Source organism: Balaenoptera acutorostrata, chromosome 3 (genome assembly GCF_949987535.1).
Source record: "Balaenoptera acutorostrata chromosome 3, mBalAcu1.1, whole genome shotgun sequence".
Taxonomy (NCBI): Eukaryota; Metazoa; Chordata; class Mammalia; order Artiodactyla; family Balaenopteridae; genus Balaenoptera; species Balaenoptera acutorostrata.
In genome coordinates this window covers 106,010,533-106,078,830 of record NC_080066.1, presented here as the reverse complement: position 1 = coordinate 106,078,830, position 68,298 = coordinate 106,010,533, and the positions used below count along the sequence as shown (strand labels likewise).

Here is a 68,298-nt window from a genome sequence, read left to right as displayed (position 1 = left end):
TTTAGGGGAGTTGTCACTGTGTGCATACATACTTGTACATGTCAGTGAAGAGCTGTATGTGTGTGTACGCGTGGGTGTGTACTTACATGTGTATGATTCCATACGTGTGGAAAATACATATACATACATACACATATGTTTGTGAGTATACGTTTATAGCTGCATGTATGTGTATGTAGTTGAGTGTATAGAATTGTATTTATATTATTTGTGCATATGTGTAATTGGATGTGTATAGTGATAGATACAAATAGCTGTTTGTATATATTGTTTTGTGCATGTGAGTGTTTGTGGACAGATAGTGATAATTTACTATTTATTGTGTATCGGACACTGTTCTAAGTACCAAATATGGATTAATTCATTTAATCATCACCACAACTTTATGAAGAAGGTACGATTTTTCCCCCCATTTTAAAGGGAGGAAACTCGGGCAAAGAGAAGTTAAGTAACTTCCCAAGGTCACACAGACATTAAGTGGTGGGGCCTCAGTCCCAGTCAGGCTGCAGAATCTCAGCTGTTATCTCCTCTGCCATACTGCCTCTCATATGTGTCGAATTGTATGTAGATAGGTTTATGTTTATGACCATGCAGCTGTGTGGTGGTGCATGCGTGTCTGTCCGCGCGAACATCCCTGTGTGTATTTGTGGTATATGTAGTGTGTTTGTGGCTGCCCTTGTATACGTAGCCCTGCGTGTGTGTGTGTGTGTGTGTGTGTGTGTGTGTGTGTGTGAGTGTATTCCCCTCAGTGTCTTCTCATCTCCTGCCAAATCCTGCTCCCCACCCTTAGAAATCCCAATACTGACTAGCAGGCCCTGGGCCTTAACTGCAGCGAAGGAATGGACCCCAGCCCCGTCCCATCTCAGGGTATCCCAGGCCCTTTAGCCAGGCAGTCTGCTCCTCTGCCCAGGCTGTCAGCTCAGCACCTTCCCAAGAGCCAGCCAGCTCTCCCTCAACTTGGGGAAAAGACTAAAGGAACCGAGACGTTTAGCCTAGAGGAGGTGAACACTGGGGCAGGCAGAGAGGCACAATTTCCATTTTCTCTTGGACGCCATTGGCAGTGAGGAGCAAGGCAGGGTAATGGTGGGAGCCACCCAATGATGAGGGGGCCTGTGTCTGGCTATGGTACCCAGGCTGGCCTGGCTCTGCCCCTGAGTATCACGTAGCTCCTCCCTCCCCAAGGTCAACTCTAAGTGATACTCATTGCTACACCACAGCCTCCCAGACCTCTGATGGGGTGTGTGTGTGTGTGTGTGTTTGTGTGTGTGTGTGTCCATCCACCGGTTTTGTGCATGAAAACGCATTCTCTGCGTCCTGGGGGTCGTGATACTACATTCACTGTATATATCGAACATTCACTTCATGTACGTTGCATTTGTTTTCAAACACTGAGTGTATATCAAATGGATGGTATGACTGTGTTTGTATCTTTCATGGCTACTGTCTGTGTGCATCCGGTATGCATCCTCTGTCTACCTTTCCTTTATGGCACGTGTACCCTGCATGTGGGTTATTGTATATGTATGTTACGGGTGCTACACTCCTGTTGAGTGTATATGATATATATATTGCACATATCTTGGTACCACATGGCTGTTGTATGCACTTGTTCCATTCATTTCACAACATTGTTTGCTACTTGCATATTGCATGCATGATCTCATGTGTCCCACATGCATGCTATGTGTGGCATCCATGCCCACACACCCCGTGTGTTGTGTGTAACTGTGATGTGTGTGCTTGCATGGGATGTATGTGTTTGTGTTCTGGCTTCAGACAGCTCCGCACAGGCCTCCCGGGTGCAAGTGGCCGTCCAGACCCTGGATGAGAATGACAATGCTCCCCAGCTGGCTGAGCCCTACGACACCTTCGTGTGTGAATCTGCAGCCCCCGGCCAGGTGAGCCGCTGGGGCAGAGGGGTTGGGACCTCAAGACCTCTCCAGCTGCCCACTCCATACACGGCTTCTTTTCTTCCTCCCAGCTGATTCAGGTCATCAGGGCCCTGGACAGAGATGAAGTCGGCAACAATAGCCGTATCTCCCTTCAAGGTCCTCTGGACCCCGATGCCAACTTCACTGTACGGGACAACCGAGGTGGGTAGCCTCCTACAACCGTGCCCATGCCTGCTTCCCTCCTCTCCTCTACCACCCCCAGCCCTGCCCGCCTACCTGGGCCCTCCACCCAACAGAAGGTGGATGTGGTTTGGGGAGTTCCCTGGTGGCCTAGTGGTTAGGATTCTGGACTTTCACTGCCGTGGCCTGGGTTCAATCCCTGGTTGGGGAACTGAGATCCTGCAAGCCACATGCACAGTGGGGCTAAAAAAAAAAAAAAAACACAGGGTGGATGTGGTTTTGCTCTTTGCAAACCTTCCCCACAGAAAGCTGTCTCCATGGGCTGCACCGACCTTACTGGGAAGGTGTCCCAGGAGGTGACCCAACACCTTCCTCTCCCACAGATGGCTCTGCCAGCCTGCTGCTGCCCTCTCGCCCCGCTCCGCCCCGCCAGGCCCCCTACCTGGTCCCCATCGAACTGTGGGACTGGGGGCAGCCGGCACTGAGCAGTACTGCCACAGTGACTGTCAGCGTGTGCCGCTGCCGGCCTGATGGCTCCGTGGCATCCTGCCGGCCCGAGGCTCAGCTCTCACCTGCTGGGCTCAGCACCGGGGCCCTGCTCGCCATCATCACCTGTGTGGGCACCCTGCTTGGTGAGTCAGGCCACAGTGGGACGTAAATGTGGGGTCCAGGCCTGCAGGGTGTGTGGAGAGGAACGAGGACACTGGACATAGGGAAATCCATCCTGGGCCTTGAAGGAACCCTCATGCCTGGATTTTCCCACTGCCTCATGCATCCGAGAGAAAAGCTCTGGCCTCATATCCCTGGCAATCTAATGACAGTCACGAGCCATAAAAACTGTTTATTGAGCCCTGACTCTGGGCCCCGTGTGGCGTTGGGCACAGCACTTGGTATTTCATCCTTTCAACAACCCTAAGGGGTAAATATGTTTTCCCTCTTTTCCACACAAGCAATCTAAGGGCGAAAGAGGTTCAGAGAAGTTAAGCAACTTTCCATGGTCACACAGCGAGTAAAGGGTTGAAGTCAGGATTCAAACGAGCTTTGCCAGATGTCAAACCCAGGGCTTGCCACCCCTAGGCCGTTCTGATTGGAACCGGGCTGCCCCGTGCCTGGCCCTGCCGGCTCAGCGGCCCGTGTGCGCCTCTCCCCCAGCCCTGGTGGTGCTCTTCGTGGCCCTGCGACGCCAGAAGCAGGAAGCCCTGATGGTGCTGGAGGAGGAGGACGTGCGTGAGAACATCATCACCTACGACGACGAGGGCGGCGGCGAGGAGGACACGGAGGCCTTCGACATCAGCGCCCTGCAAAATCCCGACGGGGCCGCCCCGCCGGCTCCCGGCCAGCCCGCGCGCCGAGATGTGCTGCCCTGGGCCAGGGCGCCGCGCCAGCCCCGGCCCCCCGGCCCCGCCGACGTGGCGCAGCTGCTGGCGCTGCGGCTGCGCGGGGCGGACGACGACCCCAGCGTCCCACCCTACGACTCGGTGCAGGTGTACGGCTACGAGGGCCGGGGCTCGTCCTGCGGCTCCCTCAGCTCCCTGGGCTCCGGCAGCGAGATCGGCGGCGCCCCGGGCCCCGCTGAGCCACTGGACGACTGGGGGCCGCTCTTCCGCACCCTGGCCGAGCTCTACGGGGCCAAGGAGCCCCCGGCCCCCTGAGTGTCGGCCTGGCCCTGCCCGCCGCGGCGGGGCGACGCACAGGCCCTCTGAGTGAGCCCCCGGGGTCCAGGCAGGCGGCAGCAGCCCAGGGGTCCCCAGGCCTCCCCGATCCCCGTGTCCCTCCTCCCCACTTCCCCAGGGCAACCTCCTCCTTACCTCCCTCGTCCTGAGCCGTCTGTTTGTCTCTCTCCAGGGATCTCTGTCTCTGTCTCTGACACTCTCCCTGTCTGGGTCTGCACTGTGCGGCTCAGACTCTGAATCTCTACGTTCTCTCACTGTGATTCCACTTTCTTGTGGCTCTGTTTTGGTCTCCCCCATTCTAAATCTGTCACTCACGGCTCTCTGTCTCCCGTGCCCGCACACATGCTCTCTGTCTGTCTCCTGCCCACATCTGCCCGCATTCTCTGTGGGTCCCTGTGACTGGCTTTTTGGTTTCTTCCGTTGTCCATCCCAGAAACAAAGAGAAACTTCCAACCACTGCTGCCCACCCTCCTGCAGGGGATGTTCTGCCCCAGGTCAGTGTCCCTAGACTATGTGGAGCACGGGGGTGGCCCAAAGCCCTCCCCCACGCCCCACCTCTCACTCGGGCTCTCCTGTCATTGCAGACCTGCCCGCATGGTTCCATCCATCGCTCATGGCCTCATCCTGGCTCCACTGGCCTCCAGCAGAGAGAGGGAGCCGGCCCACCTCCCAGGGCAAGAGCTCCAGCCCCCAACGTGGCCGCCTCCCTGGAGCTCCGCCCAGCTGTCAGCCGGCCCTGGGCATCCTAGCCCTGGGCATTGTCTTGTGTGCTTCCCAGGCCCCAGGGGGAGGGATGGGAAGGAAAGAGGGAGGCAGCTGGGGAAGGGGAAGAGGGAGGAAGGGGAGGGGCCTCCATCTCTAATTTCATAATAAACAAACACTTTATTTTGTAAAGCTGGAGTCCTGCTTTCCTCTCTGCACTCAGGCGTCTGTAAGAGCTTCACTGTGCCAAAGGCTGGAGGAGAGGCCTAAGCCCACCCCCTCGGCTCCTTCTCCTTTCTCCTTTGGGGGACAGTCGCTTCAAGTCCCTTTAATAGAGGAGGCTTTGGGTTGATACCATTCAGGGACGAAGGAGATAATGACATGTACCTTTACCCCCACGACCTCTGGGTTCTCTGTTGGTCTCAAACTGTCCAAGGAAATTAAGATGTGGAGATTAGCCAGAGGGGAAAGTGGAGAAAAGGGGGAGCTATAAAAGACTAAGAAGAGAGGAAGAAGAGTTCTAGACTAGGAATAAGTATGGGTGGGGAATAGCAGAGGGGGGCAAGCCAGTGCCTCCTGGGGCCTGTGGTCCCAGTTGGAGAAAGGGTGGCCCAGGGCGACGTGGCACAGTCACAGTGGATCCGGGGCCTGCTGCCCCACCTTTAATTCTTCCCAGTCTCTGGTCTTACTCTTTGTGGGCACAAAGAGGAGGGAGAGGGACCAGGGAGGCGGGCTGTTCGAAGGGCTGAATCAAAGTCAGCTGGGGTAGGAGCCCAGCGGGTGGCCAGCATCTCTCACCGTGCACTCCCTAAGCAGAGAAGGGTCCACCCGGCAACCAGAATTAGCACCCACGCCTCGTAACTCCAGGCAGGGCTCCTGGGGACTCAAGTAGATGGGTCAGGATAGGTCCTTGTGACCTTCCCCTCCAAGTGCGGAGTGCTGATAATCAGGGACGGCTGCTCTAATAGGAAGATGCCTTCTTGTACCTTCCACGCCGTTTGGTTAGGGCAACCAGGCGGTGGGAGGACAAGGACCCTGCTCCGATGCTGGCATTGTCACTGACTCTGCTGAAGGCTGGCATTGTCACTGACTCTGCTGAAGGCTGGAACCGGGCCCCTGCCTGCCTGAAGGCCTGAGTGAGAGCAGACCGTCTTCCCCTGAAGGAGACGATTAGGAGGCAGCACTCCAAGCAGGGTGCCAGAAGAACAAGTCTTCCTGTTCAGGGCTAGATCCACCCCTTTGGTCTCCCCTGATGTCTGCATCAAGCCTTCAGGAGTAAGTGGAGAAAAGGAGGGATTGACTCGTGGGCCGCCCCTGGGTAGTGAGGGGTGCATTGAAGTGGGATGCAGGCCTTTGCCTGCTCTCCCAGCCCTCCTTAACACCCTCCTGAGGTCCTCCCCAGCTCATTAAGCTTCAAGGAAAACAACAATGTAGGGAAACAGGCTTTTCAGCTAGACCCTCGGGCTTATCTCTGGTCTTAAATACCTCACCATTGGAAAGACAGAATCTGTCAAAGGGAGTGAAGAAGAGCAGAACCATGGAAGGAAAGGAGGAGAGAGAGAAGGGCAGAGGTGATGGGAGAAGGAGACACAAGAAGAGTGGGGCTCCCCCCTGTTATGCCCTCCCTATCTGGGTTTAATCCTCCTTCCCTGATTAATGAGAAGGGGAGGGGCACAGAGTGTTCCAGGGGGTGAGCCGCATGTGGTTCCCAGGGAGCGTTGGGCTGGGCTCAAGTGGCACCCCCAAGCTAGCCCGCCCCTCCCTCTCTGCTTTTTCTCACCCCTGGGGCTTCAGGACAGGGGTGGGAGGATGCAGAAGTATCGAACCAGTGGGGTGAGCCTGCCGCACCCCACTCTGGATCTCTTTTCCCCAAAAGAAGTGATAAGGCCCGTCTTTCTCCCTGATAACTTCCAGCCTGTTTCCTGTCTCTGCACATAGGAACTGCACATGCATCGCCTATCCTGGATCACTCACATACAACAGGTCACAGACCCACACTCACCTCTGCATGTGGAGGTGCCCCCTCTTATGTCTGAGTCAATCAAACACTTGAACCCTGGGCAAAAGCTGCCCTTCCTCCTGTGCTCCTCCAGGACCAAGCTGGCCTAGGGGTCCCTGACCTCTAGTGATCATTCCCAGTGTCCTGCACCTCCTCTCCTGAGGCTGAGGAGTGGGTGAGGGATGAAGAATTGCTATGGAGGCCACCAGCCAGATTCCCAGACCCTGGCTCGTAGGCTAGTCCTCCTGTACTGAGCACCTTTCTGCGGCCCCCCTCCCGCTGACCATTTCCCCACCTCTTCCCTACTGCTTTCCCTCCTGGGACTCCCTCAGCTTTCTTCCCTCCTCTCCCATCATCCCCTGAAAGCCAGAGCCTGCTGGGGCTCCTCTGTCTGGCCAGCTCCTGCCTGGAGGAATTCTTAGCCTGAGGTGCAGGCTTGGGGCTCACGACTGGCCTGGAGGCTGGGAGGAGGGGTGTCCAGGAGGGAGGAAAGGTACTGTTCATCTTGGGATGGAAGCTGTAGGAGTGGGAGAGAGAAAGAAGGTTCAGGAACCTTCAGGTGCCACCTCCTAGGCTGACCCTGCTTTCCTCCCTCACTTGGCCTGGGGAGGGGAGGGCGGGGCGGCATCCGTCCTGGAGCTGTCAGCCTGCATCGCCAAGTCAGGGCTTACAAGGGAGCGGCAAGGGGACAGGAGGGGTGGGAAAGGCTGTGCTAACCCAGCAGTTCCCACCAGCACAGCCACTTCTCTCTTTTCTTCATGCCCAGAGGGAGCTACTGGAAGGAGAGGCTGGAGAGAAGGCAAAGGGACAGCGGGAGGAGAAGTCTGGCAACGGCCATGACATGCCTGGAAGCCAGAGTGCAAGGGAGCGGGGGAGTGCCTGGGGCAATGGCTCGGGCCCTGACAAGTGGGGGGTAGAGGGGGCTCAGTGGGGGCTGCTTCCTGGGCTCAGCCCTCCAGGCCCTCGGGCTCCTCTGGGTTCCTCCTTCCCTGGCCACCAGGCAGGGGCACGGCCCAGCTGCTCTCTTCCCCACATCACTCCCCAGACGCCTGGCAGGAAGAGGCCCTGGGAGAGAAACTGAGTTGAACGAGCACAGCCTTGGAGCGGAAGGCCAGGATCCCAGCATCATCTCTGCACTGACTGTGTGACCTAGGGCAGCTCACATAACCCTTTGAACCTGTTTCCTCTTCTGTCAAGTGAGGATCACTTTTACCTCAAAGAGTTATCATGAAAACTGCATTCAGTAAAGGAGTTTGCCTCATAGTCATTAGGGTCAAGTCGGGGAGGGGGGCGGAGAAGAAAAGCAGATGTGGGAAGCCCATCACCACCCCCAGGTGTGCATGCTGCACTGTCCCTGTCCCTTCCAGCCTGGGCCCTCTGGGCCACTGTCCCCACCTCATTCCCCTCCAGCCATCTCCACTCACCAAGGTGAGAAAGTGGCAAAGACTCTGAAGCTGAGCTAAGAACTAAAACGAGAGGAAGAGAGACTGGGGATAGGATGGGAAAAAGCAGAAAGGAGGGTGGCAAGAAAAGAGGGTCTAGCACCTAGCACAGCATCTGGCGTGCAGCCGGTGTGCAATAAGTACTTGCTGAAAGAGGACTCGGTGCTGAGAAGGAGGCTGGATCAATCTATTGGGCGCCAACAGGAACATGTCGGAGAGAGCCGTCAATGGCTCCAGGAGGAGAAAGGGATGGAGACTTGGAACAAATGAAGCCGTAACCCACAAGAGCAGGAGCCAGACGCCGTGAGTCTGCCCCCCCTGCGGCCCCATCTGCCACCCACTCCCTGGGCTGGGCCCCCCAGGTCCTACTGCTGCTCACAGCGTCTCTGTGGGCATCCTCGAGTCCCCCGGGGCTGGCGCCACAGACGGTCCTCCGCCTTCACCGGCTCTGTCCGGGGTGGCCTCCTCCTCCCGTTCCTGCTCTGGCCCCAGCCCTGGGAGCTCCCGCAGTTCCGAGTACAGCACCCAGGCATCGTTGTGGGACACATATTCCCATCCACTCTCCCGCACGTGGAAGAGGTCCACGGAGCCCCCCGAGTAGGCATCACGGTGGGTGGCATGGGCCACAGCACGGCGGGCCAGGGCGTAGGCTTCCTGGGTGCTCATGTCATAGCGGTAGCCGCCATCTAGCACACCATAGGCATAGGGAGATCCAGAGCCCACCGAGAAGATGTCCCCCTGCAGGCAGGTGCCGTCGCTGTAGACGTAGAAGAGGGCAGGGCCGGAACGGTCCCAGCCGCACAGGGCAGTGGCCACGCACAGATCCAGCCCCCGATAGCGCGACATCATGACTGATAAGAGTCTGGCGGCGCCGGCCACGCTGGGCAGCTGACCCTCCCTCAGTTCCCGCAGCCGCAGCTCCCGCCGTAGCACCCGGTACCATGTGACGCAGTCGGCCGAGGTGCCAGAGGTGGTGCCCAGGAGGTGCCGATGCACAGGGATGACCTTGCGTGAGGCCGGACAGGCCACGTAGTTGCCACAGGAGGACCGCGTGTCAGCCGCGGCGATGACTCCATGGCGGAAGCGGAAAGCCAGGGTGGTGGTACCATGGGCCAGCCTGGGGCCATGGATCTGCAGGAAGGTTTGAGGGTCCCAGCCCTGGGGCAGAGCCCAGCCACCAGCCTGAGGCAGGTGAGGTGAGGCTTCTCGGGTGTCGGGGGCCTGCCACTTGCACACATCCTGCAGAGCCATCCCTGGGGTCCAGCGAAGGTTGGAAGGAGCAAGGCAGGGATTTGTGAGCTGGGTCAGGCGGAGGAAGAGCGACAGCAAGGAGGAGCTGGGCTGCAGCCAGAACCAGCTGGGAAGGCGTGTGATCTGTGGCTTCCCTTCTCCCTAACCCCAAACCAGGCTTTGGGACTGGCCGATGGAGCAGTGCCCTGTCCCTCAGAGGACTGCTCAGGGGAGACAGAACGAGGCCAGTAGAGTCTCCAGCGCTGGGGAGACGCTGCCCGTGACACAGCCGAGCGTCATCCAAGGAGTCTCCTGTCTGTCATCCTCCAAGCACCTGGAGTTGGGTGGTGGCTGGGTAACCGAAAAGGAAAGGGGGCGCCAGTGGAAGGAGCAGAGCTGGGTTCCTCTGGGTTTTCCTGTGGGGGGCCCTGGGCGCACAAAGGTAAATAAGGCCCCGCCCCTGCCCTGAAAGGGCTCCCAGCCTAGGGAAAGGTGGAGACAAGTCAGCGCAATGGCACAGTCAGAAGAGATTGCCACGGGCGTTCCCCGGTGGCCTAGTGGTTGGGATGCCGGGCTTTCACTGTTGTGGCCCGGGTTCGATCCCTGGTCGGGGAGCTGGGATCCCACAAGCTGCGCAGTTTGGCCAACAAAACAAAACAAAACGGAATAGATTGCCATGGACCCACCGTGGCAGGAGTCCCTAATGCTGGGTTCTCTCTTCCGGGGTGCGGGGTTGGGGAGCTATGACGCTGAGCTCACAGGTTCACCTCATGGTCAAGGTGAGGAAAGAGAAAGGGACTGGGGTAAGGACAAAAGAGACAAGAGCAGGAGAGCCTGGTATGGGGTGCTCAGATAGCTTCAGAAAGGCAGAGTACTGAGGGGCCAGGTGAAGGGGAACTAGAACCTGGAGATCTTTCTCTGCTTTGGGGGTGGACATGAACTTCCATCTGCATACAAACGTGGCACTTCTGAAAATTCTCTGGCAGTATAGCTTCTCTGACTGGTGTTAAAGTTCTGAGGATGTAGCTGAAAGGATCTATTGGTCTCCCTTCTGCCCAATAGTTCTCAATGGCAAGAGACTGGTTTGTGGTTCCAAGGCAGGAGAAACAATGGACTTTGATGCCGTAATGCTGAGTCTAAGTCTTAGATCAACCAAGGGTGGACCCTGACAGCTGGCCCTTCAGAAACATAAAGTAGATTGGGGCAGAGTGACAAGCTACAGCTACTTGTCATATGGAGTATGTTTTACTAAACATTACGGCTCAGAGAGGTGCCACGGGAAGGGGTTTATTCAAAGAAACAGACGTACATGCAAAGGAAAGAGCCCGGACCCTCCAGACATCATAATGCTGAGGCTGTGGCATCATAGTTTCCTGGAGTCTCAGTACTAAGGGCAAGTGTAACATGTCAGGGGAAGACTAGAGAAACCAGGAAGTCACACAAAGGTCCAACTAGTCCTTCTTTCTTCCCTGGTGTAGGACCACATGGGAATCTTACTGAAGAGATAAGAACGTCTCCTCTTACTAACAACTAAGTCTTAGACTATATATGGCTGGATCGCCACGTCTCTAAGTCAGGCCATTATTAAGTCAGATCTGCGCAGGTGAGTGGCCCAGGAGCTGGCCACCCACCAGTCTCCGCCTCTAACCTTATCCTCCACACTGACATGATTTCCTAAGGTATCACTCAAATCCCATGTCTCCTCTACTAAGAAACCTTGAAGGGTTACAAGATCAAGTCCACCCCAGGCTGGCATTTAAGGCCCACTGTGGTCCAATCCTAATCCATCCACCACAACCTCTTTTCACGCAATTCCTAACACATCTCCCACCTCCCCCTTCTTCTTTTTGAATCCTATCTTTCCAAGTCTGGCTTAAGTACCACCTATTCTGAAAATCCTTTCCAGATTCAGGCTGAGAGAGGAGAGAGGCTGTGAGTTTGAGAAGAAAGGGGATCTAAGTGATATTTAAGGAAATGATCCAGACCTCCTTGGCAAAGCCTTCCTGGACCCCCAACCTCACTCCAATCTATACCAAACTCTCTCACCTCTGAACTACAGCACTTATCATTGTTTTCTTCCCCCAACCCCTGCTTTATTGAGATACAATGGACATATAACATTGTGTAAGTTTAAGGTGTACAATATGATGATTTGATACCTCTGTGTGTGTGTCTGTGTACTGCAAAATGTTTACACAGTAAGGTTAGTTAAATCCTTCACCTTACTTGATTACCATTTTTGTTGTTGTTATGATAAGAACATTTAAGATCTACTCTCTTGGCAACTTTCAAGTATACAAGAGTATTGTTAACTATAGTTGCTGTGCTGTACATTAGATTCCCAGAACTTATTCCTCTTATGACTGGAAGTTTGTACACTTTTGACCAACATCTCATTTTCTCCAACCCTGAGCCTCTGGCAACCACCAATCTACTATCTGTTTCTAAAAGTTCGGCTTTGTTAGACTCTACATATAAGTAAGATCATACAGTATTTGTTTTTCTCCATCTGACTTCTTGCACTTAGCATAATGCCCTCAAGTTTCATCCAAGTTGTCACAGATGGCAGGATTTCCTTCTTTTTTATGGCTGAATAATGTTCCACCACTTATATAACACTTTATGCATTCATCCATTGATGATGGATATTGTTTCCATGTCTTGGCAACTGTGAATAGTGCTGCAATGAACATTAGGGTGCAGCTATCTCTACGAGATAGTGATTTCATTTCCTTTGGATAAATACCCAGACATGGGATTACTAGGTCATATGGTAGTTCTAGTTTTAATTTTTTTTTTTGAGGAACCTCCGTACTATTCTCCATAGTGACTGCACCAATTTATATTCCCACCAACAGCAGCACTGATCATTTGTACCTCTCCTCTTTGAGGTCTCCCTGAGTGGGACCTTGGAGCAGAGAACTAATGTAAGGTAAATTGGGAACAGATTATGGAAGGCCTTGAATGCATGCTGAGGAGCTGAACCTTACCGACCATTTTTAAGCAGGCAAATGATAAGATCAAGATGATGTTTCAGGAAAATCAATCTGGTGCTGCGCAGGATAAACTAGAGACATAGTTTGTACCCAGAAAAATCAGGAGAATATTTCAGAAATTCAGGAGTGAGGAGATAAGAAGCCAAAGGCGGTATCAGTTGCAGTGAAAAAGAATGTGAGAAGCACTGTAGAGGGAGAATGAACAGGACTTGGCAACCTAGTGGACGTGGAGTAAAGGAAGGGGAGTTGTCAAGATGAGCCAGGGCTTCAAGCCTCTGTGACTGGAAGAACATTATTGTCATTCTTCATGTGTTCATTTTGCAAACGTGTATTAAGCACACAGTGGGCACAGAGATAAATAGTAGAGAAATGCCTGTCTTTACAGTTGCTGGGGTTTTTTGGCCATGCTGCACAGCTTGTGGGATCTTAATTCCCTGACCAGGGATTGAACCTGGGCCCCTGGCGCTGAAAGTGTGGAGTCCTAACCACTGGACCGCCAGGGGATTCCCGAGAAATGCCTGTCTTTAAAAGCTCACAATCCAGTGGGAGATAAATGTATATTTATAACCAGGTAAAATGTGAAAGTGCCTTAAGAGAGGCAGACAGCATTAGTGGCAGAGTGAAAGAACCACTGAGAGAAGTCAGGAGGATTAGTTGCATTGCAGGAGTGACTGCAAAATAATACATGCTCAGTAAACAGAGGCACTCTGCATTTTCCACACCATCCAAGTGTGAGACCCACAGAAAGATCTTCTGCTTCATTACATTCTGATGGTTGGGTTTGGAAAGAGTTGCCAAATTTCAGCATTAAAAATACAACACTCTCACAGTCTGTTGGGAGGAGGAGGGGCTGAGTTGGGCATCGGAGGAAAGAGGAATTTAGATTTTTTTTTTAAATAAATTTATTTATTTTTGGCTCTGTTGGGTGTTCGTTGCTGCACATGGGCTTTCTCTAGTTGCGGTGAGCGGGGGCTACTCTTCGTTGTGGTGCACGGGCTTCTCATTGCGGAGGCTTCTGTTGTTGCGGAGCACAGGCTCTAGGCGCGTGCTTCAGTAGTTGCGGCACGTGGGCTCAGTGGTTGTGGCTCACGGGCTCTAGAGCACAGCCTCAGTAGTTGTGGCGCATGTGCTCAGTTGCTCCACAGCATGGGGATCTTCCCGGACCAGGGATCGAACTCGTGTCCCCTGCATTGGCAGGCGGATTCTCAACCACTGCGCCACCAGGGAAGCCCAGAAATTTAGATATTGATGGACGTTGCTGCTGGAATCCAACAAGGAAGGGCAGATGCTGACTTCATAGACCCATAAAGCAGGAGGCAACATTTCATACACTTGCCCAGTTCCTTGCTTGTTATGGTTCCCAAAAGGGTTGAAAAATGAAGGTGGGTGAAGAGAGGGAGAGAAAATGAAATACAGCACATTCCTGAATAAGAGCTTGTCTTAGCTAGCTTAAGTCAGAAAACCTCTTTGTACATCTTTATGGAGCCTCAACTCTCCTCCGGGCTCTGAAATGGTAAATTACTATTGACTCAGTTATTCAGGAGCTGAATTGCGAACCCAGTCTGTGGATTAACTGGGCCCTTTGCTTTTCCTTCTTTATTCTTCTACCTGCCTTTTGGTCAATTCATTACTTAGTAGAATTTCCACCAGAGGGTGGGAGTAAAGACAACACTGAATCTTAAAAATTGGTTACTGTTAAAGAACGTGGCTAGCGTGGCGACTGATGTTATCAAACAACAAGCGGTATAGCGCTCTTATTTTGTTGCGCTTTTTAGCACAAACTACTGTGGTTTTACTAACTTCATAGGAAAATGGCCTCAACGTAGATCATTACTTTACCCAGTATTAGAGAGTACCCTTACACAAAATGGCAACTTCAGTCGCGTTAACAGACTGCTGAAGCAGTAGTGATGTAAGTGTTGCTTGGACACCGGGCGGGGCGGGGCGGGGCTGATTTACCGCTACCGGTTTAGAACAGGTTTTCATCCAGTCACGCCCTTCTGAAAGATGGCCGGCCCCACTTCCTTCCCTCGACCTGGACGTTTGCGATTGCTTCCTATGAATTTGAGGTTAATCTAATCCCGTGTTGTTTACGTGACCAAAGTCAAGATGGCAGCCACATCCCTTTGTAATTTAAGAGGAGTGAAGCCATTTATTTTTTCCTCCTCGGTGAAAATAATCACTCGCGTCTGGCTCCTGTGTTTGGAGGCGTGGTTGCCAGGAGTTAAAATGGTTGCTCCCTGTGATAGATTTAATAGGGAGTGAAGCTGTGACGACGAGGCGTTGCCCGGCCGCTCTTTGCTAGGCGTTCTGGCAGGCAGTTCCCTTTGCCCTTACTAGACATGGCGCTGGCTAGCGTGTTGGAGAGGCCGTTACCCGTGAACCGGCGCGGGTTTTTCGGGCTCGGGGGTCGTGCGGATCTGCTGGACCTGGGTCCAGGGAGTCCCAGCGATGGGCTGAGCCTGGTCGCGCCCAGCTGGGGTGTCCCAGAGGAGCCGAGAATCGAAATACTTCATGGAACCACCACCCTGGCCTTCAAGGTGCGGACCCAGCCGTCGCGCCGGGCAGAGTTCCGCGCGCCCGCGCCCTTCCCGACCTCCCAGCTGGTCCGGAACCCGCGGTGGTCGCGGCCACGAAACCCAGACGGAGGTTCGGGCCTCTCACCCCAACCGCGGCGGTTTCGCTGTCTCACTGCCCCAAGAGGCCTCGGTTCTCGCTCTGGCCGGAGTGGGGGGTGACGGGGCTGGAAGGGCGGGGAGTGTGGTAACTGGGAGAAGGAGCCCGAGGCTGCTTGGGTTGATACCTAGGCGACCCCAGGGTGCTATTGTCCAGGAAAGGACGCAGCAGCAGTGAACACTGGCAGAGGGAAGGCTGTTCTAACCACCAAAGGTTTTAGAAACTGAGTAGCCCCGATAGGCCAGGGTTACCGAAACGTTATGGCTTGAGGAGGAAGGTTGGTGGGAGGAAGCACTGTACTAGGAGCCAGACAATTGGGATTCCTGGCCCAGCTTTGCAATAACTGGCTGTATGATCTAGGGTAGGTCATTCGATCTCATTCCTCAGCCATCAAGTGAAGGTAATACTGAAGGTAATCCCATGTCAAGGGATTGATGTGAAAGTCTAGTGACATTAATATGAGTGAAAGTATGTTGTGAAGTACAAAACGGCGGAGACAGAGATGTTCTGGGTTTGCACTGATGCATAAAGAAATGTCAAAGATGATGTTTTGTGGTCTCATGTGGCCTGTTTTGTGTTTCCTCTGATCTTAACAGTTTCGCCATGGAGTCATTGTTGCAGCAGACTCCCGGGCCACAGCAGGTGCCTACATTGCCTCCCAGACAGTAAAGAAGGTGATAGAGATCAACCCCTACCTGCTGGGTACTATGGCTGGGGGTGCAGCGGATTGCAGCTTTTGGGAGCGGCTGTTGGCTCGGCAGTGTCGAATCTATGAGCTTCGAAACAAGGAACGCATCTCGGTAGCAGCTGCCTCCAAGCTGCTTGCCAACATGGTGTATCAGTATAAAGGCATGGGGCTGTCCATGGGCACCATGATCTGTGGCTGGGATAAGAGAGGCCCTGGTGAGTTAAGCTGCAACCATGTGATTCTTGGGCTGGCACTACAGAGAGGAGGGGTTGGATGAACAAATGAATGAAAGAGCGTATGTCAGTGCTGGGGATGTGTTGGTTAGTTCTCAGTCGTTTCGTCTGTTTGTTCAAGGAAGGGCTGTAGTGTAGGAAGGGGCAGGGAAGTAGATCAGCTGTGTCATTGACCACCCCTCTGACCTTGGGCAGGTTGCTTATTTTCTTAGACTGTTTTCATCGTCTGTTACATAGGTTCCATGAGGTAATACATGTCAAGCATGTAGTGTCTCTGACACATAATGTGTTTCCTTCTGGCCTCTCCTGTAAAATGATAAGACTTGCAAAGAGTTGTATTTAAGAATTAAATCAGCTAATAGACATAAAAACTCTAGTCAGTGCCATCTGATAGAAATACAATGTGAACTGCACATGTAATTTTACATTTTCTAATGGATGTATTTAAAAAGTGAAAAGAAATGGGTGAAATTAATTTTAACAGTTCTCTTAATCCAAAATAACTAAAATATTATCATTTCGGCATGTGTCATTAGCCCCATTTCAGGTGCTCAACAGCCACATGTCGCTGGTGTCTACCATATTGGACAGCGAAACTAAGTACCTACTCAAAAGTTAGTCATTTCTCTTCCCTTTTTTCCTGAAGAGAGTCTTTGGCCTAGAAGGGGGGCCCTTTGGGGCTCATCTCCTTTCTTTGCTTGATATAATCACCTAGGTTCTGTTGTCATCTCTGAAAAGAAATTCCTTAGCCTATTTTTCTTTCTGGTATATAAAAACTTTGACAGGAAATTCAGTCTTGTATCTGATATCAGTTCTTCTTCAGCCAATTTTGAATGTCCCTTTAGTTAAGCTGGGATACAGCTAGTCACCTTCTGTTTACTTTTCCCCCGTTGGTGCTTGAAAATAGTTAATCTTTCCTCCTATTGGCTTTGCTTCATTCATTTACCTCCCCCCGCCCCCTTTTTTTTTTTTTTTTTTTGACTGCACGGCTTTCGGGATCCCTGACTAGGAGGAATTGAACTGTCAGGGATTCCTGACCAGTGAAAGCACTGAGTCCTAACCACTGGACCACCAGGGAATTCCTTCATTTACCTGCTTTCTAAATGCCTAGTTTTTCTCTTTTGAACAACTGTAGGAGACCCACCACTTTTTCATTTGCTTTGGAGAATATTAGTTCATTACTCAATAGAGGATGAATGAGGAGAGATTTAAAAGTGCATGTGATAGAGGAGCTCAGTTTGTTACTTTGGAAACTGAAACACTTTTCTCTTTGAAAAGTGTGAAAGAACAGTTCCATACATCTTGTGTGGTCTAGGGTAGCATTTCAGAAATGTTGTTTTGAATCCTTAGCTATTGGATTGGTCCCAGGTGGTGGAAAACAGTGTAAGAGTACAGAAACTGGCTAGCAAGGAAAATACAGGAAGTCATAGCATAACCTAAATTGTACCATCTCAAGAAGCCTTCCTGACAAGCTGTCCCATTCAGGATGAGTCAGCCCCTGGCCTCAAGCTGACTGAGAAAGGATCACAGATTACTTAATGCAGGGCTGAATGAGATGAATGCCACTTTAAAGAGAACCAATAAAATGCTGAAGGAATTTGGGGGGTGGGGGGGATTGCTTCTGATGGGGGGAATTGGGGAGGACTCATTTTCCTGGATGTGAAAATGAGAGAAAGGAAACAGAATGAACAAAAGAAGACAGGGAAGAAGCATGAGATTTTGGGGGAAGTAACTGGACACCTAATTTAATTGGAACTAAAGTCTAGTTTAATTGTGAAGCAACTGGAACCAGATGGTGAGCTGACTAGGCAAGGTAGTGGCAATGGGACTTGAGGACGGGCTCCATGTTAGAACCATCGGAACCTGAACACTGATAAGGGCGGTGCTTTTCAACCTGGCTTGTATCATAATCACCTGAAGAACTTAAGAATCTAGCCCCGTGCTTGTCCCCCACCCAGACCAATTGAAAAAGAATACCTGGGGTAAGTCCTAGGCATCTTTTTAAAAAACTTCCTGGGAGTTCCCTGGTGGTCCAGTGGCTAGGACTCAGCACTTTCACAGCCGGGGCCTGGGTTTGATCCCTGATCCAGAAACTAAGATCCTGCAAGCCGCTTGCTGTGGCAAAAAAAAAAAAAACTTCCTTAGATGATTCTGATGCATAGTGAGTGTTGAGAACCACTGAAATAGGAAAAAGATTAGTGATGCATTGACAGAACTTGAAAATACAGAAGGAAGTGGATTGGTGGGGCAGAAGACGGATGAGTTTGGCAGGTAATGGAGAACCACTGAAGGTATTTGAGGACAGGAAATTTAAATATGAATTTGGTGACAAAGGCATCCAGCTGGAGAGGCCCAGCGGGCAGATGGAAATGATAAAAATTTTACTACATCTTTGTCTAAACTTTTGTCTATACCAGAGGTTGGCTAACTTTTTCATAAAGGGCCAAATATAAGTAAATATTCTAGGCTTGCAGGCTATATGATCTTTGTCTCAACTACATAGCTCCATTGTTTTAGCAAAAAAGGAGTCATAGACAATATATACACAAATGGCTGTGGCTATGTTCCAATAAAACTTTATAAAAATTGGTGCTTGGGGGAATTCCCTGGCAGTCTGGTGGTTAGGACTGTGCGCTTTCACTGCCAAGGGCCTGGGTTTGGGGAACTAAAATCCCATAAGCCGCTCAGCACAGCCAAAAAAAATTAATTTAAAAAATTAAAATAAAAAAAATAGGCGGTTGACCTGGCCTACCACTGTACCAGCACTGTCCAATAGAAATATAGTATGAGCCATACATGTAATTTTAAATGTTACAGTAGCCACATTTTTAAAAATAAAAAGGAAAATTAATTTTAATAATATATTTTATTTAACCCAATAGATCCAAAATATTATTACTCCAGCATGTGGTACTAGCTTCATTTCAAATGCTCAGTAGTCACCTGTGGCTAGTGGCTACCATACTGGACAGTGCAGGTCTTTACAATATGATTTAAAATTATAGGCTTTATTCTCTTACTGTGTGATGTATGCCTTGCGCTCCAGATAGTCTAAACTCTGAGGGTTGGGATTGTCTTTTTGGTTTTTTTTTTCCTTCATTTTTTGGCTGCACAGCCTGTGGGATCCTAGTTCCCCAACCAGGGATCGAACCTGCACCTACTGCATTGGAAGTGCAGAGTCTTAACCACGGGACCATCAGGGAAATCCCAGGATTGTCTTAAATATTACCTCTCGCAGCGCCTGAAGTTCTGTGCTTGAAACCTAAGTCATTTGAATTATACTTGCTTTTTGGTTGTACAGAGCAGACAGACAAGGCAGTTACTGTAATGTGAGGTAAGATGGGATGGTATGTGTAGAATCCTGAAGTCTTAAAATTTAATTCGATTTCTTCACTTTTTTTTTTTTTTAATTTATTTATTATTTATTTTTGGCTGTGTTGGGTCTTCGTTTCTGTGCGAGGGCTTTCTCTAGTTGCAGCAAGTGGGGGCCACTCTTCATCACGATGCGCGGGCCTCACTATCGCGGCCTCTCTTGTTGCGGAGCACAGGCTCCAGACACGCAGGCTCAGTAGTTGTGGCACACGGGCTTAGTTGCTCCGCAGCATGTGGGATCTTCCCGGACCAGGGCTCGAACCCGTGTCCCCTGCATTGGCAGGCAGATTCTCAACCACTGCGCCACCAGGGAAGCCCCTTCACCTTTTTTTTTTAAGTAATTTTATAGAAGTGTTATTTTGTTGTATTTCTGTTGGTCTCCCCTGGGTTTCAACAGGAATGGAGAACTGTTGCCTTGGAGGATGAATCAGATGTCAAAAGGGGTGATCATTTTTTTCTTACTAACCTCATCTCTCTTTCCAGGCCTGTACTATGTGGACAGTGAAGGAAACCGGATCTCGGGGGCCACCTTCTCTGTAGGTTCTGGCTCTGTGTATGCTTATGGGGTCATGGATAGGGGTTACTCCTATGACCTGGAGGTGGAAGAGGCCTATGATCTGGCCCGTCGAGCCATCTACCAAGCCACCTACAGAGATGCCTACTCAGGAGGTTCCGTCAACCTCTACCATGTCCGGGAGGATGGCTGGATCCGAGTCTCCAGTGACAATGTAGCTGATCTACATGACAAGTATAGTGGATCTACCCCCTGAAGGAGGGCAGATGTGGCTGCTTGCCTTGCTTGGGGTGACTGTTGTTGGTAATATGGGTACAGCTCCCCATCCTGTAGTGGAGGGGTCCCTGATTGTATCGATCATTTTTTTTAATCTCTGGTGCATTGACCTCCATGTGTTACCCGTTGTTAATGAGTTACTGCAGAGGTAATTCTTTGTTTTACTTTCTTGGATGTTAACATTACACTACTCGATCTCAGCCTGTGTTGTGTCTTTTCTCCACACTGTCCCCCCTCCAAGCACTTTACAGTCAAATAAGCCGGGACAGTGGGAGGGAAGTGACTGTAATTACAGGAAACAGTGGTGTGAAGACATTGTCTAGTGAATACATTAACGTCCCCACTCATGAAGCTAATAACAAAGGAGAAGGAGAGGGAGGGAGAAGGGAGAGACTTCCTGATTCTGTTTGCAAAGAGATGAAAAGTTGATGAGGTGGAAAGATGCACAGGGCTGTACCAGGCCGAGCTACAGAGGAAAAAAGCTCTCCTCCTGTGGTGGGGGAGGGGAGGCTGATGCTACATGCAGAGCAGAAAGGTGGAGAGGGTAAGCCAGTTGGGAAGGGAAGGCTTTGACCCTGGGAAAAGAGAGGACAAAGAGGTGTGTGTGAAAGCAGTAGTGACCACCAGCCTGGTGATCCCTGTCCTGGCCCTCCAGTGTGTGCCAGTGTGGGAGACAGACGGAGATGATGGTGGACTTATAGCCTCCTGGGCAGGAAGCGGCACAAAATTTTCACTGGAACGTGTGGGTGGGGAAGAGGCCCTGCTGAGAGCAGAGAGATGGCTGATTTATCACACCCAGCGCTGAGGGGCTTCCCAAGCTATGGTGGCAGCAGATGGCAAGGCCTTCTGTTAAAGAGAAGACATAGGACATAGAGGAGATAGAGGAGGTTGATGGGAGAAACTTTTAAGAAATGGGAGAGGAGGGCATAAACACTGCTTTGTATTAGTTGGCAAGAAGGAAGAAAGTGGTTGGTGAGGGTGACAATACAGTGTCGTCTTTTGAGGCCAAGGGGCTGGGAAGGGTTATCCACAGAACTAGAGGGGTAAAGCCTCTTCTCCCCCATACTGCAGCAACCTTCCCTTCTTGCACCTTCCCTCCCCCTTCAGCCTCCTGCAGTCTCCGTATTGACTGATGAAGGCTGTCGGCCAGGAACTGATGGAGGCTTGTTAATTGCATTTGTGAAATGCAGGGAAATTGGGAATTAGTGAGACCAGAGAAGGGAGTTTGGAAAACAAATGACTCTCGTGCCTAAGGAGATTCATTTTGCTGAAAGGTGCCTCCAGAGCCCCTGGAGCGGAGGAGCTGCCAGCGTGGACCTAGACCTGCTCTACAGTCAAAGCAGGCAGGAACCACGCTACAGCTCCCTTCTGCGCAGCCGTCGGCAGATGCTTAGCTGCAAGAGGCAGAGACGGTCATCTTCCTCTCACTTAGGACAGTCGTTTGCAGACCTTTTACAAAATTAGAACTCTTTTTGAAAAAATGAACTCTTAGGAGAAATCCAAGTCCCTGAAAGAAATCAAATCAGATTGAAGTAGAGTTGAAGGGCCCAGCGCCTCAACCATTGAGCTTCCCCCTCCAGCCACTTCCCACGTCGCCACCCCCCCCCCCCCCCGTCCCCCCACGCATACTCCCTGGAACTTCTTGGAATCCCAAGGAACACAATTTGAAAACAACTGCCCTGGGAAATAACCTTGAGGATGAAAAGAGAGTTGAAGATTGGAATTCTTTTACATTGACCCCCAGAGAGCATGAGACTCCCTGGGCTCTTTTCCCATGAAAGAAAATTCAGTCTGGAGAGAAGAGATAGTCATGAAGCAATGCTGCCCTTGCCTTGTTGCTGTCTCACACCTGACTTTGCAGTCGTCTAGCTGTTCAGTGTAAACACCTATTCTGCACTGGCTGAGTCCTTATGTTCAGGCAAAAAAATGCATATCCTAGAGTCCTGTGTTCTGGCATATCCCTGCTTCTCTGCCTTCCTGCATTTTGGATAAAAGAAAGACTGGCTTAATGGAAGAGATCAATCTGTGTTAGGTTTTCTGGAAAGAAAGTAGAGCAGAGATAGAGGAAAACTGCAAGTCTCCAGGCCCAGTGACGCTCACTCTGCAATTGCAGTTTCTTGCTGCTGGGAATGGTGGGGAGTTGGCTTTGCAGTGATGTGTGTCTCTGCCTGTGCAGGGATGATGGATACTGCACAGCACTGGAGAGATGCTGTTGAGTGGAGTGTACCAGTTCAGGGACTCCCATCAGATTAATTTCCCAGTGCAGTCCTCTTGACAAAGGATGATGGAAAAGAAATTGCCTTAAATAGCCAGAAGATTAATTTCTCTCTGCAGTTCCCAGGCATCCAAGGGCCAGGGCTTTTTAAGTGATGTCTGACAATTTCTCCTTCCACAGATAGCTCAGTAACACCCAAGTCCGACTCCTCAGGGTAGGTGATGGGACTAATTTGGTTAAACAGGGAGCAAAACACTCCTAGAGGCCCCATGCTTCCTCTTGCTGGCAGGGAATGCTGTGGGGTTGAAGACAGATGTGCCTTACAGCATCTCCAAACCAGGCAAGGGAGGGCTACAGGGAGCGGCGGTGCCCTGTGGGGTGAGTAGAATGTTCATGAGGGAAGGTGAAAAGGTAGGCGAGGACATGAGGAGGAGGGAGGAAGGTCACAGTTAAATCAGGGACTGAAGCATAATAGTTACTGAGTGTTCCCTCTTTAGGCAAAACCAGAAGGTCAATGTCTCTTGATATCCTCCTCAGCTAGCAAATGAGAAAACTGTCAAAGCCATTTGGGGAATGGAAAGTTACATCCTTTGAGGGGAAATAAAACAACTGATTTGTTATGGTCCACAGGTTCTATGTGGACTCTCAGGGGAGCGAGGCAAGAGGGGGGATGGAAAGGGAGTAAGGTGAAAAAAGGTGGAGGGAAACTGGGGAAGCATTTCCCTAGTCTCAGAAGAAGGAGGATGGTTGGGTCAGTGATGAATTCACATGAGCGTATCTAATTTGGTGAATACAATTACGTATTTCATTTTCTGTTAGCTTTTTTTTTTTTTTTTTTACAATTTTTATTTATTTATTTATGGCTGTGTTGGGTCTTCGTTTCTGTGCGAGGGCTTTCTCCAGTTGCGGCAAGCGGGGGCCACTCTTCATCGCGGTGCGCGGGCCTCTCACTATCGCCGCCTCTCTTGTTGCGGAGCACAGGCTCCAGATGCGCAGGCTCAGTAATTGTGGCTCACGGGCCCAGTTGCTCCACGGCATGTGGGATCCTCCCAGACCAGGGCTCGAACCCGTGTCCCCCGCATTGGCAGGCAGATTCTCAACCACTGCGCCACCAGGGCCCTTCTGTTAGTTTTGGTTGTTTTGTTAAGAGCCCCTCCTGCCAGGGCTCTAGCAGTAGATTAGATGCTTTGAAACTGACCAGCAGCAGTGACCTCAAGACAGGATTAACAGCTTTATGATTTAAAACATACGTATAGGGACTTCCCTGGTGGCGCAGTGGTTAAGCATCCGTCTGCCAATGCAGGAAACACGGGTTCGAGCCCTGGTCCGGGAAGATCCCACATGCCGGGGAACAACTAAACCCGTGTGCCACAACTACTGAGCCCATGCGCCACAACTACTGAACCCTGCGCACGGCAACGAAGAATAGCTCCTGCTCGCCGCAACTAGAGAAAGCCCGCGTGCAGCAACAAAGACCCAACGCAGCCAAAAAAAATTTTTAAATAATAATAAATTTATTTAAAAAATAAAATAAAACATGTATATTGCAACTAAGCATCTCTGCTATTTGGGGGTATTTTTTCTTGTTTGTTTTTTAAATTCTAGTTTCCCTTTAGGAAGCCAGAATCATATTGGGAAAGCTTTAATTATAGCAGGCAAGACGAGAGAGCAAACACAGGAGTCACAAACTGCCCTGATGAGCAGCTGTCGCCACCTCCTGCCTGACCCAGGCCGCCCCCCACCCCTGCATCAGCCGACTCTCCACATCCCTGCGGTGCACCCCAGGCCTGGCCTCAGAGCCAAGTTCTTGCTTCTCAGGGCTATGCCCCACTGAAGCATTTCCATTAAAAACATTTCTAAAATGTCCCATTCGCAGTTGTTAATGGGTCAGGCAGAAGAAATTCTACCCACGTCAGCTTCTTGGGTTTATTTAACCCAACTCATTTCTCCCTGAAGCTCTGCCTCTGAGTCAGGTGCCAAGCCTAACTTGGCACTTCACACTTTATAATCCAGACTTAGCTGTCATCAGCCGTGAAGATCTGAACCAGTTTATGTGAAAGGAAATTAGACACCGTGGGTTCAAAGCCTTCTGATGCCTCCCCCTATATCAGCCCCACCCCCATCTTCTCAGGATGCGCTTTCTTTCTGTTGTGTCTCTGCTTGATTTCATGTTTTCTCTCTGCTCTCACTTGATAAAAATTCCCTTCTCTTTCCTCCACAGAATTTAAATAAAAACTAATCAATCAATAAACCAAGTGCTGCTTATGGACACTAATGTAACAAGAAAAGGTTATTGCTAGCTTCAGGGTACCCAAAAAACTGGTATTACAGAGGGAAACACAGATGGAATGTGAGAAAGTGAGCTAGAGAAAACAAGAGACAAATGAGACAGAAAAGCGACTCCTGGACAGCAAGAGTGAGATTGAGCAAAGAGGAGAGGGAGACGGGTCGTGGCAGAGAAGATGGATGGAGACGTTGATGGGCAGAGCTGGACTGTGAATGGGGGTGTGGGTCAGGGAGTGGGAAGGGAGACTCAGAAGAACAAGTGATAGAGAGAGTGGGCAGACAAATCGGGAAGAAAGAAGCAGCGAGAAGCTAATGCACAGTGAAACATGTCCCCCTGGAGACAGATAATTTCTCCAGCCATACATACTGAACACGTGCCTCTGTGTGCTGCCCCTGTACTGTCACAGTCACTTACATTCTGCAAGAATCTCTCTCTGTCTACTCTGCTTGTGCAAGGTGGGAAAGAAGGTTTGAGCTCTCTCAGAACCACCTTTTCTCAACCCAGCCAGGAAGACAGAAAAGCAGAAACCCCTCTCATAAGAGCAGGAGGGTAAGTGAGGCAGGATCACAGATTCAGTACCTTTTAACATTTTACTTTTTGACTCACAAAGAGGTCCTCTCTCCCCTCACTTTCATACCCCCTGGCCACACACCTCACACATACATGCTCACAGGTCAGGACCGAGGCTGTTCAAATGGCGAGAGGGAGGCCACAAGTTCCCAGGGAGACAGGAATAGCAGGTGCTTCTGGTAAGAAGGAAATAAGTAGGTCCACGTAGGAATGTGTGTAGCCCACAAGGGACCAAAGTCAAAGGGATATTTTTGTACCTACTGCAGTTCTTTTCCTAGCCTCGCCTCAATATCATCACTATCCCAAGGACATCAGACATTCTTAGCTTCCCCATGCATAGAGTTTCACAGAATACATCGACCCTTTTTTCATGGTAGTTCATCTGGAGTGGTGATGTGCATTGTTGTCTGATTAGAGGGAATCCATTGAGCACCAGGGTTCTGTGGGAGGGCTCATAATCACTCTGCTTCCCTTGAGTCTTGAGGCTGCACTCAAAGCTTAATCTTTAGAAAAGAAAGCAATGGAGCAGTTTAAACCAGAACAACAGATTAAGCATGGTCCCACATCTCTAAGTAAGTCCCAAAGAGGGAAAATGCACATAAAGGTGGATCAGCCTTGAGTCAGTAGAGACCAGGTGTGGTCCTCGGCTGCATGGGCTACATCCATGAGCATCTGTGTAAGGTCTCTGATTGTTTTATGATACCTGTCTTCCTTTTCAGTTAAACACTTAACTCTACTACACTTTTTGTTTATTCCCCAATGTCTAGCGTGCTGCAGGCTACTCGGTAGAGATAATAAATGTATTTTTAATGAATAAATGAATGAATGAAGGATTTCACTATGGTGTCTTAATGCCAGTGATTCTCACCCTTCTCAGCATTGTGACTCCCTATTATTGTTGCATTTCAAGATGCTGTTTGCTCCTCTGAAACATACTATGAAACGTTATATTAATTTTTAAATTAAGACAAATTAAAATTGCTTGCTTTATGAATCTTTAAAAAATGTTTTGCCACCCCCCTGCTTATAAATAACTACAACTAAGTGTCATAAAAGGCAGTTTTTTTTGTTTTTTTGTTTTTAAATTATTTATTTATTTCTGGGTGTGTTGGGTCTTTGTTTCTGTGCGAGGGCTTTCTCTAGTTGCGGCGAGCAGGGGCCAGTCTTCATCACGGTGCACGGGCCTCTCACTGTCACGGCCTCTCTTGCGGAGCACAGGCTCCAGACGCGCAGGCTCAGTAGTTGTGGCTCACGGGCCTAGTTGCTCCGCGGCATGTGGGATTTTCCCAGACCAGGGCTCGAACCCGTGTCCCCTGCATTGGCAGGCAGATTCTCAACCACTGCGCCACCAGGGAAGCCCCAAAAGGCAGTTTTGACAAGCATCCCCACCTTGCCTGGATTCTGCAGTCCTGCTCTCTTTCTCTTCAAATGGCAGGATTAGTCTCACACAAAATACGATCAGCCCCTGAAGAACTGAGCTCCAGGTGTAGCTCTGTAGGTTATCTCCCTTACCATATTTTGTTTTATTTTGCTTTCTCTTCAATCCATGGACAGAGGCTTAGCCAATACCCAAGCCTGGTTCCTGGATGTCAGGTGCATGAGTGACTTGTTCTTTATAAGGGAAGGACTAATGGTGAAAGAGAGGAAGTTGTGCCACCAAGCCCCACACCCAAAAATGGAGACAAGCCACCTTTCTTTGGGTTTTGGTTTCCTTCAAAATCTAGAATTGCTGCCACTTGTCTTTCTTCCACCGGTTTAAACAAAATGTTTTGACATCCTAGGTGGTGTTCATTAACGTGTGCTTTAGAATTTTCTGAAGAATTATAATGGAGTCCTAAAATAAATCAGAGAATTCCAGAGACCTTAAGACCCTAACCTTGTCTTGAGAAAGGGCTGAATCTAAATATCTAAAGCAAACAATTTTATCTATATTTAAAATTTTTTGAAATGCTTGAAAACTTCAGAGAAGTTGAAAGAATAGTACAATGAATACCCACTTACCCTTCACATATGTTCACTAATTGTTATCATTTTGCCACATTTACTTTATATGTATACATCCATTTATTTATTAATATTTATTTTACTGAATCATTTGAAAGTAAGTTACAGAGATCATGACATTTGACCCTTAAATATGTCTCCTAAGAACTAAGATATTCCCTTATAAAACCACAGTACTGTTATCACAACAAGAAATTTAACATTACTATGATCGTATTATCTAATACCCTGTCTGTATTCAAATTCACCAACTGTCCCAGTAATGTACATTATATATATTTTTTCCTGATCCAGGATTCAATCAAGGCTCACACATCACATTTAACTGTCGTGTCATTTCAGTTGCCTTTAATTTAGAATAGGTCTTCATATTTGTGTGTGTGTCTCTTATGACATTTATACTTTGAAGAGCACAGACCATAATATGTCCTGTGAAATCTGGATTTGTCTGATTCTTTCCTCATGATTAGATTCAAGTTAAACATTTTTAGCAAGAATATTGCCTAGGTGATATTGTATACTTCCCATTGCACTGCTGCTGGAGACACATAATGTCAGTTTGTTACATTATAGATGACGCTGAAGTTTGCCTGCTAGGTTTCTCCATTTGGGGACTTCCTTGATGGCACAGTGGTTAAGAATCCGCCTGCCAATGCAGGGGACACGGGTGCGAGCCCTGGTCCGGGAAGATCCCACATGCCGCGGAGCAACTAACCCCGTGCGCCACAATTACTGAGCCCATACGCCTAGAGCCCGTGCTCCACGACAAGAGAAGCCACCGCAATGAGAAGCCCATGCACCACAATGAAGAGTAGCCCCCGCTCACCGCAGCTAGAGAAAGCCCCTGCACAGCAACGAAGAACCAACACAGCCAAAAATAAAAAATAAATAAATAAATTTATAAAAAAAAGAAATAAAGGTACATTATTTGCCCTTTGTAATTAATTAGTAAACTAATAATAAGTAGAGTGATTATTTGAAATCATGGGAAAATCCTGTACTCCCATAGTCTTGCACCCATTGGTTTTAGCATCCACTGATGATCCTTCCTGAATCAACTTTTGCATTGGTGGTTGCAAATGTTGGTTTTTCAAATTCTGTCATTTCTTCTACCTATATAAGCTGGCATCTTTCTTTTCCTCTTCCTCCTTTTACTTTGCATTTACCTATCTTTAATTTTTTATTTTATTGCATTTTAATTTATTCTTTATTTGCAGGTCTTTAAAGAAAAACTTCCCAGCTGTTTATACAATTTATTTTGCATTCAATAAATCATTAAATCCATAACTTTTTTCTTTTAAAATCTAATCGGCCCTCACTCCTGCTACAACATAAACTCCTTTCTTCACTCTTCCTTGAGTACTATTCCCTGCTGCCTGCCTCTCTTCCTTCTCTTTTCCTTTGCATTATCTTCCACCTTTCTGTAACCTCTCTCATTTCTCCAAATCTCAACTCTCTCAGACACTTCCCTCACCAGTGTCTCTGAGGACACAGTCCCAACTGGCTCTGGGATTTCCTTCCACTACTGTTCTAAAATGCTCTTGGGTGTGGTAATGAATGACTGTCAGAAACAGCTTCCTGGCCTCATGCCAGGGGAAGTTAGATTTCACTGTGTGGAGAGGCCCCTTTGGGATCTCACTGAACAGAAACAGCTTAAAATACTAAAGAGATCTGTTTGATTCAAAGCTAAATAAGTAGCTTTTCCTCAATTGACAAGTCATCTGTGAAGTTTAACATTTGAAATCTCAAATGCTTTAGAATTTTAAATTGTAATTAGGTGAAAAAGGTGCATTTTCTCCCTATTCTCATTACCTAAGAGCACAAAAATGGTTTACTCAAACTTTCTACCAAAGATTCCCCTGTGACAATAAGGAAAAAAATTAAAAGAAAAAGAAATGACAGGACTTCCCTGGTGGTCCAGTGGTTAAGACTCTGAGCTTCCACTGCAGGGGTGCGGATGCCGCATGGCGTGACCAAAAAAAAAATAGGAAGAAAGAAAGAAAAGAAATGGCTTTTCCATCTTAACTCTGACCTTTGTAGAAATGGACTCATAAAGATATATCCCAAGAGATGTTGTATGGGGGTTGTGAACATTCTACTGATAATCAGAGGGAAGACAGGCTTCTCTTTCGTGGACTCAAAACAAGAGAGCAAAAGAGTATAACATCGCAAGGCAGAGTGGATTGCAATTTAGGCAGAGACTAATGAATGGTCAAGAGCACAGGTCCTGGAGTCAGAAGACCTGGATTCAAGTTCTGACTCCACCATTTAATGAGCTTAATGACCTTGAGGGAAGTCACCCTCCCTCTCTGAGTCTTAGTTTTCTCATTAGTAAAAGAGGCAATATAATCGTACTTACAGGCTTGAGTACATGAAATAGAGTGGCTGGCACCAAGTAAACCCTCAATAAATGTTGATTATAATTGTCATTAACAGTTTTGTTTTCCCTTCATCCCAACGTTTTTGAAAATGATCACCTGTACACCTGAGGATATGAGATGTCCTAATATATTCCTATCAAAAGTGAATGTTTTCCTGGGACTTCTCTGGTGGTCCAGTGGTTAAGACTCCATGCTTCCACTGCAGGGGGCACGGGTTTGATCCCTGCTCAGGGAACTAAGATCCCGCGTGACACACAGTGCAGCTAAAAAGGAAAAAAAAAAAAAAAGGTTAAAAGTTTACTTTTCGGGGCTTCCCTGGTGGCGCAGTGGTTGAGAATCTGCCTGCCAATGCAGGGGACACGGGTTCGAGCCCTGGTCTGGGAAGATCCCACATGCCGCGGAGCAACTAAGCCCGTGAGCCACAATTACTGAGCCTGCGCGTCTGGAGCCTGTGCTCCGCAACAAGAGAGGCCGTGATAGAGGCCCGCGCACCGCGATGAAGAATGGCCCCCACTTGCCGCAACTGGAGAAAGCCCTCGCACAGAAACGAAGACCCAACACAGCCATAAATAAATTAAAAAAAAAAAGTTTACTTTTCTAATGATTTTCCTGGCTTATATTATTATTATTATTTTATTTATTTATTTATTTTGGCTGCGTTGGGTCTTTGTTGCTGCGTGCGGGCTTTCTCTAGTTGCGGTGAGCGGGGGCTACTCTTCGTTGCGGTGTGCGGGCTTCTCATTGCGGTGGCTTCTCTTGTTGCATAACAGAGGCTCTAGGGGCGCGGGCTTCAGTAGTTGCGGCATGCAGGCTCAGTTGTTGTGGCTCCCAGGCTCTAGAGCGCAGCCTCAGTAGTTGTGGCACACGGGCTTAGTTGCTCCGCGGCATGTGGGATCTTCCCGAACCAGGGATCAAACCCGTGTCCCCTGCGTTGGCAAGCAGATTCTTAACCACTGCGCCACCAGGGAAGTCCCGTATTATTATTATTTTTTAATAATGGAAAACACGGGAAAGGAAACACAGGAAGTCTATAACCCTTAAGAATATAAGCACTGCCACCTCATTTTCATGTAACAGGCAAAGCTGCTGCCTGGGTTGCCATATAAGCCAGGGTGCTGCTAGGGTGAAAAAAACACTTGGAGGCAACAGCCCTTTCTGCTGAGAAGCAGATCCTACCAAGAACATCCTAGACTTTGAGAACCAACAAGTGAATGGAGGAGATATTTCAGCACTGGGGGGCTGAATAAGACAGCCGGCTTGGGGCAATGAGACCTTGTAGTAACCTCTCTCTGATCCTGTTTCCTGTAAAATTGGGATGCCAATAACCTGCCTGTTTAATACTGATACAATCACATTATCTAGTTTCATATATTTCATTTACCACATTCGATTTTCCCCAATTATCCTGATAATGTCCATTATAGTTTTTTTTTTCCTAACCCCGATTTAATCAAGCATCATATTTTGCATTTAGTTGTTATGTCTCTTTATTGTCCTTTAATTTATTTTTATTATTATTATTTTTTAAATATTTATTTATTTTGGCTGTGCCGGGTCTTAGTTGCAGCACACAGTATCTTCGTTGTGGCATGTTTAGTTGTGGCAGGCGGGCTCCTTAGTTGCAGCATGCACGTGGGATCAAGTTCCCCGACCAGGGATCGAACCCAGCCCCCTGCGATGGGAGTGTGGAGCCTTACCCCCTGGACCACCAGGGAGGTCCCCTGTTGTCCTTTAATTTAGAACAGTCCCCTCATCTTTGTGTGTGACTTCATTACATTGATATTTTAGAAGCGTTCAGGCCAGCTGTCTTGTGGAATGTTGTGAGGATGAAATCACATAACAATATTTTTTAAAGCTGTGCTTTGAGCCAGTGAGGCATAACGGTTAAGAACTTGCTCTATGGAGCTAAATTTTCTGGGTTCAAGTTCCAGGTCTACCTCTTACTAGCTGTATAACCTTAGTCAAATTATTATACCTCTTTCTGTCTTAGCCTCATCTATAAAGTGAGGATAATGATACCTCCCCACTACTGTGGCGATTAAATAAGTAAATACATGTAAAGTGTTCACAGCAGTCCCTGCACAGTAAGTGCTCATGAACTGTTACTGAAGAAGGCAAATTCTTGTTGTGGGATCTGAGTTTCAAAATCTGTGTGTGTTTAGCTAGAAAAAAAATTCACTCAATTATAAATGATTTTTTTTCAGTGTTTACTAAATGTCTATAATTATGCCAGCTGCTGCAGTAAAAATTTAAAAAATAGCTCCTGAATGGAAAAAAAGAAGTTTAAGATATGATCTGTGATCTCAAACAATTTACTAGTGTGAAATTACTGAAATATGGGAAACAATCAAGGTAGAGTTAAGCACTAACCTGAGTAAACATGAAGTTCATGTTGATAGTTGAGAGAAGGAAGTGGTCTGTGTTGACTGAAAAAGCTGAAGAGTGTTTCAAAACTGACTAGTCAGAGAAGAGGAGACATGCATTACTCCAGGCAGATGAAACCGCTTGAGCAAAGGAATAATACGGGAGTGAGGGCAGTGGGAAATAAGTACAAACAGAGGCCTGCGGCCAGATTATGAGTGGTTTAAAATCCAGGTACAAGCAACCAGGTCTTCATGCAGGAGGTAAAGGGGGACCACTGTAGGTTCTTGAGAATGTAGTGTTAGCCAAATAGAGAAAAAATTGGGGACGAAGTCTGAGCAAAAATCCTCGCCCAAAGTGTAAGACTATTTTGTCTTTCACCTGAAAGATGTCACGCAGTTGCATGAATGTTCATTTAAAGGTGGGAGGGTTAAGCAATAGACGTGACCCAGAGACGTTCCACCTGGAAATCATGAGCTCGGCCCACGCTCCGAGTGCTTGATGCTTAATCCCAAACTAGAATTTTACTGACTAGTTAACCAACTTTAGCAAATTGTCAGAAGGTGCTCGCTCACCGGTTTTTTATGCTGGTAACGAAGGCCTGGTTTTACTGAGGAACAAACATAGGAAAGGGTGAGAGGAGGGTGAGAAAGTGAAAGGAAGGGGAGAGAGGTGGGGAAGGGTATAGGTGCCAACCGGGCCGCCAGGGTCCGAGCGGAAGGGGGCCAGGGTCGGCGGTCGGGCGGCCCTTGGGGGCCCCCTGGGCCCGCGCCTCGGGCGCTGAGCGTGTGCTCGCGGGTGGGGCGCCCAGCGGCCGCCAGCGGCCAATCCGGGCAGGCGTCCGGGGAGGGGCGGGGCTTGCCGGCTCTGGCTCCGCGAGTCCTTCTTTTTGCACACACACGAATACAAAGAGCCATACGACCTTCGGGTATCCTTTTTCCATTTTTTTTCTCCTTAATCTTGTGTGTGTTTTCAAATTTTTTTAAAAAATAGAGATCTGTGGCAATGCTGGGGTGAGGAAACTGTTGCTAAGGGGAATGTGCGCTTTTCCCCATTTCTTTTTCTGTCTCTCTTCCTCTTTCTTCTTCCTGGTCAAGGTTTTAAATATACCAAGAAGTTGAGAAGCAGGATGGCCGTGTACAACTGTTTGCAGCCAAATTTATAGAGATTTTTTTTCTTTTTGCTATCACATTTTAAGAACTGGTAAATTTTTATGGTCAGGGGAATTTAAAAAATTTAGCCTCTTGGGAAGTGTAGGTTTCTTTTTTTAAGCGGGATGAAGGGATAATGTAAATTTCTGCCACAGGCAACGTCGAAGGAAGCGGAGATTTGAGACTCCCTCACAAAGCTGTTTGCGTGCGTTTTACACACCCTCCCTCAGAACCAAAACCAAGTGGCTTGAATGTGGCAATTGTCCAAGGCCAATAGGTTAAAAATGTTTGGATTTTATCATTGTGACACTCATTTCCCGGCGGGGGAGGGGGGGTCAAAGCCCTTCTTACAGTGTGTCTTACACACATTTTTCATGAGAACATTGTGTGTGTGTGTTTCTTTAAGCAAATAATTTCGTAAAGATTTATCTTGGGGTTTTGTGCTTTGTGTATATGTACAGTATGTGTATATGTGCCATATCAGATTTTGTTTTCAAAAGCGATTGCCTTTGGTTTTTTGTGTGCAAAGTAGCCCCTAGGATGTAGATTTTTTTCTGTTGTGTTCCCAAATGTGATCTAGACAGGATTTCATGTGCAAATTAAAGCTTAGAAGAAATCCTATGCATAGAATTACTTAGGCATTTTCATTCCATGTGCATTTACTGTATTTTCTGCTCTTCTTCTAAAGTATCAGATTAGTGAATAATTAAATAATTGCCAAGGAATATGCAGTCCATGTGGCAAATGAGGGTAGGCAATTTATTGAGTCTGTGGTTTAAAGCCTTCTTTAGTGACTGTTTTGCCTAAGTGGTTTTGCTTTTTATTGTCTCACGTTCTTAAATGTACAGCTGTGTATATTTTGGCCTTTATGTGTGGTTTGGTTGGTGTGTTCAGAAGGGAAGTTCTCTCTTGGCTTTTTGACAAAATGGTCGTTGATAGGTTGGGATTTGTTTGAAAAGCTTCACAGCTGGCAAAATATCAGGAAAATAATCCAGTCAAGTCCAGTTCTCAAAAACTGTTCATGGTGGTGGTGATAGGGGAGGCGCCAAGAGGAGGCAAAGGCAAATAATATATGGGAGGGATAAGAAATGCATTTTGGTTATCATGTCGGATTTTTAAAATGAAAAGCCTTCTCCCCATGCCACGGAGAGAAGTGTACGAATTAGAGAACAACGGGCTCAGAACAGCACCTCCGGTTACAGGAGACGTATTTTCACTTTATTCTGTTACAGAACCACTGTCTCCTATTAGGAGTCATACGGAAAATATTTATAGTCAAATCTCTATTGGCAGATTGGAGTGAAAGCATAGGAGGTATATGGGGTGATGAGGGAGAAACTGGAATGTCACAAGTGAAGTAGCGACCAGGAGATAAAAAAAGATCTACTGTAGAGTTCAAATTTCAGGACAACAAAACCTGTGTGATAATACAGGTCCATTCCCCACCTCGCGTCCCACTCAGTTTCAAGCAGTATTTAGGACACCTAACAACGGCGATTAAACTGTTTGTACAGGTCTTGACATTCACTATAATGAAAGTAGCCCGTGTGGGCTCTCTGGGTTTATCTGTATTGAGTGCATTTTTATTCCCTAACAATACAAGTCAGATCAGTCTCAAATGTGGATCATTCCACAAGTTTAGGCCTGGGTATCTTTGAAATCTAGTCAGTCTAGTGACCTTTGTGATGGCAGCAATGTTGGGAATTTTTAATGGAGTTTTGCTCTTAATCTTTTTCGCCTCACTTTAGGTCTTCACGTATACTTTTTACCTTCTCGGAAAACAGAGAGTTCTTCTAGAGCAGTATACACAGCCCAAGCCCCTGTCTTCCTATGCTATTTGATTTTTAGTAGGATTTTAGGCTCAGAGCCAATGTCCTTGCTTTGAATTTCTTTGTAAGAAACAAAATTCCTCCCACGAATATATCGTTGGCTTGGCCCTCCTACCAAAGCAAAGCTAAACTCGGTTGGTTTTGCTTGGGAATCCGCGGGGCCCCTCGAGATGAAAACTTCTTTGAAGTAAGGGCAGCTGCCACCTTGCTGAAAGATCTGCAGCTGAGGCCGGCAGGAACGAAAAGCCTTCTGCCACCAAATGTATGAGGCCGACTTGTGGCCACTGTACCTATAATCGTGTACACGCAGCTTTGTGAGCAGCAGAGAACAAAAGCGAGTAAACAAAAAAAAAAGCAAGCTAAAGATGGCGTCTAACGGCTTTCAAAAAGCCTCGCAGTCGTGTCCCTCCCTGAAGAGGCCCCTCCCCTCCCTGGCTTGTTGAGTGGTTGTGGATTGCGGCCAATAACTTCCCAGCCCTGCTCCGCCTCATCGTCCAACCGCCAATCACCGGGAGCCCGGAGACTGGCGGGGCGGGGCCTCCCCGCGTGCGCGCGCGCTGGCCGGGTACACGAGCCGCGCCTCGGTCGTCCCTGGCCGCCCGCGCGCCTTTTTTGGCGCCGCTCAGTCAGCTGGCGCGGCGCGCGGGGCACACGCGGTGGGACACGCTTAGGGCCGCCAAAGCGGGATCGCCGCGGGAACTCTCCCGCCATACTCCCCCCAAGCCCTCCGAGCTTTTTTGGCCACGTAGTCTACCCACGGTGACCCAGCGAGATCCCCGGTCGCGCCTCGGCCAATCTGCTGTCTGCGGCCTTCTGAGGAACACCCCTTTCCCAGGACACCCAAGGCACAGTCTACCGGGGGGCTCAGTGGCGGGTCGCCCTGTTCCCTGCGGCCTCGAGGGCGGAGCTCAGCTCTGTTCTTCCTTGCGCCGCTGTGTTCACCCTGCCTGTGGCTGAAACACACGCTGTCTTCGGAAATTGTTCTGCTGTCCCTCGTGCCCACTTTGTCATCTTTGACTAATATTTAATCAGCTAACATTTACCGAGGGCTCGCTGGGCACACGATACAGCTTTAGGAGCTAGTTTTTCATTTTTCAGTTTCTCCAGAAATGCAGGAAGAGTCATTTACGTCAGGCACATGGATATGAAAACCTTAAACCGGTAATTTTAATCTCACCAAGTTGCATTTTAGCACATGTAAAGAAAAAGGACAGTGCTATACCGGGTTAAAAACTCTGGTACTACTATACAAACATACTTGGAATTTTCGGATTACGTGGGATCCTTTTCTTAGGACCTCATTCTGCCCTCTGGGTCTACATCTTTTTTACCCCTAGAAACGAGGTCTTAGATTTTGGTTTTTTTGTAGATCCTTAGATGGGTCAGTCTTTAAAAATGTAGAAAAATACTGTTTTTTTGGTATTTACTTATCTGCTCTTGTGTGATAAGGAGCTCATGTCTGATAGAAATAGGTTTTGAGAGGACCTTCTGTCCGGTGAGCCATTTTGCACCTTCAAGTGGGGTAGAAGGGCTGACCGGCACAGCAGGAACTTTAAGTGGCCATTTTCCTTTTTTATTTCTTAAAATGAAGATTATGGTATCAATTGCTATGCTTTCAGTAATCACATTTAAGGAAGTCCATTGCTAGCATGACCCTGAATGAGTCAAGGGCCCATTATAAAAACATATATCATCTGAGTGATACCATATCCTACACACCTATTAAACAGTGGGAAAACTTTTATTTTTCATAGTTTGGAGGTGAACTCAGTCATGCAGAAAATTCAAACTCAGAATGGGTTGAAGCAAGCAGGGGAGCTGCCAAGGGTATGATATATTTAGTTCTAACAAATATACATGTCTTGGGAGGAAAGGGATAGTTAAGATTATGGACAGTCTCACCCTGAGCTGTCTGTCTAAAGAAGATGAGTTTGCTTTCTTCTTTATCTAAATATTTATTTAAAAAAACACAAAATTTTTGAAAAGTACATTTTCTAGGCTCCTTTCACGTGTATTAAAATTAGACCAATACAGAATGAACCCCAAACACACAGATTTTATATAAACTTAAGTTTGACAGCTGCTGTCATTTTGTGTTGGCAACTCATAGGCTTGAAGATCTTTTTCTTAACATTCAATTCTAAAAGTTGATAGCATTTTGCAAAAGGCATGTATGTTATTCAGTGGTGGTCAATCTTAGTTTATTCCTGTTTTTTCTTTCTTGAACAAGAATGCAAACTCTTGGTTTTAGAATAAATCAGCAATCTGAAGTTGCAAAAGTTGACAGTATTAATGTTTAATAATAATGGTATAGACACTGCCTGGATAATTTACTCCAGTTAACTGTTGCTTTGCCAGACATTCCATGGATTGCTTCATGGGCTATTATATTAAACAGTTATACATTTTGAGAGGTAAAATAAAGATACCATAATAAAGTTTAGCTATGTTAATAATGTTGGCAGGGTTAAATGGGCTTTAGAACCTTAAAATAGTGATGGAAAAAAGCAAGAATGATTAATTATGGTAGGTCTGGAGTGTTAGACAAGAAGAATTTAGCAGGTTGTAGCAACAGATAATGCAGCACTATCTATAATAAAGTTCTTTTATCAGTTTGAATTATTCAGACTGAGAAAAGTCTGTAAAGTAAAAAGAGTGTCTCAATAGCATATATCTTTGTCTTGCTCTCTCCACATCAATGAATCTTGGCCCCTGAGTTCATCTTTTTCTTCTCTGCAGTCTCAGGGAAGAGCTTGCTTTCCTTCCTTCTCACATTGCGCGAATCCTTGCTAGAAGAAAACTTAAATCCTTTCCTAATATGTTCATCCTTTCCTTTTTCACTGGCCTTTTTCTTTCTGGTTTTTAAACATACTGAGGCTCTAGTGCCCTTTCTGACTTCCTATTTCCTTCCTTTCATAACTAAACTCTAGAAAACTTGACTTCATGTCTTGCTTCCATTTTCTCTCCATCACGTTCTCTTTCGTCTACTGCATAGTATTACTTTCACTACAAAAAATACCTCTCTGGTCATTGCCAGTGACCGTCACAGACAAATAAAATGTATTTCCTTAATTTGCATCTTTTTTAACCATTCTGCTGCACTTGTCACAGTTGATTGGATCCACTTTCTTTTTTTTTTAATAGGATTGTTTTATTTATTTATTTTTTTAATATATTTTTTTGGCTGTGTTGGGTCTTCGTTTCTGTGCGAGGGCCCTCTCCAGTTGCAGCAAGCGGGGGCCACTCCTCATCGCGGTGCGCGGGCCTCTCACCATCGCGGCCTCTCCCGTTGCGGAGCACAGGCTCCAGACGCGCAGGCTCAGCAGCCGTGGCTCACGGGCCCAGTTGCTCCGTGGCACGTGGGATCTTCCCGGACCAGGGCTCGAACCCATGTCCCCCACATTGGCGGGCAGATTCCCAACCACTGCGCCACAAGGGAAGCCCCACTTTTTTTCTTTTTAATAAATTTACTTATTTATTTTTGGCTGCGTTGGGTCTTCGTTGCTGTGAGTGGGCTTTCTCTAGTTGCGGTGAGCGGCGGCTACTCTTTGTTGTGGTGCGCGGGCTTCTCATTTCTCATTGCAGTGGCTTCTCTTGTTGCGGAGCACAGGCTCCAGGTGCGCGGGCTTCAGTAGTTGCTGCACGCGGGCTCAGTAGTTGTGGCTCACGGGCTTTAGAGTGCAGGCTCAGTAGTTGTGGTGCACAGGCTTAGTTGCTCTGTGGCAATGTGGGATCTTCCCAGACCAGGGCTTGAACCCATGTTCCCTGCATTGGCAGGCGGATTCTTAACCACTGTGCCACCAGGAAAGTCCCTTGACACTCTTTCTACTTTGGCTTTCATAACACTCTTTTCCTCCCACCTTACTGACCATTCTTCTCTTTTAATGAAGCCTCTTGCAAGGATTGGCTCGAAGTGCTGTCCTTGGCCTTTGCTGAGGACTTTGTATTTACTCCTTGGAGAGCTCATTCACTCTCTGAGGTTCAAATATAACCTCCTGCTAAAGTTTCCAAATCTGCATTCCAGCTCTGACCTTCCTCTTGTTTTTGTTTTTCAGTCCTAGCCAGTTGCTTTAAGAACATTCCATTTAAAGATGCTGCCATCAGTTTGAAATTTAACATGTTGTATAAATACACATCTTCTCAAACATGCTGGTGCCTCCTCTCAGCTTCCTCATTTCTATCATTCTGTCAGTGGTACCATCTTCTGACCCTCAGGTTTATAATCTTGAAGCTGTCTTTAACCAATCTCTATCCCCCGCATTTATTAAGTTAAGAAATATGATCAGTCCTTCCTCCAGGATGTTGAACCTTCATATCCACAACGCTGATTCTCATCACTTCTCTCTCCAGGATTAAACAGTCTCCTAACCTCTAACTGTTCCACTTTAGTTATCTAAGACAGGGGTCAGCAAACTATAGCCTGTAATCTTAGGTCTGGCCTGCCACCTGTTTTTGTATGGCCCATGAGCTAAGAATGGCTTTTATATTTTTTAATGTAAATATTAAATGTAATTTGTGACATTTCTGTGTCCATAAATAAAGTTTTATTGGAACACAGCCATGCTCATGTTTATGTATTGCCCATGGCTGCTTTGTGCTACAATGGCAGAGTTGAATAGTTGTGACAGAAACCACATGGCCTGCAAAGCCTAAGTTATTTACTATCTAGTCCTTTACAGAGAAAGGTTTGCGGACCCCTGCTCTAAGAGTTTCCTTAACTTGATTTTCAAAGTCCTCTGTCAGGTTTCTGTACCTTTTATATAAGCCCTTTTGCTCTGATCTCTCACATGTACCCTGTTAATTCTGTTATGTTTGTTTTTCTCCTCTCACTTATCTATCACGCCTTCTTACCACCCTCCCAGTTCATCCTATATCTTGCTCAAGGCTCAATTGTAGGTTTTTCTTCGATAAGCCCCCTTCCACATGATTTCATTCTGTTGATCTTTCTATTATTTTGAACTAACTCCTCAAGATTTTTTTAGTCTGTACCATATTTTTAGGCACGTGTATATTTTGACTCGTTCTTTAGACATTCTATTCTCACAGGCACTGTAAGCTCCTTGTGTGTAGGGACTTTGTCTTCCCTCCACTTGAGTACTGGGAGGTGGCAATCCATTTTGGTGACTCATCCTTTAGCATGGCCTTGCTTATAGAGAATTTTTAGAAACACATTTTTTTTGTTGTTTTTAACTTGCTCATCTCTAATGGGGATATATGTAGCTAATGATATTAGTGTTTTGTTTTTAATAATTTATCCAGCATTTGAATTGGTGTCTGGTTAGTAAATATCATAATGTGAAATGTTCCTTTAATACCTGCCAACTCGTTTCCTCATGCTTTTATTTCAGTGTCTTAGAACTTATGTGGGAGACTCTAGCAGGAGCCAGGGAAACTAAGTCAGCAGTAATATCCATAGGAACCCCAGAAGAGTTATTTGAATGCCCATTATGTTACACTGCACTGTACCAGGTTTTTGTAGACAGATTAATTCAAGAAAACACCTATTTGTTGCCCTGAATGTGACATTCTAAAATGGACATAGTTAGGTAATACACAAAGTCGAAAAGCAGAAAGAAATTGAGGGACAAAATTATAGAGCAGATAGTATCATGATATTTTATGTCAACACAAATATGAAAATATATTTAGCATTAAAAACTAGCAGAGTTGAAATTATCCTTAGTCTAAACCAGGTCATGATAGTAAGTAAATTACAAATACTCTGTTTTCTCAATACCTTTCTAATTTGCATCACAAAAGGTTTTGTACTGATAAATGCATCTTTGTAGACTTGAATTCATTTTTTCTTAGAAATGGGATATTAAATTTAGAGGGGGAACTCCCCAAATTCTATTCCAAGCCATTGTATTTTTTTTTTTTTTTTCAAGATTAGGACGTCAGGATGGATGTCCAGGATGGGAACACAAAAGGTTTCAGGAATCTAGCTGTTATGTGTGGAGGACTGACTGTGTGCCAGTATTCTGTAGGTGCCTTTATGTATATTATATACAGTCTTCACAAAGACACTCAAAGTAGGCAGAGATGAGAACACTGGGGCTCAGAAAAGGGAATTATATGCCCAAGTTCACACAGCCCATTTTAGTGCTGTTTTGGGAAGATTACCTAAGAAAGACCATTTAAGGGGAGGGAGGGGCTCAAGGCAGGCACAACGCTGGCAGGGGTAAAGGCCTCCTGCAAGAAGGAGTGAGTTTTTGGGGCAAGAGCGTTGCAGTTGTCAATTTGATCCCAGGAAGTGTACCCACCCGGAGTCCCAACATGATGCATCTTCATTTCTTCTTTTTTTTAATTTTTAAAAATTGAAGTATAGTTAATGTAAATTATATGTTACAAATGTACAATATAGTGATACACAATTTTTAGAGGTTGTACTCCATTTATAGTTATTATAAAATATTGGCTACATTCCCTGTGTTGTACAGTATATCCTTGTAGTTTATTTTATACGTTATTTATTTATTTATTAAAAACAGTTTTTTTAACTGAAGTATAGTTGATGTACAGTATTATATAAGTGACAGGTCTTAATTTCTTGTTGTACAAATCCTGAACCCAAGTGGTATATTACTGTTTACATAATTTTCTTTTTCTCACAACATCCATATTTCAGATTAAACTCTGCATGATGTTGGTTTTAAAAAAGTTAAAAACCCCGCTGGAGCATGTAGGACCTTACTTAGGAAAGAAAAGGATATATTAATGATTCATCCACAAATTGACCTGGGAATCGTTTAGTGCTTTCCTTTAACCTTTCGTTTTAATTTGGCTTTAACCTTTATTTTTTGTTGTTGTTGTTTTTGTTTGTTTGTTTTATTTATTTTTGGCGGCATTGGGTCTTCGTTGCTGCGAGTAGGCTTTTCTCTAGTTGTGGAGAGCGGGGGCTACTCTTTGTTGCAGTGCATGGGCTTCTCATTGTGGTAGCTTCTCTTGTTGCAGAGCACGGGCTCTAGGCACGCGGGCTTCAGTAGTTGTGGCACGCAGGCTCAGTAGTTGTGGCACACAGGCTTAGTTGCTCCGCGCCATGTGGAATCTTCCTGGACCAGGGCTCGAACCCATGTCCCCTGCATCGGCTGGCGGATTCTTAACCACTGCGCCACCAGGGAAGTCCTAACCTTTAGTTTTTTAGGTTTAACTATGCCTTCCAGTGACTCTAATGATAAAGAAGCAGTAAATGGATTTAAGTTCTTACAAGATGTGAATATCTAGCACAGAAAAGCATTTCTTCGATATAAAGGGTAGAAAAAGCAAATTAAAGACTATTCTTTAATAACCAAATGTAATTAAAATGCATTGGCAGATTTACATTTTAGTACCTCAGAGGCATTGATATTGCCTGTTTCTGAAATGAGATTGCTGACTCAAAACAAACAAACAAACAAACCAAATCTCAGAATGTGGAAAATTCTCCTAATCTCCTCCTCTCCTTTTAATTGTGATGTTATGATATAATTTACAGGGTAAGATAGAAATGTATCTCTTGAGGAAATTGTAAACATACTTAAGATTTTGTCACTTAGGGAGCTTCAGGCAGAAAGTTTCTTTTTTCTGTAATCAAGTGTCATTTAGAAAATGACAATATGAAGTTCCTTGGAGTGTTCTCGGTGGTACAAACCAACCCTCCCACACTTTTTTTTTCCTCCTGAAGTAGTTTAGTTGCTTAACTACAGTGATTCAAAAGAGAGGCAGTTTGGCTTATCATTGATATTCTGGTCTCTCCTTTTGGGCGCTGGTTGTGTGGGTAGAGTGGCAGCATGTAGCTACTTAGACAATCCCGTTCAGCTCTGCCTCTCCCTTAAGCAGCATGAGAAGTGGAGTTGAGGGGCCCCAGAAGTGATTTCTCTGGGCTTCCAGCTGGAGGATTCAGAACAGCTAGTTTCTATTGAAGAGGCTGTAGGCCCAGGTGTACAAAGTGTGAGAGTAGGGGGCTGTGCAGCCCTGGTTACTGCAGCTCAACTCTCCTATCCAGCTTTTCCTTTCATTTCCCTGCCCACCCCCAAAACATTAATGATATAATAGTGTGAAGTTGGCAACATGTTGGGGGCTGCATTGATTGGCCTTTTCCTTGTTTAGGAGTCTTACTCTGAATGCATCTGTATGCAAATTATAGAGACGGTAGAATCATGATTTTTTATGTCAACAAAAAGCGGTATCAGTTCAAACACACACACACTAAACTGAAAGTAGCCATAACTGGATTCTGCTGTCTTCCCCTTACCTTGAAAAAGATATATAAGTTCTCTGCATGTCGCTTCTCTGGCCCTGGGTTAACATGTGTTTCCTAGAGCTGTTGTGTGGATGAGATTAACCTACATGAAGTGTTCTGAACTCCTTAAGGAATGATGTCAAAGCAATAAAATGCAGTACTGTTTTTACAGGCAAGATAGAGAGACAGAGAAGACAGATCTACATTTTCTTCCTTAATATTCTGATCTTTCCAGATGCCCGTGGGTCCTTTTGAGTCCCATCTCTGTTCCTTAGCTTGGAGTGGTGGGGAATTCCATGCCTTCCACCCTCTGAAACTGTGTTCCTCCCGAAGGCCTTTGTAGGCCCACCCTTCTGGGAAGGGGTGAGTGTGACCCCCAGTGTGCTGAGCTAGGGCAGCACAGGATCTGCACAGAGAAGAAGGCCCTCTGCGCCACAGCCCGAGGGGAGGCAGCCATGGACTGTGTGCGCCTTCAGGGCTAGCCCACTCCTCCTTCACAGAACCCAGCCCCGGCGGCCCAGGCTGCTCCGACCACCCTCCATGAAAAAGGAGAGTGAATCCAAAGAGGCCAGAGCTTCGTGCGGTCCGGTCGACTGGGGACGCTTTTGGAGCAGTCCAGCAGCGTGAGCACGGGCCTTCCTGCCTCTGCCACCATGTCCTTCAGTGCCACCATTCTCTTCTCCCCTCCCGGTGGCGGCGAGGCCAGATGCTGCTGCTGTGCCTGTAAGAGCGAGACCAGCGGGGGCAGCACAGGCTGTCAGGGCGGGAACCCTCCTCCCAGCACCCCGATCACGGTCACCGGACACGGCCTGGCCGTCCAGAGTTCAGAGCAGCTCCTGCATATCATCTACCAGCGGGTGGATAAGGCCGTGGGTCTGGCTGAGGCTGCGCTGGGTCTCGCCAGGGCCAACAACGAATTGTTAAAACGTCTCCAGGAGGAAGTGGGTGAGCTGAGGCAAGGGAAGGTGCCCGTCCCCGATGAAGACAGTGAGAGCCGGGCACACGGCTCCCCGCCCGAGGAGCCCGGGCCCCTCAAGGAGAGCCCCGGAGAGGCAGACAGGGCCGTGCCGGCCGGGGAAGAGGAGTGTGACAGCGTGGGCAGCGGCGTGCAGGTGGTGATCGAGGAGCTGCGGCAGCTGGGAGCGGCCTCAGCTGGGGGGCCTGGGCCCTTGGGCTTCCCGGCCGCTCAGAGAGACGTACGGCTCCCGGGATGCGCCCTGGGTGCAGGCGAGGGGCCTCCGATGCTCGACCCCGTGAGTACGCAGCGCAGGACACTAGCGGGGCTGCGCTTCTGTGCTCTTCCCGGCCTCTTTCTCTTCTCTTCTCTCCATCCTTCAGCCTTTCTTTCGGTTGTATGTGTGACAAAACAGCACGGTACCCAGTTTCCTTTGCCGGCAGGGAGAGTCAGCCCTCCTGGTTTTTTTGGTTTTTGTTTTTGGGTTTTTTTTTTTTTTTTGGTACCGTGGCCTCTCCGGCAGAAGGTCATTTTCTGGCGTGAGTGGTGTCGGGGCAGTGGTACTGCCCTCCCTCTCTGTCGCTCTGCGTGGCACCTTCTCCACAGCTGCCTTGGCTGCTCCGTGGGTTCTGCCTCTCCTGGCGAGGATGCCTGCCGAGCACAGACGGCTCATTCATATTTGATCACGGGCCCTCTGCTTGCCAAGAGGAATTCAGGACTAAGAGAGAGTTGGGGATGTGAGGAGAGAGAGGCAGAGGCGGGGAGAGAGAGAGAGAGAAGGGAAAGTGGGAGGGAGAGGACAAAGATAATAGCCGACAGGTGTAGAGAGGGAAAGAGGCAGGCGGAAATGAAGGGAAGGAGAAAAAGTGGAAAACAAGAGCAGAGGAGAAAGGTGAACCTAAATGGAAGGAGAATTGATACAAGAGAGAGAAAATGAGGTAAGGTGGGAGGGAGGTAGAGGAGAGGAAATAAAAATGAGGAACAGAAATGAGAGTTGAGAGTTAACAGTAAGGGGATAATAACATGTAGGGAGAAAGAGGGAAGCGAGTGGGCCTATTTTGTGAGCAGGAAAAGACAAAGAAGTACACTGTGCTATTTCAGCTTCTTTACTGCTCAGGGCCATATGAGCAGGAAAATCCTGGCTGAGGAGAGTAAAAACTGCAGAAGTAGTTTCACACATGGAAGTATGGAAAGGAGATGGAGCAACTCTAGAGATCTCAGAGATGGGAAACTAACAGATGTGTTGCCACTTGAGAGACAGTGGGAGGTCTGTCAGCTCTCCTCCACCCTCTCCTCCAGAGCGTCCTCCCTCTGCCCTGTCTCTTTTCGTCCTCCCCGCCACAACGAGGCCAGACACCCAGGAAAGTGTAGAGCAGCAGAACGCACAGGGTTGATGGGAGGGATGAGACTCCCAGCCCATCTGCTGGATCTGAGGAATGTGACCAGTTGTGTCACACTGCAACTGGCCACTGCTCCCCCGAGGCCTAGCCACGTGCGTGGGTGATGGCCCCGCGGCTCGCCCCAGTCTGTGCCCCGCCAGGGACTGTCCTTGGTTTGGGACTGTTGGAGCAGGAGCTGGGAAGGTGGGAGGAGGCAAGGAGGTACCAGGCCAGGCAGTGCCCTGAGCTGTGGTTCTTTCTGGCAGGGAAGGCTTCCAAGCCGACAGGATGGAATTAGATTTCACAGCACAGAAAGCAGCTCACAGGTCTATAAATCTCAGCCTCCTCCCCCACTTCTTTCTGTGTTTTTTTTCCCCCACTTTCACTGTTTTGTTTTCTTGGCTGCAAAAATCCCCCTCCTTTCTTCTTTCCTCTCTCTCTTTCTCTCTCCCCCTTCCTCCCTCGTTCCTTCCCCTACCCTGTATGTCCTTGAGTGAGGAGGGCACAGGCAGGCAAGCAGGTGTCAGGGCAGTGACAGTCGGATGTGGCCAGGGCAGGATCAAGGTGAGGGCACACACTGGCCCCGCAAAGGGAAAAGGGCGGGGTCGGGGAGGCAGTGCTAGCCTCTCTAGAGATTTCTGACTTTATATCTCCCTCCTTTGCTCCCATATTTCTCCTTTTTATTGATATTTTATTTTCTCGCTCCTTCTCTTGCTTGGTTTTCCTTTCTTGTCATCACTTCCTCCCTCAACTCCTTTCAGGCAAAACACTTACCTAGCTACATTTCCTATACTCAAGCACAAAGCATAAATGACTACTCACAAAGCGTCAGCAACATGCCTTCTCTGTATAATCAGTCCTATGGTAATGACCCAACATGAGAGGCCCTGTACCCACAGAAATATTTGCCCACACTCCCTGTTCATTATGCTTGGCCAATGAATGATGGTTGATCAGGTTCCCATAAGCCTGGCTGGCTAATAAGCTATTCTTTTTTATGTTCTTAGCTGGTGGATGATTATGTGGCCTCTGAGGGTGCAGTGCAGCGGGTGCTGGCCCCTGCTTATGCCAAGCAGCTTTCACCAGCCACACAACTGGCGATCCAGCGGACAACCTCAGAGACAGGGCCAGAAAGCGGAACCAAGCTGCCACCGCCCCACCCCGAGGACATGCTTAGTGCTGCTGCTGCCCTGGAAGGTGCCGTGGAAGAATCAGGCCCTGGGGGAACTGGGGAGCTGAGACACTCTCTAGGATTTACTGCTTCCCCATGCAGGACCAGAGGGAGTGGGCAGAAGAACTCCAGGCGCAAGCGGGATCTGGTCCTCTCTGTGAGTGAGCTCAATTTCTACACATTTTTCTTCAGTCTGGAGAGATAGGTGAAGAGGGAAATGTGGGTTGATTTTAAACATCCCATATCGAATGAATGGTATCCTGAAGCCTGCTGGAGTGGGAGGGGCAAGAAGGAGACTGACTCTTCCCTAGCCCAGGGACAGGCAGCCCCTCTGCTATCAGTGGAACTTCTTTAGGTTTTTCCAGATAGATTGATATCTTCCATTTAAAGATAAGGGAATTATATCATATATATAATTATATAATTATATTATATCTCCTGGTGATCTCATAATCCTGATGGGGAGATCCTTAAGGGGGTAAGCAGATTGACTGCAGCAGAGTAACACTGGAAACTGCCTGCAAATTACCAGTGTTCAGGATAAATAGCAAGGGTCCCCTTGGGCAGAAAGGCCAAGGTGTCCTGAGGTGGTCCCATACCCCAAAGATGCAGAGGGCCACTAGACACTCAGCTCAGGTATAAAAGGTTTGGAGATTCTAGTGATTCTCAGAGCACTTGGCAGTCCTTTTTTTTTTTTTTTTTTTGTTTAAATTTATTTATTTATTTATTTATTTATATTTAAAATTATTTTATTTATTATTATTTATTTATATTTAAAATTATTTATTTATTTATTTATTTATTTATATTTATTTATATTTGGCCGCGTTGGGTCCTCGTTGCTGCGCGCCGGCTTTCTTTTAGTTGTGGTGAGCGGGGGCTATTCTTCATTGCAATGCGTGGGCTTCTCATTGCAGTGGCTTCTCTTGTTGAGGAGCACGGGCTCTAGGCGCGCAGGCTTCAGTAGTTGCGGCTCGTGGGCTCTAGAGCGCAGGCTCTGTAGTTGTGGCACACGGGCCTAGTTGCTCTGCGGCACGTGGGATCTTCCCAGACCAGGGCTCGAACCCCTGACCCCTGTGTTCCAGGAGGGCGGTGCCCAGGGTGGGGCAGGGGCCCTTGGGTGGTGTGACTCTGGCCAGACCAGGAAGTAGGGACCCTACGTTCTGGTCCCAGCTCTGACCTGACTTGTGCACCAATCCAGTTCTGCCTGAAAACTTGCAGTGGCTCGGAGCCCTAGGAACGTCACTAAACATCCTACAGTGTATAGGATGTCTCCCCCAACACCCCCATTATCCAGCCTAAAATGTCAATAGTGCCGAGGTTGAGAAACCCTGTTTTAGGGTGACTGCAGACCTTTGGATCAGCTCTGTCGCCCAAAACATCTTTCTGGTAACTATGGGGATGTTCTTTAGCTGTATCGTGTTCCCACTGACGGTAATGGGCCTCCATTCTCTGGATAATGGCTGATGAGGTAACTTGAGGGTTCTGGTTAGGAGTGGAGGTCACCACTGACATCCAGCAAAATCTCCTCATAGTATAGAACTCATTTCTCCTTGTTACAGTCTTAGTAAAGATTGAAAACAGCTGACTACCATTTATACCTCCCTTATTCATATTACTTCTTTCTTTTTCTAAGAGATCCTACTCTTACTCTGCCTTTCATTTGATTTGTTTTTACATTGACAGATTCTTTTTTTTTTTTTTCCCTTCCAGAAGACACAAGTCATAATCAGTATCAACTGGTTTCTAACCTTCATTTCAAATTTTGGTTATGTTCAGTGACATGTCACTTATCAAGAACAGGGAATAGGGGGACTTTCCTGGTGGTCCAGTGGCTAAGACTCCGTGCTCCCAAAGCAAGGGGCCTGGGTTCGATCCCTGGTCAGGGAACTAGATCCCACATGCTGCAACTAAGAGTTTGCATGCCGCAACTAAAAAAAAAAAAAAAAAAGATCCTGCATGCCACAACTAAAGATCCCGCATACCGCACGAAGATCCCATGTGCCGCAGCTAAGACCAGGTGCAGCCAAATAAATAATATTAAAAGAAAAAACAAAAAAAGAACAAGGACTAGGTTTAGTTTCTCTGTCATGGATTTCTGGCCCAAGAGGGCACTGTTGTTGCCAGTGATAGAAATGGAGGCTTATACCTAGAAGTACATTTCAAGGGATTTCCCAAAAATTCATAGTGCTTAAATTGTGAATAAATGTGTGATAGTTAAAATTTGCATAAAATCAGGACTTTTGATCAGTTCCATTCCTCTAGTGCCTACTGCCTCCAGCGAGAGGTCTAGTGATGAGGCCTGGCTTCTTCCTGCCCTTTGGAGAGCTCAGCATGGGACCTTCTGGGAGGACAGCATTCTCAGTCATCCTGCTCTGTGTTATAGTGCTTGAAGAGGAGCGAGAGGACCAGTCAGGGAGTCTTGCTGCCCGTCACAGAGAAAGATATAAAATGTTCTTGTATTAGTCTGTGGGTTTGGAGGGAGAGGGATAGTTGCAGATCTTCACTGTTCCAACCTTTAGCTCTGGGAAGGAATGAGAGAGGCATCTCTCCAATCTGATGAAGCTGCTGTGGGTTGCTGCTAGGGATCCAAAAGGACCAAATCGGAATCTTAATTCCTTGGACTGCTGCAGATCCCAGCCACCCATTGGGGAAATTATTCATTTTTAGCTCACTCAGGAGGTAGGGGAGCCAGCAGCCTTTACAGTCTTAATGCTTATTATTGTCTAGAGTATTTTCCCTTTCCACTTCAAGCTTGGTTGGATTTTTATCAGCTGATCTCTTCCAAGCCACTTGAATTGGAAGCTATGCAACTCCCCCACCCTACTTTTTTTTCTTTTGTTTTTTTCTGCAACTCTTTTAAATTCTTTCTGAAGCATTTACCCATCTTTTGTGATTTTTCAAGTTTGGACTACTAAGAGGTAAAATAACTATATCAAATATGAAGCTAGTACAACAGTCTTTTTTACAGAGTGGAGACCCTAGCCATAAAGAGTTAACAGTAATTTCCTAAGTTGATATGGTCAGTCAGCCATAGGGGTAGGAGCGTAAATTGGGCATTTTTTAATATGAAGCTGAAATCCTGAGATCAGCATCCCATCAGTTTGGGACTGGGTAATTTCCATTGACTGAAGGACCTTGGGCTGAAAATATAATGAGAAACAACAAAACTAAATTTAATAGGAAGAAATATAAAATCCTACATTAAAGTTTAAAAAAAAAAAAAGGGCTTCCCTGGTAGCGCAGTGGTTGAGAGTCTGCCTGCCAGTGCAGGGGACACGAGTTCGAGCCCTGGTCTGGGAAGATCCCACATGCCATGAGCAGCTGGGCCCGTGAACCACAATTACTGAGCCTGCGCATCTGGAGCCTGTGCTCCGCAACAGGAGAAGCCGCGATAGTGAGAGGCCCGCGCACCGTGATGAAGAGTGGCCCCTGCTTGCTGCAACTAGAGAGAGCCCTCGCACAGAAACGGAGACCCAACACAGCCATAAATAAATAAACAAATAAATAAAATTTTAAAAAACACAAAAAACAGTTGCAGAATGGTGGAGACAGTAATCCATGTGAAAAATGGACTTGAGTTGACTACAAGCTCACTATGAATGAGCCCTGTGACACTGAGAGTAGGGATCGGCTTGCTAAGAGAGGTACAGCATCTTGGGTTTCATTCCTAGAAGTATAGAGTTCTACTTGGGGAAGTAATGCTCCCTTTGGCCGGACCTCAACAGATGGGTTAGATTCAGTTCCAGGTGCCATGTTTTAAGAGGGACACTGGCAAACCAGAGAGGCACATAGTTTCATGAGGCGTCTGTCTGGCAACTATGTCATGAGGAATGGTTGAAGGACTTGGTGTTTAGACGGGATGAGAAAAGACTTGGGGAGTACATGGAAGTTGTCTTCAAATACTTCAGGTGCTGTTAGGGCAAAACTGGGGTCAGATTTTGGAGCATCTAAGGCAAATTTTTTTTTAAATTTGTTTATTTATTTATTTTTGGCTGCACTGGCTCTTGGTTGCTGTGTGCGGGCTTTCTCTAGTTGCAATGAGCTTGGGCTACTCTTCATTGCGGTGCATGGTCCAACCACTGCGCCACCAGGGAAGCCCCTGAGGCAAAATTTTTTAACAATTAGAGATGTTCAATAGTAGCTGAGTCAAAAACTAGTGAGAACCCATCATTAAAGGTGTATAAGCAAAGGTAGCAACTTACCTGGTGGCACAGTGGTTAAGAATCCGCCTGCCAATGAAGGGGACATGGGTTCGATCCCTGGTCCGGGAAGATCCCACATGCTGCAGAGCACCTAAGCCTATGCGCCACAACTACTGAGCCTGCGCTCTGCAGCCCGCGTGCTACAACTACTGAAGCCCGCACGCCTAGAGCCCGTGCTCCGCAACAAGAGAAGTCACCGCAATGAGAAGCCCGTGCACCACAACAAAGAGTAGCCCCCGCTCACTGCAGCTAGAGAAAGCTCGCGTGCAGCAACGAAGACCCAACACAGCCAAAAATAAATAAATAAAATTAAAAAAAAAAAAAAAAAGAAATGTCCACTTGCAGTAGCCCTGGTGTATATTTGCTCTCTCCTTGCTATTAGGAGTATGTTTGTGGAAGTGTTTGAAACCCTCTACTGTAGTGATCATATTCCCTGGGAGCAGAAGTAAGACCAGGGGTAATCCTGGAGACTCCACACAAATTAAATGAAAAGGAAAGAAAGGGAGGGTTCATTAGAAATACTAACTTGGATCGGCTCTATGGCTAAGAAAGGACATCAACAGAAATGGTACCTAGACTATGGGCAGCATTCAGGCAGAGAACCCCATAGGGACAGTGCCTAGGGACCAGAGGAGGGTTTCATCATATTTGCTCCTGGCTTGATTCTGTGTTTGTTTGTTTGTTTCCCCTAGAAATTGGTCCACAATGTGCATAACCACATCACCAATGACAAGAGATTCAATGGGTCTGAAAGGTACGATCCTCTTGAGGGAAAAGATCATAAGGAACTTTGCCAAGGAGAGGGAAATAGAGGGGGCTGGTCCAGTATAACAGTGAGGCTAAGGTTTCCATCTCACCATTGCCCCTTGTATACTGTCTTAGGCCATGGAGGACTTTACCACGAAGTTGATTAGTGCTGGGAATCTCTGTCTAGCTTTTAAAATGCTGATGAGGGACTTCCCTGAAGATCCAGTGGTTAAAACTCCACCCTCCCACTACAGGGGGCACGGGTTCCATCCCTGGTTGGGGAACTAAGATCCCACAAGCCACGTGGTGCAGCCAAAAAATAAATAAATAAAATAAAATGCTGACTGCCTTATTCACTCTCTTCTCTTGTGGCAGCATCAAGTCCTCTTGGAATATTTCAGTAGTGAAGTTCCTTCTGGAAAAGCTCAAGCAGGAGCTGGTAACCAGTCCCCACAATTACACTGACAAGGAGCTGAAAGGTGAGAAAAACTAAGTTAACTCCCATCCCATCCTTTCTTCATCCCCTGTTCCTGGCCAGAGGAGAAGAGGCATATGGAGATGATTTAGGTGGTTTTGAAAATAGAGGACTTAAAAAAATTGGTTTTGGTTATTCTTTTCACCTACAATATACACAGTATTGTCTCTAATTGCCTTTTTATTCCCCTACTCAGTCTGAAATGAAAATGGGAGAAGGAAAGGGCCAGAACACCATCATGCATGACACTTACACGCAGAGCCTGAATCTAGGGTGTTATGAAAAGGAAGTCAGAATCCAGCCCTGCCCTTTTGTCCCTAAATATTATGTCCTGGGTTTTCTACTTTCCTTGCTCTTCTGTTATTTGTCTGTAGCACTAAGAAAGCTTCTGCTGAAAAAGTATTTGTAATCTGCTGCCAGCTGAGTAGAATGGGGGTAGGTTTAACTGGGAGTGGGGGAAGGGAGTTACAGAAGCATTGGAGTTGTCTTTTTTTTTTTTTAATATCTTTATTGGAGTATAATTGCTTTACAATGGTGTGTTAGTTTCTGCTGTATAACAAAGTGAATCAGCTATACATATACATATGTTCCCATATCTCTTCCCTCTTGCGTCTCCCTCCCTCCCTGGAGTTGTATTTTTATAGTGGGAGGAGTTCCTGTTGGAGACAGAGAGGGGCAGAGGGAGCTAAACCAGAGAGGAATGAATAGATGCTGATGGACATACCCAGAAAGCCCATTGTCTAAACAGTGGTTCACCCCTCTCCCATCCAGTAGTATTAGGGCAAAAAAAAAGGGCTGAGGACCCTGCTTTTTGCTGCCTGCCTTCTCCCTCCCCACCAGGAGCCTGTGTAGCCTACTTCCTTACTAAGAGGCGTGAGTACCGCAACTCCCTGAACCCCTTTAAAGGCCTAAAAGAAAAAGAGGAGAAGAAACTTCGAAGTCGCAGATATCGGGTAGGTTTCTAGTCTTTCCTTTCAAGATGCTGAACTCTAAACCCCAATAAATAAGTCACAGTGGGAAGGGCCAGGGGACGTGGCATCTGAGAAAAGAGTTGAGATCCAGGAATGGAGCAGAGGAGGAGGAGGAAGGGAGCCAGTTCTAAGATCTGACTTGGGTTCTCTTGAGAACTTGGTTCTCTCAGGCACAGATTTTACACAGCCTCCCTTCCACCCAAACCCTTTCCCCAAACCTAATGCATGGTTTGTTGCTCTTCCTAATCTCTGTCCTGGGCTCCAACCTTAGCTTTTTGCCAACCGATCCAGCATCATGAGGCATTTTGGCCCTGAGGACCAACGCCTGTGGAAGGATGTGACAGAGGAGCTGATGTCAGATGAAGAGGACAGCCTTAACGAGCCAGGTGTCTGGGTAGCCCGGCCTCCCCGTTTCCGGGCCCAGCGCCTCACGCAGCTCTGCTACCACCTGGATGCCAACTCTAAGCATGGCACCAAAGCCAACCGTGTGTACGGACCTCCCTCAGACCGCTTACCTTCTGCTGAGGCCCAGCTCCTTCCACCAGAACTTTACAATCCTAATTTCCAAGAGGAGGAGGATGAGGGAGGTGATGAGAATGGACCTGTCTCCCCATCTTTTGACCAACCCCACAAAACCTGCTGTCCTGACTTGAACTCGTTCATTGAAATCAAGGTGGAAAAGGATGAGTGAAATCTATAAACCAAGAATAACTCTGGCATCCGCCTCTTCCCATGTCCTCAAAATGGGTGGCCACAGGGCTTCCTAGAATAATGAGATGTCTTCTGCAGTCCGAGAAAGCAAATCTGCCTCTCTTCTCAACACAGTCTCCACTAGAAGTGGAAGCTGGCAGCTCTGGTGGGATAAAAGGACTTATCTCCAAGGGGGAAAAACTCCCCCTGCTGTGAACGACAAGCCAGAAAATGCTTATTCCTAAGCATAACAGTGCCTCGGAGGAGCCTGGGATGAGAAAAGGAGGAGGATGGGTCCAAGAAACAGGAGGCCTTCTTGACGTATGCCCTGGTGTCTGAGTTGTTTTTTCTTCTGGTTTCACTCAAAGCTCTAGGGAAGCGGCGCTTGGTTATACCTTCTACTTCTTCCCCTGACTGCTGGTCTTGCTCTGCAGTGGAAGCAGCACAGGACCAGGCCAGGGTAATACTGCCACCTGGTGGACAGTTTCAGTCATGGGCTTCATTTTTCTGAGCAGAACACAGGCTCCATCCGTATTTGGGAATTGGGATCTAGATGTAATAGCTATTGTTTATTGAATTATATAAGGAAGATTTTATTATTCCCATTGTACACATGAGGAAATTAAGGCTTAAAGAGTTCCCCTGTCTCACCAGTAGCTGCTTTCCCACCGTGTGACCAAGCAGTATACGTGGCTTGGTAGCTATTTCTTAGTCCTGTCAGCCAAGCTGTATTTTGAGGAAGGTGAGTGTGTGTATGTGTGTGTGCGCACACAAGCACACATGCAGAATATATATACACACACAAAATTTGTGCCTTTTTGGATGGATTGAGAAGTAAACATGGCTTTCTCGTCACTCAGTCAATCATACAACAAATATTGATTGCTTACTAGGTGTCAGGTACTGTGCTAGGTGCTATGGATAAACTGTTGAACAGGTTAGATACTGATCAGAAGTTTTATTGTCTAGTCAGGAAGCCAGGCATTTAAGTAGGCAATGAAATGAATTGTGATAAGTGTGATGATGGGGGAATGTAGCTACCATGGCTATGTACCACAGAGGTAACTAACTTGCTCTGGCGGTCTGAAAAGGCTTCGCGGAGAGTGTTTAAACTGATGCTTGAAAGACGGGGAGAAGTTAACCAGGAGGGAAGGGGAAGCCAAGAGAGTGTTCCAAACCTAGGGAATAGCAAGTACAAAAGTCCAGAGGCAAGAGAGAGCACAGACAAGGTGCAGTTCTACTGCAGAACCATTTGGGGAAGGGATGTTGCTGAGAGAAGAGGCTGGAGAGATAGACAGACTCTGTAAAATACCTTAAAGAGTATAGACTTAGTTAAAGGACAGTGAGAAATCGCTGACAGGTTTTAAACAGGGAAATAAGATGATCAGTTTTGTGTTTTTGAAGAATCACTTGACCTCAGGGTTCAAGATGGATGGGAGGGAGAAAGCCTTGGCAGGGAGACTTTTGCAGTGGTCCAGGAGAGAACAGATGGTGGCCTGATTTATATATATATATATATATATATATATATATATATATATATATATATATATATGTAGTGGTGATGATGAGGGAAGGACAGATTTGAAAGATATTTTGGAAGCAGAATTGATAGGACTTGCTGATAGGACTTGCTTGGATTTGAGGTTAAGGGAGGAGGACATAGGGTTGATGTTCAGGTTTCTGGCTTAAGTAGCTAAGTGGTTAATGATGCCATTTACTCAGGAAATGCTGGAGGAGCCAGTTTTGGGAGGCAGGGAAGGTGAGGTCAGGGTGTTGTGTGCCTTTGAGACAACCAAGTGGAGATGCTATTCGTCAGCTGAGTTTTTAAGTCCAAGAATGTCTGGGCTAGAAATATGGATTTGGGAGTCACCTGTGTATACAGAGGCTAATTAAGGTCCTGAGAATGGAGAATAGGGCCTGTGGAGCTCCCAGCTCCAGTTCAGACTATGGAGTGGCTACCCAGAGGGCGTGAGCACTACTGGAGCATGCGCTGTCAGTGCACCACACCCCCTTCACTTTCGTCTCCTTCCTGTTAATCCCCTGAAAACACAGGTTGTTGATCCCAACTGTGCCCATTGCTGCCACTACCAACTCCTGGATGCGCCTCCTTTAACAGCATCTCAACTTTTCAGAAGATTTACTCTCCCACTTTAACCCCAAAGGAGCAAAGTTCCCAAAAATTAGAGGATGTAAGTAATTGGAAGGAAGAATCCAAGTTCTCCTTCCCCATGTGGAAACAGGAAAGGAGGGAGAACATTATGGTTGATTCTGAAGACATAGCTCACAGCAGGTTCTGGATGCAACCTGATAGCTCCCCTTGGTTACTAATGCTTTCAGTCCTCCCTGCTTCCAATCTGAGAGTAAACTCTCCTCTGGATCAGGGAAAAGCTGTAGGCCTGACCTGGGAAACAGAGAGGCTGATTCTCAGGAGAGATGAGGTCAGGGAGCTAGGACAGAGAAGCCAAATAGTTTGTGCCAAATTAATTTCCCCAATGATATTAACCTCCTTTCCTCCCCCATTCTCTAAGGCTACACTAAAATTATAAAAGGTGTTCAAAATGTTGAGATGAAAATAATATGCATGATTTGTTTGCATATAATTTTCATACGAATTTACTATCTAAATACGAAGGAGTCATTTCTTTCTCCATTCCCCTCTCCCCCGCCATGTGCTAGTCTGGGCAAAATCAGTTGGCTGATATTTAATTAGGCGTGTTCAGCTTCAGCCATGACTTCCTCTTTTCCTTATTCTTGATCCTCCTAGTATGGCCACGATCAGCCTCTTTTCCTTTTCCACCTTGATCATTTTCACTTGCTATCTCCTCTAAATGACATTTTCTTTTTCTCCCTTTTAAGTTAGTACTTATTCTTTATCACCAACTACTGTGGGCCAACCAAGGGCGAGGCGTTCGCTAGCTCTAAAACCGGGCCTTCTATCCCCAGTCACCTGAAATATTTGCTAAAAATCTCATTTCCCAACACCAGGGGGTGTCTATCTATCCCTCTATCTGTCCTACCCTGAAGGTAAAGATTAGTCCCAAGCCTTTTCCTCTCTCCTTTTACATACACACTAAAGCTCCCTCCCTCCCGTTACAGAGTTTTGGGTTCAGAAAGTTGTCTTTTTATTGCAGCTTATCTGTTTGTCTCTCATTCTCCCTGGACCTGAACAAATTTGTCTTTCTCTTGGTCTGTTCAGCCTTCCGTCTCCGCACCACCCACGATCCCCTTTGGTCCGGCTCTCCTTTCTTCCCATACCTGTCTTCCACCACCTCTCTATAAAGGCTTCCTCGCCTTTCTGGGCTCTTATGCATCTCTGAACCTCTTTATGTATCTACTTTCTTCTCTCTCCCTGTCTCACTACTTCTGTATCAGTCCCTTCTCATCTCTCCCACAGTCCCCACACTAGAAACAAAGTCACGGTGTTTGCGCAGAACATGCCTCGCGTCGCCCCGTGCTGGACCGCGACATTCCACCGTGCCCCTCCGCGCATTCCAACTGCAAACAAAGAGTTCCCCTCCCCCTCCCCCACTTTTTCATGTCCCAATTCTTGACTGATGTAGTAGCAACTGTCCCAACTGCCCCTCGCCCTCCTTTCGCCTCCAGTCGGCGGATCTCCAGCTCCAGGACACTTAGCACCAACACCCACCCCCCCTTTCCGACGCACCAGATTCCTGCGCCGACACCCCCGTTCGTCTCGCACACGGCGCTCCGCCCCTCCAGGAAAGTAGATCCGGCCAGGCAGACAAAAGTTTGGGAGAGAAGTTGAGTCGGTGCTGAGTGTGTGAGCGAGGGGGGCGGGGGCCTGGGAGAGTGGGGCTGCCGGGCGAGTCGACGCGTGAACAGATAGACCTGCGGACCGGACAGCCGCGGCCGTAGGCACTTCTAGCCCCGCTTAACCCCTGATGCGCGGGGGGACGCAACCCCTCTCGCTGGGGGATGCTGCGGGATTCTTGGCGCCGGGCATCCGGGGCGCCCGCTAAACCCCTGTGCCTATCCTGTGCCCCTGGGGAAGCGAAGTCCGGCCGCAGGGAAAGAGAGGCGGCCGCCGAGACGCTGCAGGGTGCCGGGCGGGGAGGGGGCTGGAGGCCCCAGGCCCGAGGGCATGGAGCGGTTAGGGGAGAAAGCCAGTCGCCTGCTGGAGAAGTTAAGACTCTCGGACTCCGGCAGCGCCAAGTTCGGCCGCAGAAAGGGTGAATCTAGCAGGTCTGGGTCTGATGGGACTCCCGGGCCGGGCAAGGGGCGCCTGAGTGGGTTGGGGGGACCTAGGAAATCAGGGCCCCGTGGAGCTACTGGGGGACCTGGGGATGAGCCGTTGGAGCCAGCCCGGGAGCAAGGCCCCCTGGACGCTGAGCGGAACCCTCGCGGCTCCTTTGAGGCGCCGCGCTACGAAGGCTCCTTTCCCGGGGGGCCGCCTTCCACCCGGGCCTTGCCTCTACCTCAGTCATTGCCCCCCGACTTTCGGCTGGAGACGGCCCCAGCCCTAAGCCCCCGCTCCAGTTTCGCCAGTAGCTCAGCCAGCGACGCGAGCAAGCCGTCCAGCCCCCGGGGCAGTCTGCTGCTGGACGGGGCGGGGGCTGGTGGAGCCGGAGGTAGCCGACCCTGCAGCAACCGTACCAGCGGCATCAGCATGGGCTACGACCAGCGCCACGGCAGCCCCCTGCCCGCCGGGCCATGCCTGTTTGGCCCACCTCTGGCCGGGGTTCCGGCGGGCTATTCCTCTGGAGGGGTGCCGTCCGCCTACCCCGAGCTCCACGCTGCCCTGGACCGACTGTGCGCTCATCGGCCCGCGGGGTTCGGCTGCCAGGAAAGCCGCCACTCGTATCCCCCAGCCCTGGGCAGCCCGGGAGCTCTAGCCGGGGCCGGAGTGGGAGCGGCAGGGCCCTTGGAGAGACGAGGGGCGCAACCCGGACGACACTCGGTGACTGGCTACGGGGACTGCGCCGCGGGCGCCCGATACCAAGATGAACTAACAGCGTTGCTGCGCCTGACGGTGGGCACAGGTGGGCGAGAAGCCGGCGCCCGCGGGGAACCCTCGGGGATTGAGCCGTCAGGTCTCGAGGAGCCGCCAGGTGCGTTCGTTCCAGAGGCCGCCCGGGCCCGGATGCGGGAGCCGGAGTCCAGAGAGGACTACTTTGGTGAGTGAGAGAAGTGGTTAGGGACGGTAAGAGACCCGTCACCGCATTCGGTTCCCCACTGCCCCGGCGGCGGGCGCTGGGAAGTCGAAGGCAGAGACGCGGGACTAGGAAAGAGGCAAGAGGAATTTCCCCTTCCCACTGGGTTTCAAATGGACCACGGGCACCTTATTCCTGCTAAATTCAACCCCCCTGATGATCTCGTGAATCCCAGTTCCTCAGCTTTAGAGCCTGGGTTTTTCGCGGTAGGAGGCCTTGTTGAGGGGAACCAAGTGGGGCTGGGAGAGCATCCCCCCATCTTGCTCCCCCCTCGGCGGCGTTGCCCCTGCAGGCTCCTGCGCGCCGCGCCCCCAGCCGGGCCCAGGCTCCGCCCGCAGGAATTCGGGGAATGCGCGGGTGGGGGGGCGGGGCGGGTGGGCCGCGTGCGTGCCGGCTCCTGCCCGGGCGCTCCAGGTGCCCGCGGGCGGGGCCGGCCGCGCGGCACTGGGCGGAGGTGGGGTGCAGGGGGTGGGGGAGCTGCTTCCTAACACGCGCGGAGCTGTGGCCGCGGTCGGGGAAATGGAGCCCGGGGGGAGGAAGAAAGCCCTGGGACGGTAAGCAGGGACCCTACTGCTGTCTGGCCTCAGTCCTGCTGGCTCCGTGCGTGGGTGGGCATTTAAGCCGAGACCCGGTGGTGTCAGCTTCTGTTTTCCCCATCTTCCGGAAGTCAGGGCAGAAGCCTTGACCACCGGTACAACATCACTCCTGGATGGATGGCGACCGTGTATAGCTGCCAGAAATAACCCGGGCTTCAGTTCTGGCCATAACCTGCTCAGAATTCAGGCACGAAGTAGCCCCTTATTTCCTCCTGCTAAAGAAACCTGGTCACCGCCTCTCTCCCGGACGCAGTTACCTTCAGGAAGTGTTAATTGATTATATGTCTCGGCTATGGGGGCGGATATTGGTGTCTTGAACGATCTTTTAGCCGAGACCCACAGGCACCACTTCACTATATTAAAAAATGCTAATCTGATTGTGATAGGAAGTACAGAAAGAAGTGGAGGGCCCGCCCCTAGGTCTGTGGGCCTCTTCAGTGTTCCCAGCATCTTCTCACCTTTCTCACCATCCATGTTCCTGCCCCGGACCCCATGCTCTAGAACTCTGTGGCTAGAAATGTAAATAGAGAGAGGAACCCAGCCAGGGAAGGAAGGTTGGGGAGGAGGTTCAGAGGTAGCAGGGCTGCAGGCTGGTTCAACTCCAACCTCCCCCCATTTCCCCCCCACCCCGCCCCCACCTGAGAGAGGAAAACCCAGAGCAGATGATGCTTTGGTCAAGGAAGACTAAGTGACAGGATCCTTTTAGCAGTTTCCTTTTGAGGCTGAGGAGAAGTGGCTGATGGGTGGAGAGAAGTCTCCTCGGCTAAGCCATCAGAACCAGAAGGAAGAAAGGAGCTGGGAGAGAGTGCAGTAAAATGGCAGGAAGAACCTAGGAGTGGATATGCTGGGTTAGAGGAGGTGAGGCGGACATGCCTGAGCAGTTGGCTCTTGTCTTCCTGTAATGTCCAAGGCTTCCCAGAGCAATGGCTCTGACAGGGCCCCCTGGCATGGCAATCTCGGGGCAGAGTTCCCCTCCCCTGGGGAAGCCGCATTTTGACCCTGGTGGGGGGGAGGCGTGCTTCTCTCCCTAGGGGTTAGGTTGCCTCCTCTGACAGAACCCCCAGCCTGACTGTACCCTCCTACTCCTGCCCCTAGTAGGGGCCCTCTTCCTTGGCTACAGCCTTGCCCAGCTGCCAGAGGGTGGGAGCAGGACAGGCCTGGGCCCATCAGTCGCTGCAGCTGCTGCACGGGCTCCCAAGCCCCTGGGCAAAGACTGGATGGGCCCCAACAGGCAAGGAGTGTGGCAGTGTGCCGAGGGGGAGAGGTGGGGCGGGGTGAGGCGGGCCCGTTGGGATCTGTTCCCCAAAGACAGGCCCTAGCCCTCACTCATGGGCCTGGAATTGGGGAGTGGAAGGAGGGAAGAACACACCCAGGAAAGGCGGGTGCCAGAGCCAGGTGTTATGTATTTTAGGGGAGATGTCAGGGAAGAGCAGTTTGGCTCTGTTCCTCCTATGATAGAAGATGACAGGGAGACATTAGGGGTTCTGCCATCCTTCCCCCCCTTCCTCTGCAACCCTCAATCCTTGGAACACACCCTGCATTCTCAGCAGCCACCTCCCCAGAGGAGTCACACTCACATGGTCCCCTCTGCACAGGGCCCTCTGCTGAGCCAGATCCTTCTTTCCATCTTTGGAAGCCTAGAGGTACAGAGCAGAAGTCATTCTGTAGCTGAATGGCAGTTCATTTGACAGATGGGGAAGCCGAGGTCCTGGAGAGGCTTTCTAGACCTGGCGTGCTTTCACTAGGAAGTTTTTTCCAGCCTGCTGCTGGGCCCTTATGGACTCACATCTCTGACTGTCCCACACAGTGCAACGGGGATCATATGTTGCCTGATTAGTCTTTTCTCCCCAACAGAAACCAAGCGTCTGAAGTCCAGGGACCATATCTTTGAGTTTCTCCAATTTTCCACAGTATTGGGCATAATATTGTTGCGAGGCACTAAATAGATGTTCAGAAAATGTCTGTTGATTAATCAGTAAACAAGAATAAGTCTGCCCAGCCAAGACCTTGCTGCATCCCATTAACTCTCTCTTCCCAAAAGGGAGCCCGTCAAAAGGAGGCTGTGACTGGTGGTCCTCTGCCATCAGGAAAGATGAGGAATCCCTGGTTTTGAGCTGGGGGAGTGCGCTCTGATGCTGACCACCTCTTCTCTCCTCTCAGGCACCTGTATCAAGTGCAACAAAGGCATCTATGGGCAGAGCAACGCCTGCCAGGCCCTGGACAGCCTCTACCATACCCAGTGCTTTGTCTGCTGCTCCTGTGGTGAGTGCAGCCCCCAGACCTTCTGGACCAGGGCCTGAGGCCTCAGGCACTCTCCGCACATACACACTCACAAGTGCCTAGGGAACGCAGGGCTTGTGCCTCTCCATTTGCTGGTCTGGTCCCCACCTTCTCTCTTGCTTCCCTTCTCTGTGCTCTACCTGGCTCTCTCCCGCCCGCCCCCATGTTGGGTCAGCTTGCTGAGGTCAGCCCTCCCTCTGCTGAGCCTCTTTCCTCCGCTCTATTCCTCCCTCTTTTTTCTGCCTTCCTGCTTGCCCAGCCTGGACTCCCTCCCAGCCCTCCAGCCTCTCCTTGGAGGGGCTTGGTCTTGGGCAGCCGAGTTGCCTGGGGCGACAGTGAAAGACTGGAATGTGGGAAGGGTGGGGTGGGCTGAGGGAGTGGGGAGCTGTGGGGGAGTGGAGAGGGGGGTTTTCTCTCTGCTGGTCAGAGTTCAGCCACCTCGCTGGAGTGCAGGCCACCGGGCCATGCCAAGCTGATGACATCACGCTCCAGGAATGCCCGCTGCTGTTAGCTCAGGAGGCCCGCCTGAGCAGGGGGTGCTCCCAGCGGCCTCAACTCCCCAGCCTTTCCCTCACCGCCCTCATTACCCGGCCCCCTTGCTTACCCACTCTGATTCCTTTGCTGGACCTTTAATTTCCTATCTCTGCCTGTCTGACTCCAGCCACTCCCAGCCCCTGCCTGGCTCCCTTTAGGTTCATCTATCTGTTTGTCCTTCTGTTTATAGAGCCTCTTCTGGGAATGTCTCTTTCCCTCTCTCTACTCCCTTGTGTCTCATAAGTTTCTAAGTCAACTTTTCTAAACCACTGGGCAGAGCTGGAAGTGGAGATTTTGATGAGAAGAGGGCAGAGGTAGGAAACTTGCCCATTCTCATTCCTCCTCATCCCTGATAATTTAGACACCCTGGAGCAGTTCCTGGGTGTTGGTTTCACGGGGAGCGGTCCTGCCTTGTCTGCTTGCAGAAGATCCTGGGCTGCTGCTGACCCCGGAGACTCTGGGTCCCTCTAAGCTTGGGGAAGCAGCCTAGTGCAGCAGGAAAGGGGACCGACTTTGCTCCCAAACAAAGCACTTTGTCCCCAGCAGTAGTTCCAGTATGTCCTGACCTCCATGGAGCTTATCCCTGGGAGACAGACAGGCCTAGGAGAACAGGAGAGCTGTGCAGAAGCTCCTGGGTTGAAAGGTCCCAGAGGGCAAAGTCCGTGACAGTGTGATTGTCTCTGAGCGCATTGTAGGGCCCCGTGTTCAGAGCTCCTTGACCTTGTCCCCCAGCCTGTGGTTGGCTTTGCTTTCCCAGGTGGCTCCCCGAGCAAGCACAGGCATTGGAGAAGGCGGCACCCCTTTAAAGCAGGGTCACAGAAAACTGTTGAGGGGGCAGGAGCTGGAAGAGCAGCAAGCAAAGGAGTGGGGAATTGGCAGGAGTGAGACCAAACAAATTGGAATTGCATCAGATGGGGTATTTGTGTGGGGAGACGGGACAGACAGCAGTTAGGCGGACAAGCACTGAAGTCCAGATTTAAACGCATCATGAAACACCGGAGAGCAGTTACCCCATGGCGGGGACGCCCTGTGCCTGGACCCTGGGAGAGGCTCCAGCCCCTTGTCTACTGCTTCTAGGGCGAACTTTGCGCTGCAAGGCTTTCTACAGCGTCAACGGCTCTGTGTACTGTGAGGAAGATTATCTGGTGAGTGAGGGGTCCCCTGGGCCTGGAATTGGCTCCCACCCCTTTCTCTGTGGCCCACTGGGGTTCCACCCATCAGGTCATTCTCAGCCCGTAACATCCTCCCTTGGTCTTCTCCTCCTAGTTTTCAGGGTTTCAGGAGGCAGCTGAGAAATGCTGTGTCTGTGGTCACTTGATTTTGGAGAAGGTAAGCACAGTGTCTTCAGCTGAGACTGTGAGGCTGAGGGGCCGAGGGGTGGAATCAGGAACTAAATGCATACTGAGAAAAGGTGGGGGGAGGAAACCTATCAGCAACTACTTGCATCCCATTCTTCCCGAGAACCACTGTTTACAGTGGCTTCTCTTTGCCTATGGGATCAAGTCTGGACTCCTCAGCCTGCCACCCAGCCTCCTGTGATCTCTAACTCCCTAACTCTGCAGGCACAGCCTGGCCCTCCACCTGAGCCAGCAGCGTGGGGTCCTGAGGCTTAATCCCCTTTCTGCTACTGGTTGGGATCAGTTGAAGCTCAGTTTTCTTTTCTGTAAGGAGAAGTTGGGTTGGATCAGTGGTTCACAGCCCTGGCAGCTAGCAGATCACCTGGGAAGAAGTAAAGAAAATACCAATGCTGGGTCATCACCAGAGACTGTGGTGAATACTTCTGGGTGGGACCCAGGCATTGATGGGCTTAAAAACCTCCCTGGGTGACCCTGATATGCAGCCAAGGCTGAGAAACACTGGCGTGGAGGCTCCCTAAGACCTTTTTCAGGGTTTCTGCCTCCATTTTAAGACTCTTTGGTCCTCCCAGATTACACAGCATTGTTCTAGGACGAGAGCAGGGGCTCAGATGAGGTTAGTGGGAGCAGCAGGGACCGTCTTCGGTAGCTGGAGAGCAGAGACTGATTCTCCTCCCGCCCCCCGAGCCAGATCCTCCAGGCAATGGGAAAGTCCTATCACCCCGGCTGCTTCCGATGCATCGTTTGCAACAAGTGCCTGGACGGCATCCCCTTCACTGTGGACTTCTCCAACCAGGTGTACTGTGTCACCGACTACCACAAGTGAGTGCCCCGCCCGGGGTGTGGTGTGGACCTGGGCTCAGGGATTCCCCCCACCTCAGCTCCCCTCTGTCCTCTCTCTTTCAGGAATTACGCTCCTAAGTGTGCGGCCTGTGGCCAACCCATCCTCCCCTCAGAGGTCAGTATGTCTGCGTTCTCCTGCAGGGCAGCCAGTGCTGCTGCCTCTGGGGAGGGACTGGGGACATGCCGCCTGGCCTCCCCTGGGAGGCAGTGGTGCTGAGGAATGTACTCCGCGAAGATTCCCGTGTGACTCTGCTCTCTGGGTCATCACCCTGACCCCAACATCCGGGCCTGGACTTGTCTGACAGCCTTGCTGGACCCAGGCTCCATCTCTTTTCTCCCAGTCCAGAGAAGGAGACTTTCTTTGAAGTCAAGGTCACCAGCCCCCAGATGTAGGGGCTGGAAAAAGGTGGGAAGAATCCTCAGGGCTGGTAGGAAGGGGTCAGAAATGATTTACGCTGTGTGTGCCAAGGGAGAGAAGCCAAAAGCCCATGAGGACCCAGACCCTATTGGGTCTCCTCGTCCCCGGCTTAGCTTACGTTATTGATGCAGCCTGTCCCTTTCCGTTCCCTCCGTAAGGCCTGAGCCCCTGGACAGAGGCGAGGCTCCACGAGGGGACATGCCTTCCTGGAGGCAGTGCCAAGGAAGGAGAGGGGGAAGGTTCCCACAGGGTTTGCAGAGGCCACCTCAAAGCTGCAGACGGTGGCAGAGAGGCTCTGGAGGCCTCTGTATGATCTTCTCGTTGGAAGGGGGGCTGGTGGGGGAGGGGAGAGTTGGGGTTATCGTGCTGCTCTCATGCCCATGGGGGTGTGCATTATTTCAGGGCTGTGAGGACATTGTGAGGGTGATATCCATGGACCGAGATTATCACTTTGAGTGCTACCACTGCGAGGTGAGTGTTGGGTGCCCGGGATCCCAGACGAGAGCTAGAAGGGGGCTGGGGGAGTGAAGTCCTAGAACTGCCAGAGTCTGTAGGAGAGGGCTAGGATACGGGAAACCAGGAAGGTGCTCTGACCCATCTCCAGTCTCTTTTGCATCCTTCAGCCACTCTCTCTGGGTGTGGTCGTTTAGTCCTTTCTAAATCTGGCTTCCCCAGAGTCAAGACTCCTAAAACTAGGGACTGCTGGTAACAGCTGGAAATGGGAGCCTGTCTCATTATTTCTGCTGTAGCAGCGACACCTGGCGTCCAGCTGAGGTATTTTCTCAGGTTTCTCTTCTGGGAGTTCATCCCCCTCCAGCCCCGCCCCCTTTTTCCCAGTCACTGGGAGTCTAGTGCCCAGCAGGGCCGACTTCCACGATGTCCCCGGTGCCTGGGCTGAGGTAAACTAGGTGTCCTTCTTCCCTAGGACTGCCGGATGCAGCTGAGTGACGAGGAAGGCTGCTGCTGCTTCCCTCTGGATGGGCACTTGCTCTGCCATGGCTGTCACATGCAGCGGCTCAATGCCCGACAGCCCCCTGCCAATTATTGGGTTGGCCAAAAAGTTCCTTCGGTTTTTAAGTAAAAATAAAAGACACATTTTTCATTTTCACCAAGAACTTTGTTGGACAGTGTAGTCACTGTTTTGTTCCACTACCTTCTACCATTTTTCAGGCAACTTCATAATTCCATCTTCCCAAAACTATGTTTTTGAGCAAAGAACTGTTCCAGGTGCCTTTTACAGTCTTCCAGGGAATTGAAATTTTTTCCATTAAGAGAATTTTGTAAAGACTGAAATAAATGGAAATCCGAAGGTGCAATGTCTGGTGAATACAGCGGATGAATCAGAATTTCCCAGCCAAGCTGTAACAGTTCTTGCCTGGTCATCAAAGAAACACGCAGTCTTGCGTTATCCTGATGGACGATTATGCATTTTCTGTTGACTGATTCCGGATGCTTTTCATCGAGTGCTGCTTTCAGTTGGTCTAATTGGGAGCAGTACTTGTTGGAATTAATCATTTGGTTTTCTGGAAGGAGCTCGTAGTAAAGGACTCCCTTCCAATCCCACCGTATACACAACATCACCTTCTTTGGATAAAGTCCGGGCTTTGGTATGGTTGGTGGTAGTTCATTTCGCTCGCCCCACGATCTCTTCCATTCCACGTTATTGTACAGTATCCACTTTTCATCACCCATCACAATTTGTTTTAAAAACGGAACGTTTTCGTTACATTTCAGTAGAGAATCACATGCGGAAATATGGTCAAGAACGTTTTTTGTTCGCTTAACTTAGGTGGAACCCAAACATCAAAGCAATTAACACAACCAAGCTGGTGCAAATGATTTTCAGCGCTTGATCTGGATATTTTGAGTATGTCAGCTGTCTCCCTCGTTGATTGTTCTCAGTTAATGTCTTGATTTGATCGCTATCAACTTCAACTGGTCTACCCAACCATGGAGCATCGTCCAGCGAGAAATCTCCAGCACGAAACTTCGCAAACCACTTTTTTTTTTTTTTTTTTTCGCAAACCACTTTTGACACGTTCGATCAGTCACAGCACCTTCTCCATACACTGCACAAATCTTATTTTGCGTTTCAGTTGTGTTTTTACCTTCCTTGAAATAATAAAGCATAATATGCCGAAAATGCTCCTTTTTTCTTCCATCTTCAATATTAAAATGGCTACACAAAAATACACCAATTTTTATAAGTTTTTTTAAAAATGCACACTGATATGATAGCTGTCACAATACAATCTAACAAAATTGTTTCAAATGAAGTTAAAGACAACTAAGCGCTACTAGAGCCATCTTACGGAAAACATCAAACGAACTTTTTGGCGAACCCAGTATATCTGAGATGCAGTCACTGCTGCTGCCGTCACCACCATTGACAAATTCCTCTGGCCAGTGGGCCCCTCTGAGGCCAGTCAAGAAAAGGAAGGCACTTTGTAGCCCTGGCAGAAGAGTCCTCTAGGGAGGGCCCCAAGGGCCAGAGACCCAAAGATCAAGACATTCCAAATGGATTGTGGAGGAGGAGCCCTCCAGTTGCCATGATGTGGGTGACTGGCCTTTCCAGGTGTGCAGCCTGTGCTGTATGTAGCACATAACAGGCACACACAGGCGGGTTCCAGTATTTTCTAAAGGTCTGATTCTAGTCTGTATCTCTAGTATACATTTGTGTGCACACGGGCGCACACACACACACACACACACTCTCTCTCTCTCTCTCTCTCTCTCTCTCTCTCTCTCTCTCTCTCTCTCGTCAGGGGACTCTTACACTTGGTTCATTAGTAGTAGTTCAGCTCTCCAGACCTGCTGCCTCACAGAGGAAACCAGAGTTATATCCACCACAGCTCCCAAACTGTGAGGTTCCAGGAGCCAGAGAGGCAAAACACTTTCACTTGGTTCTGATCAGTTTGGCTAGATCTCTTAAAACCAATCCACTAAAAACTTGTTTACTTAAAGTTCACTTGATGACCAGTTTACCAAAAGCTGAGTTCCCTTTTGGATATTTTTATAGCCATTTAGTTGTTCTGTTCTTTTTTGTCATGCTTGGGTATTTCAAGGATTTATATCTTTTCATCTAAGAGTACCCCTGAGTTATCAGCAGCATAAATTTATCAAATTTGCAGCACTTTGTAAATGATGAGATTGCTTCCTACCTTTATGGATATCTTTTTCTGTTACCTACTTTTCAAACTTTTTTTTTAAAGTTTCCAGCAATAAATAGAATTGGTACAGACATTTTGTGTATCATTTTTTGTGTTTCTTAATCCAATATTCTTTTCCAAATTAGATGCTTTGAAAACTGTAACAGAGCTCAATATGATTTTGATGCCTTGGTCTGTCTACTACATTCCTGCTGTTAAAAGGCCAATAGAGTCTCAACAAATAAACAGGCATGTGGCATACTCAGTTGACTAACAAAGGTGTACAGACAACAGCAATGAAAAGTGAAAGGGTGAATCTGCAAAATCTTTTTGAAATGCTGCAGATTTGATAAATACTTATTTGAAACTGTCTCTAGGTGAATTGGTTTTAGGCAAATTAGTCTGATAACCTTTGATCCTTAGTCTTTATTCTCCACCACTTAGAGTTTCATATTGGAAATGAC

At 48.6% G+C, this 68,298-nt stretch overlaps 5 protein-coding genes across 7 annotated transcripts in view; 4 read left to right on the top strand and 1 right to left on the bottom strand.

The window, feature by feature from the left end:
- Nucleotides 1-4,592, top strand: part of CDH24 (cadherin 24) — a 10,482-nt gene extending 5,890 nt beyond the window's left edge. For both annotated transcript variants that reach the window (XM_007180836.2, XM_057544742.1), the window contains 5 exons: nt 1,777-1,898; nt 1,982-2,093; nt 2,456-2,704; nt 3,225-4,239; nt 4,330-4,592. In XM_007180836.2, coding sequence (XP_007180898.2) covers nt 1,777-1,898; nt 1,982-2,093; nt 2,456-2,704; nt 3,225-3,724 — 983 coding nt within the window. In that variant the 3' untranslated portion in view covers nt 3,725-4,239; nt 4,330-4,592. The remainder of the gene's footprint in view (nt 1-1,776; nt 1,899-1,981; nt 2,094-2,455; nt 2,705-3,224; nt 4,240-4,329) is intronic.
- Nucleotides 4,593-8,263: 3,671 nt separating this feature from the next.
- On the bottom strand, nt 8,264-9,139 carry PSMB11 (proteasome subunit beta 11). The gene has a single exon (XM_007180555.3). The coding sequence runs from the start codon at nt 9,137-9,139 to the stop codon at nt 8,264-8,266; it is 876 nt and encodes a 291-aa protein (XP_007180617.1).
- Nucleotides 9,140-14,429: 5,290 nt separating this feature from the next.
- PSMB5 (proteasome 20S subunit beta 5) lies at nt 14,430-20,073 on the top strand. The gene is made up of 3 exons (XM_007180554.2): nt 14,430-14,654; nt 15,387-15,693; nt 19,567-20,073. Exons 1-3 carry the CDS (start codon nt 14,457-14,459, stop codon nt 19,851-19,853), a joined length of 792 nt encoding a protein of 263 aa, XP_007180616.1. The 5' UTR covers nt 14,430-14,456; the 3' UTR covers nt 19,854-20,073.
- A 12,516-nt stretch (nt 20,074-32,589) lies between these two features.
- Nucleotides 32,590-53,809, top strand: C3H14orf93 (chromosome 3 C14orf93 homolog). Its single transcript, XM_007180553.2, has 7 exons — nt 32,590-32,619; nt 43,128-44,145; nt 46,234-46,554; nt 51,295-51,356; nt 51,725-51,828; nt 52,665-52,777; nt 53,067-53,809. The coding sequence occupies exons 2-7, from the start codon at nt 43,546-43,548 to the stop codon at nt 53,484-53,486; spliced, it is 1,620 nt and encodes a 539-aa protein (XP_007180615.1). The 5' UTR covers nt 32,590-32,619; nt 43,128-43,545; the 3' UTR covers nt 53,487-53,809.
- Nucleotides 53,810-57,230: 3,421 nt separating this feature from the next.
- Nucleotides 57,231-67,928, top strand: AJUBA (ajuba LIM protein). 2 transcript variants are annotated; one of them, XM_007180550.2, is made up of 8 exons: nt 57,231-58,623; nt 61,416-61,517; nt 63,147-63,214; nt 63,336-63,398; nt 64,116-64,246; nt 64,331-64,382; nt 65,088-65,156; nt 65,611-67,928. In XM_007180550.2, exons 1-8 carry the CDS (start codon nt 57,591-57,593, stop codon nt 65,764-65,766), a joined length of 1,674 nt encoding a protein of 557 aa, XP_007180612.1. In that variant the 5' UTR covers nt 57,231-57,590; the 3' UTR covers nt 65,767-67,928. The 2 variants fall into 2 exon arrangements, with proteins under 2 accessions (XP_007180612.1, XP_057399955.1); XM_057543972.1 differs by lacking the exon at nt 57,231-58,623 and adding an exon at nt 59,126-59,213.
- The last annotated feature ends 370 nt before the right edge of the window (nt 67,929-68,298 follow it).

What these genes read in the sequence shown, in the direction of transcription:
- AJUBA (XM_007180550.2), top strand. Translation starts at nt 57,591, where the DNA reads ATGGAGCGGTTAGGGGAGAAAGCCAGTCGCCTGCTGGAGAAGTTAAGA. An exon ending in GTCACTTGATTTTGGAGAAG is followed by an intron (nt 63,399 to 64,115) that starts GTAAGCACAGTG and finishes CCCCCGAGCCAG; the next exon opens with ATCCTCCAGGCAATGGGAAA. An exon ending in TGTGTCACCGACTACCACAA is followed by an intron (nt 64,247 to 64,330) that starts GTGAGTGCCCCG and finishes TCTCTCTTTCAG; the next exon opens with GAATTACGCTCCTAAGTGTG.
- C3H14orf93 (XM_007180553.2), top strand. Translation starts at nt 43,546, where the DNA reads ATGTCCTTCAGTGCCACCATTCTCTTCTCCCCTCCCGGTGGCGGCGAG. An exon ending in AGCGGGATCTGGTCCTCTCT is followed by an intron (nt 46,555 to 51,294) that starts GTGAGTGAGCTC and finishes TGTTTCCCCTAG; the next exon opens with AAATTGGTCCACAATGTGCA. An exon ending in CACTGACAAGGAGCTGAAAG is followed by an intron (nt 51,829 to 52,664) that starts GTGAGAAAAACT and finishes CCTCCCCACCAG; the next exon opens with GAGCCTGTGTAGCCTACTTC.
- PSMB5 (XM_007180554.2), top strand. Translation starts at nt 14,457, where the DNA reads ATGGCGCTGGCTAGCGTGTTGGAGAGGCCGTTACCCGTGAACCGGCGC. An exon ending in CCACCACCCTGGCCTTCAAG is followed by an intron (nt 14,655 to 15,386) that starts GTGCGGACCCAG and finishes TGATCTTAACAG; the next exon opens with TTTCGCCATGGAGTCATTGT. An exon ending in CTGGGATAAGAGAGGCCCTG is followed by an intron (nt 15,694 to 19,566) that starts GTGAGTTAAGCT and finishes CTCTCTTTCCAG; the next exon opens with GCCTGTACTATGTGGACAGT.
- PSMB11 (XM_007180555.3), bottom strand. Translation starts at nt 9,139, where the DNA reads ATGGCTCTGCAGGATGTGTGCAAGTGGCAGGCCCCCGACACCCGAGAA.